The sequence below is a fragment of the Hylobates moloch genome, unplaced genomic scaffold (genome assembly GCF_009828535.3).
Source record: "Hylobates moloch isolate HMO894 unplaced genomic scaffold, HMol_V3 SCAFFOLD_18, whole genome shotgun sequence".
NCBI lineage: Eukaryota > Metazoa > Chordata > Mammalia > Primates > Hylobatidae > Hylobates > Hylobates moloch.
In genome coordinates, this window is record NW_026652293.1 from 10266255 (window position 1) to 10336028 (window position 69774).

The 69774-nt window shown below is 50.9% G+C and overlaps 2 protein-coding genes across 3 annotated transcripts; both read right to left on the reverse strand.

Moving 5' to 3' along the window:
* Positions 1-23094: 23094 nt before the first annotated feature.
* OPTC (opticin) lies at positions 23095-38335 on the reverse strand. Its single transcript, XM_032136687.2, has 8 exons — positions 38271-38335; positions 36256-36527; positions 35364-35502; positions 33627-33785; positions 32615-32817; positions 29011-29106; positions 28281-28476; positions 23095-23399 (listed from the first exon to the last, which is right to left on the reverse strand). The coding sequence occupies exons 2-7, from the start codon at positions 36484-36486 to the stop codon at positions 28306-28308; spliced, it is 999 nt and encodes a 332-aa protein (XP_031992578.1). The 5' UTR covers positions 36487-36527; positions 38271-38335; the 3' UTR covers positions 23095-23399; positions 28281-28305.
* Positions 38336-41116: 2781 nt separating this feature from the next.
* On the reverse strand, positions 41117-58018 carry PRELP (proline and arginine rich end leucine rich repeat protein). 2 transcript variants are annotated; one of them, XM_032136889.2, is made up of 3 exons: positions 57896-58018; positions 48324-49312; positions 41117-45786 (listed from the first exon to the last, which is right to left on the reverse strand). In XM_032136889.2, the coding sequence occupies exons 2-3, from the start codon at positions 49294-49296 to the stop codon at positions 45611-45613; spliced, it is 1149 nt and encodes a 382-aa protein (XP_031992780.1). In that variant the 5' UTR covers positions 49297-49312; positions 57896-58018; the 3' UTR covers positions 41117-45610. The 2 variants fall into 2 exon arrangements, with proteins under 2 accessions (XP_031992780.1, XP_031992779.1); XM_032136888.2 differs by having other exon boundaries at positions 57886-58018.
* Positions 58019-69774: the final 11756 nt, after the last annotated feature.

Here is a 69774-nt window from a genome sequence, read left to right on the forward strand (position 1 = left end):
TTGAGGGAGCAAGCAGGGCAGGGATGGTGGCTCATGCCTGTAATCTCAGCACTTTGGGAGCCCAAGACAGAAGGAGAGCTTGAGCCCAAGAGTTGGTGACCGGCCTGGCAACATAGAGAGACCACTTTGCTGCAAAAATAAAAAAATTAACTGAGAGTTGTGGTGCACGCCTGTAAGTCCTAGCTACTTGGGAGGCTGAGATGGGTGGATTGCTTGTGGCCAGGAGTTCAAGGCTGCAGTGAACTATGATTGTGCCACTGCACGCTAGGCTGGGTGACAGAGTGAGACCTTGTGTTTAAAAACAATAAAAATAGGCCAGGTGTGGTGGCTCACGCCTGTAATGCCAGCACTGTGGGAGGCCAAGGCGGTGGATCATGAGGTCAGGAGTTCGAGACCAGCCTGGCCAATATGGGGAAACCCCGTCTCTACTAAAAATACAAAAATTAGCCGGGTGTGGTGGCGCACGCCTGTAGTCCCAGCTACTCAGGAGGCTAAGGCAGAAGAATCGCTTGAACCTGGGAGGCGGAGGTTGCAGCAAGCTGAGATCACACCACTGCACTCCAGCCTGGACGACAGAGTAAGACTCTGTCTCAAACAAAACAAAACAAAACAAAAACAAACAAACAAAAAACAATAAAAATAAATAAGTACAATAGTTTGGGGTTTTTAATTTTTCTATCTCTGTCTTTGTAATTCTTTGGTCTAACTCTCCTTTTGTTTCTTTTCCCTCCTTGGGTAGAGAATACAGGAGTGTTATCTACTGAGCCTCCCAAACCCCAGTGGGCATCATCTTCCCTGCAGGGCTGCCTGTGAACAGTCGTGTGTCCCTGTCTCCCTGGGCTAGCTCTGGGCGGGTGGTGGCCCAGATTTTGTTGCCTCCTCCCTCTGCCAGTCTTGGAGGCAACATCAGTTCAACTTTCAGGCTATGAAAGCACACAAGGAAACAGACTTAGTCATTTTCTGCTATAAATTTGCAGAGATGCCAGTTTAGTAAACAAAATAAATATATCTTCTCAGCGTATTTGCCTATTATGAATATGTATGAGCTCTTAGAACTTTGGAAAGAGGCAGATTTCTGGGGACTGCTTCTGGATTTAGAGCCCCCTAGGTGGAGAATGGCAAAGGGCTTGCATGCTGTATTTCTCAGCCTCCCACTCCTCACCTCTAAACTGGGCTTCTGAAGAGAGTGAGGAGGAAATCAGATTGGATGAATAGCCATACTTATAAAATCAGTCACTAACACTTACTGAATGCCTATTATGTGACAGCCACAGAGATAGGAGCTGATGCTACAAAAATGACCAAGATGTATAGCCTTGGGCTGTCACAAGGGAGTGGTCTCCTAGGTGAGAACCCTATAAACAAGCAAATTACAACGTGATACACATGTGTATCACACACATGTGTAATAATACAATGTGTACATGTGTACATGATACAATGATGTATCACACACAATGTGATATCACAAATATAATGTGATAAATACAGCAATGGAAGCCTGTGTGTGGTATAGGGGTTTGTTTAAAACACAGATTGGGGTAGGGAAAAATACAAACTGCAAGCAGACACACCTAGGGTCAAATTTCAACTCTACCACTTAGTCGAATGCTTTAGATCACTTATTTATAAAATGGGGTCATTGCTTCCTTACTGTTCTTGAGAGTATTTGCAATAATGTACGTAGAGCACTAAATATAGTAACCAGCACCTAGTTGGCACTCAATAAATTATAGCTATTAATGAGAGGCATTGATCGTTTCTTTTTTATTTAGGTACAATAAATAGTTCATGATAGAATTGCCCTTTGTAATGTCCAAGGCACTTTCAGTCCATTATCTTAACACTGGAAGGAGGTATTTTTGGCCTCTTTTCACAGATTAGGAATCCTGGGCTTAGAGTGGTGAGGAGCCCTGGCCAAGGCCACAAGCTAGTGCAGAAATGCTGAGAAAGAATCATTTTTGGGTGGGACAGAGAGCTAGTGAACCCATATCAGCTAGAAGGTCAGGAACTGTTCTGCCTTACCTGAATTTTTAAGCCCAAGTGCTAAGAAGCGGGACGAGCAGGAGGAAAGGAATCAGTGTGGCCTTTGCTAACACAGGGATGGCCAAAAGATGGTGGAAGTCACGGAGCCCACTTGGGTGAACAAAATCAGATGATGAAAGCAAATGGGGACCCCTATCTTTTCTTAAAAAATAAATAAAAATAAGAAAAGAACTTTACACAAGAGAGACCAAGGCTAGGTACATGTCACAAATTTTGGAACCTTTGTCATTTCCCCTTGCTTGATAATTTTATCTCCAATCCATTCCCCTGAGTAATGAGCAGTGAACTCCTGATACGGGGAACCACCTATCTACATGTTTTTGGGGCCGTAAGAAAGGAGGAAATGGTAAGAGAGCATCCTACTGCATGGGAGCAGCAGGGAAACAGGAACTGGGGGACAGCATCCTACTGCATGGGGGCAGCAGGGAAAAGGGAACTGGGGGGACAGCTTCCTACTGCACAGAAAGAGGAGAACCCCAGGGGATGTGTGGGTGGTGGCAGCTTTTCAGAGAACAAGCAGGAAAACTGAGTTTCTGGCACATTCCTGAGGCTGGAAAGGAGACCTGAGAAGAACAGAGGAACCAGTGGGGCCAAAAAGAGGTCTTGGGGTTTCACGGTAGAACAGCCAACTGAACATTCCCCACATAGAGACAGACTGAAAAGCCAGGCCTTAGGATTCCAGACTCTTGTCTCTACTGTATACATTCCCATACAAATTCACCTACACAAACTCTGTGTGCTGGAGGGGATCAGAGGCAGATCACTGAGAGGGTTCAGAGATATTGAGAAGGATTGGGTAGCTGGAGGTTGGCTGCATCTGCTGCTGGGCTGAGAGAGAAAGAAAGCGCAGGAAGATTGCCTAGAGCTTGCCCAGCTCCGAGTCCTGGGCTCACGATGGTGGCAGTGGGGTGGCCCTGTCAAGTTGCAAGAAAGAATAGCCATGTGGGGGTGGCCTGGGCGTTGGTCCCAGCCCTGCCGTTGACCACTCTATGCTGCTCATTTACACAACTTCCTGGGCCTCAATGTCTTCATCTGTAAAATGGAGACCCAAAATTCCAACCATAACCATTTTATAGTATTCTCAACAGGCACCAACTAAGGTAACAGATGGAGAAGAGCACTGGAAATTGTATAAGCTCTGAAGTGCTAGGAGAGAATTTTATGTGTCGTTTATTTTAATTAATTTTTTTTAAAAATCACGGTCTGACCCGCTAGGCCATTTATTGCTGACTTGGAGCTCTCTGATCCTGGGTGCTCTGAGCTTATTTCCCCGTGTAGACTGCATGCTGACAGAGAAGGCTGAGGTGCTCAAATCATACTTCTCCATATTTCTCTCATTACCGTCCCACCCTACATGCCCCTCTCATCAGCAGGGCGGCTCTGCCACAGAATTTGATGAGTGGCTGATTGATAGCTTGGCCATGTGTTCGTGGGGATATCCAATTTTTCTTCCAGCAAGTAGTCACTGCCTTCCCATCTGTTTGGGTATTGGGGTGGGGGTGGGGTGGGGGGGTGAGCAGCCAGTTTCTCTGCCATCCAGTGTTGGAACAGAATGGCACGTGCTTCATTTGCAACAGCATGGATTTAGGCTAGATTTTTTTTTTTTTAATAGGGTCTCCCTTGTCACCCAGGCTAGAGTGCCACGGTATGATCTCAGCTCACGGCAGCCACGACCTCCCGGGTTCAAGAAATCCTCCTGCCTCAGCCCCCCACAAGTAGCTGGGATTACAGGCATGCGCCACCATGCCTGGCTAATTTTTGTATCTTTTGTAGGGCTTTCGCCACATTATCCAGGCTGGTCTCCAGTTCCTGGGCTAAAGTGATCCGCCCGCCTCAGCCTCCCAAAGTGCTGGGGTTACAGGTCTGGCCACTGTGCCCAGCCTAGATTAGACTTTAGATAGCTTAGATTAGCTAGAAGGCCTGAGGAATGAAAAAGAAAAGAACTGTGAACTTCTGAGGTTTCTTGGCTAAGTTTTTTTGGTCTTTTGTTTTCCAAAGTATTTTAGAGTAAGTTGCAGGTATGATTTTTCATCCCTAGATACTTCAGTTTGTATCTTTGAAAAATTAGGGTGTTTTTTTAGGCTAGCTAAGTAAAGTTAGGGCATTTCTGATGTGTGTGGTGTATGTGTGTGTAGTGTATGTGGTATGGAGTGTATGTGAATGTACGTAAGAGGGTATGTGTGTGTGGGAGTGTGTGTGCTGTGCATGTGCTGTGTAAGCTAATGTGAGTGTGTGGTGTGTGAGCTAATATGTGTGTGGTGCGTGAGCTAATGTGAGTGTGTGTGGTGTGTGAGCTTATGTGAGTGTGTGTGGTGTAAGCTAATGTATGTCTAGGTGTGGTATGTGAGTGTAGGAGTGGTGTGTCAGAGTGTGTGTTGGGGGGAGTGTGTGTGGTCTGTAAGCTAATGTGAGTGTGTCTAGGTGGGTATGTGAGTGTAGGAGTGGTGTGTGAGTGTGCGTGAGAGAGTGTGCGTGAGTTTATTTTTATTTTATTATTATTATTATTTTTTTGAGACAGAGTCTCACTCTGGAGTGCAGTGGCATTATCTCGGCTCACTGCAACCTCCGCCTCCCAGATTCTCGCCATTCTCCTGCCTCAGCCTCCCGAGTAGCTGAGACTACAGGCACGTGCCACCACACCCGGCTAATTTTTGTATTTTTAGTAGAGACGGGGTTTCACCGTGTTAGCCAGGATGGTCTCGATCTCCTGACCTCGTGATCCACCCGCCTCAGCCTCCCAGAGTGCTGGGATTACAGGCGTGAGCCACTGCGCATGGCCGGTGTGGTGTGTGAGTTTATGTGAGTGTGTGTAGGTGTGGTATGTGAGTGTAGGAGTGGTGTGTGAGAGTGTGTGTGTGAGTGTGTGCGAGAGAGTGTGTGTGTGGGGGGAGTGTGTGTGGTCTGTGAGCTAATGTGAGTGTGCTAGGTGGGTATGTGAGTGTATGAGTGGTGTGCGAGTGTGTTTGTGAGAGAGTGTATGTGGTGTGTGAGCTTATGTGAGTGTGTGTAGCTGTGGTATGTGAGTGGAGGAGTGGTATGTGAGTGTGAGTGTGTGTGTGTGAGAGAGAGAGAGAGAGTGCGTGTTTGTGTCAAGTGCAGACAGCTCTTTGGGGAGGATTTGGCTGCTGCTGTGCTCGGAGGCAGGAGAGTGGGCCAAGGAAGGCCTGGTTCATCCCTCCGGGCTCAGCCAAGCCCTCAGAGAGGGGAGGTGCCCCGCACTGGGGAAGGGAGCAGCTGGGGAAAGTTGACTCAAGACAAAGTTCCTGGCTTCTCTTCCCTGGTGCTGCCTTTCCCTCAGGCCCTTAGTATCCCTTGCCAGGGACTCCATAATCTCTCACTGGGAAACTGGGACACAATCGAGTGCTGAGTGTGGTACCCAAACTGCAAATCAATGAAGTCTGAATTAAATATTGATTTCCTCCCTTTTCTTTCAGGGAAGTTTCTTGAGAAGAATTGGCTTGCTGGTTTTGTTTCTTGCTTTTTAAATTTTTCATCCTGATCCTTAAACACTACTGCTGAAAGACTAATCATGCAAGGTATAGCCTAGTCCTCTCTTACCCGCCTCCCTCCCTGACTCTGGTAGCTTTCCTCTCCAAAGATGGAATGTCAGCCATTGGGAGAAGCAGCTCCTAAGAACATGACTGTCTGCCATCAGCCCACAAGGCCGTGGCTGGGCAAAGGGCAGTCACACCCCCAGGTGCCCCTCGGCTTAGACATTTAGCTCCAGGTGGGAGGTCAAAACTCCATCCCAGGCCAAGTAAGTGATGCCAACTAAAGGCTCCCATCTTCAGCGTGTCCTGCAAGCTTGCCAGGACCAGGGTAAGGTATTTAGGATGTCCTGGGCCATAAAAAGATACTGGTGCTTTCCTCACTGCCCCCACATCCCCATAGAACATGTTAAACAGGAGATAAATTAGAGTGAGGAACACCAAGAGTTCTGTTTCTTCCCATAATGATGACTAGGATATCAAGCGGTAAGTCACTGATAGGTTTTGGTTTGTTTGTTTGTTTTAGAGACAGGGTCTCACTTTGTCGCCCAGGCTGGAGTACAAGTGGTACGACCTTGGCTCACTGCAGCCTCCATCTCCTCAGTTCAAGTGATCCTTGCACCTCAGCCTGCCAAAGTGCTGGAATTACAGGTGTGAGCCAGTGCACCTGTTCTGTGTGGGCCCATTTCTGAGGCAAGTTAGAATCTCACACCCTGGGCCTGGTGGTCTGCGGTCTAGAGGGTTTCCCCAGCCTCCCTGGAGAACCTGCCAGTGGCAGGTTCTAGGCAGCATTTGAACCCCTCACCCCATCCCCAAGCCCCATTCTCTTTCCTCTTGTGTGCCAGCAGCTTCCTGGGCCTCCTGCACTTTCAGCCAGCAACTGGCTATGACAGCAGAAAAACAAAACAGCCAGGTCTCTATTCCCAGAGGACCAGTCTGGAGGGGAGGCTGTTCCAGGATGAGCTTGTTAGCAGAGAAATTTAATTTACTGCCCTCCCACCAGGCTGAAGTTTCTGTGCCTCCACAGAGTCTCCCTCCTGAGCACCCCAGGTTCTTTATGAGGCCTGTTGGTCTCAAGATGAAGGTGTGGAGAATGGAAAATCTCAGGCTGGCTCAAGAGATTGCAGAGCTATCCCCAGGAGAAGATCCCAGGGCTCCAGCCTCGGTGCATCCTCCCACTCTGCCTTATTCGGCTTTGCTGGAAATTCCTCAGTCTCGGTCTCTGGAATGGGTCAAATCTGGGCTTGAATGACAGACAGTATTCATTCACAAACACCCATGGAGGCCTATTGTGTGCCAGGGGTGCTAAGGTAAAGGAATACTGGGATAAAACACAGCCTATGATCTGAAAGTCATCTCCCTGGGGAGACAGACTCATATGCAATGATACTATAGTGGGACAAGTGCTGCTTGTCCCACCAAAGCATATAAAAGGGACACCTATGGCATGCGCGTGGTGAGGTAGGGGTGCAGGGGGCAGGGCTGATGCTGAGCTGATCCTTATAAATGGGTTAGCCAAGTCCAAAAAAGGGTGGGGGATAGGGAAGGGTGTCCCCAGAAGAGGAAACAGCCTGGAGCAAACAGAGGGAGGCTTTGAGGAAGCCCCCGTGTTGTCTGCAATGGGGTGTCTGGTGCTGCGAGAGACGATAGGGCATGCATGTAGGCCTTGGCATCAAATTGCAGAGGCAGGCTGCCCAAGTGTGCTTTGGGTTCTGTGATGCTGGGAAGTCTATACAATGGGAACAAATAGGACCAGCTTCATGGGGATTTGGGGAGGTAATGAGCAAATGAGATGATCTATATGAAGTACTTAGCACAGTGTCTAGCTTGGGGTTAGCAGTCTATATATTGCTGTTAGCAGTTCATATCATTACTGATGAGTTGTATGATCTTGCAAAAGTTATTTTATAGCTCCCATCCTCAGTTTTCTCATCTGTAAAATGGTGTATTTGTTTGTTTGTTTTTTACAGTCTATTCAGTTGTGAACAGATCAAGGGACTGCCTTACTGACTTTAAGTTCCCATCTCCTAAGGCAGTGCCCAGTATACAAAGATCAGTCTCTTTTCCTTCCCTTTCCTTTCATTCTTCCAGCCCACTTAGGGCGTAACTGCTCAAAAGAGTGGCTATTTGTTCTCCTTTCAGTTCCGGGGACATTTTGCTCTATACTCAACTTCCAAAAATAGATCTGACTCCAAGTTCCGCGCTCTTTCCACTAAACTCCAGTTGCCACAACAAATTTTTAGTCTAACAATGATGTATAGATTTTTGCCTAAAAAATTAGCAATGCATTTTTTACAGTCCAGTGGTGGTAAGTTTACAGAGAAACAGGCAAGTTTATACATTGCTAATATAATGCTTTAGATGCAATATATAAACCACTAAAATCCTTTAGGATAGCTAACTGATAATATGCATCAAAAACCTAAAAATGTTCAGGTTATTTTTTTCTCAGTAATTCTTGATTCTGACAATCCCAAGGGAATAATCCTAACTACACAAAGAAACTTGTTGCACAAATATATTTGTTGCCGCATTACTGATAATATGGAAAAATCAGAAACAATCTGTGTAATCAATCCTAAGAGAACAGTTAACTAAATCATGATAGAGCCACCTCCTCAAATTTATGAGGTACCTAGAGTAGTCAAATTCACAGAGGCAGGAGGTAGAATGGTGGTTGCTTGGGCCTAGGGGAGAAGAGCGCAGGAAGTTGTTTTTGTTTGTTTGTTTTTGTTTGTTTGAGACGGAGTCTCTCTCTGTCGCCCAGGCTGGAGTGCAGTGGTGTGATCTCAACTCACTGCAATTTCTGTCTCCCAGGTTCAAGCAATTCTCCTGCCTCAGCCTCTTGAGTAGCTGGGACTACAGGCACCCGCCATCACACCTGGCTAATTTTTTTTTTATTTTTAGTAGAGACGGGGTTTCACTGTGTTAGCCAGGATGGTCTCAATCTCCTGACCTCGTGATCTGCCCACCTCGGCCTCCCAAAGTGCTGGGATTACAGGCGTGAGCCACCGCGCCGGGCCTTGCCTGGCCATTTCTAATGAATCCCTCAATATCGTCCTCATGAAACTCCTCCTCTGGAGACAAACAAACTCCTCCTCTGAAAGGTGGTGGCTGAGCCGACCAGCTCACTTAGTTCTAGGCTTTTTAGAGCAGATCAGACATGTGGAAGGGCTAGGCAAGGATGTCACCAGACAAAGCACTCTGGAGGCCCTCTGGGTTGGTGTCATGTTCCCATAGCCATGAGGAGGGCCTGGTCCGTATTCAAGACTTAGACAAAGTGGAGAAGAAGGAACAAGAGGTGCTCTGCCACAGACCCAGGACCCTTCCACGCTTGCCAATGCTTGTTAGAAACGCATTTTGAAATATTCTCAGACTCTGGGATGGGGGGTTACATACAAAGGGGAACAGGATAGTGCTAAATGTCATAATTGGCAGGGACTGGGAGCGAGGGCATGAGGAGGACCTTGGGGCAGCTTAGTGCGCCAGCAGTCAATACTGTTTACTGAATGTCTACTACGTGCCAGCCGTGGAGGTATAGAAGCCACATAGAAAGGGATTAAGTGCACAGATGGTAAAGTGGGCCACCTGGTTCAAGTCCTGGATCTACCACTTAAGGTTTCATCACATTGGGTACATTATTTAACCAACTCTGCGACACATTTTCCTCATCTGCAAAGTGAGGATAACATCTACCTTGTTGGCTATTATGAGAATTCAATGAGTTTATAGCAGCAAAATGCTTTAAGCAATGCCTGGCACATGGTAAGCATGATGTACATTTCTATTAAATGAGATTCAATAAATTATCAGCCCCATGCTGCTCAGGAAGTGAGACACTCTCGAAACCTGAACACCAACCCCCAGACTCAGGCTCAGCAGTTGTCCTCTTGTCTCCATGCATGGAGTTCCTCACGCCTCTCTCTTTCCCTGTCCACCTTCCTAATATTCCCTTTGTCTCCTCCCATCCAGGCAGGGAGCTTTTATTCAGGTCGCTGAAAGGAGTGGGCGTGGGGGCCGCAGAGCTCCAGAGGCTGGGGGCAGGGTGAAGCCAGGCTGGCTGCTCTGGCTGGCGGCCGTGCCTCCTGCCAGGCTCCAGGAGGGCATGCCAAGAGCAGACGGATGCAGATTGGGCTGGAGGCAGATTAATATAATCACTATATTACCAGCCCCACTCACTCCCCCACTCTTTCCCCTAATGGTGATTATTATACTTATTAGAGGCTCAGCTGCCAATGGTTATTGATTCTCCCTGCTGCAGCATTTTAATCAGGGCTGGAAGCTGTTGTTGGAAACACCAGCCTCCAGGGCCGCAGGACAGGTGCAGAGTGGGGCATTGGGACCTCTTCAGCCAGGCAGGCAAGGTCCCCAGGGTTCCAGAGTCATAGAGAGAACTCAACCCACAAACCCCCTGCCTCTGTCTGGTGGCAGGGAAGCGGGGATGGAGAGGGGAGTGGCACCACCCTGGGCTTCCCTCCACGGAGGCCGGCTGGTGGTTTTTTCCAGCTGGGGCACAGCTGGGGCTGCCTCTGCTGGGTACACCACCAATTCTCCTCCTCACACCAGGGAGGATTCTCTTTCCTGCCCCCTCCACCACCACCCAGCGTCCTCCCCACTCCCTTGTGCCTGCTGGTGCTGAGGGGCGAACTGAATCTGTTTGGGTGTCTGTGGAAGAGGCAAGGAGTGGTGATGGTGAGTGGGAAGTGCCTAGCTGGGCTGTGGCCACAACATGCTGGTCATTTATCTGGGGCTGGGGTGAGGGTGAGAGAGAATTCATGCTTGTCGAACCCACACTAGGTTTCAGGCATGTGTCAGGAGCTTCGCCCATGTTATCTCCTTTATCACATCAGCCTTTCCACTGCCGCACTTTCCAGCACACTTCACAGAGGAAACAGAAACTCAGAGAATCAGAGTGGCGTACCCAAGGTCACTCAGCTAGGATGGCGCAGGGCTGGGATTGGAGCCAGGTCATACACTCTTATAGATGAGAAAAACCCCAATGCAGATCATTGGTGGCAGAATCTTCCAGATCTATGTAGGTATCAGTCCTGCATGGCCCAACTCTGTTCTCTGTAGGCTCTAACCACCCTGATTAAGCTAGAATCATCCCACATGTAATCACCAGAGAACTAAGCCTGCCCCATGTGAGAGCCACCTGCCTGGGCTCTGGAGTTAGTGATGGCTCTGGACTGGGGGGACATCCTGTGGCCCCAGCTGTGACTCCTGGTGTGCCCACTAGGCACCCTCCTGCCTTACGTGCTGAGGGTAAGACCACCCTGCCTGGCGGAAGCCTTTGTCTGTTACCGCCTCAGGGTTACTGGGGGCGGGGTAGGGGGGAGGTTTCTGAGGCTGACTGAGGCGTGGCACCCTCCCACTGCCCAGGATGCAATTATGTCTTGAGTTCATACAAGTTCATGGCACACAAAGCCCTGACAGCAAATGCAGAGGGGAAGAGGGCCAATAAAAGCCAAGTGAAAATGCAATAAATCAAAAATATTAACTATTTCATACACCCACAAATGGTCGTGTAATGTGAGCATTTTTCAGTTCTACTGAAAATATGATGTGGATTAGGTGTTAACAGTTAAAAATGATCGCAGGCCTTTGTGGTGGACACTGGTGAGTTCTGGGTCCAGATGAGGGCCCACCTGTCTGCTCCAAAGGGTCCAGGACAGGCGATGTCCCAGACACATTGTTGCTGAATGTCTGTACTGAAACATCTCTTAGAAGTGCTGTAGCTGGTGCTGTTTTGACATCTGGGCCCCTCTACTTTCCAAGAGAAGACAGGATGGAGGAGGCAGACATGAGTGCCTCCTGGGCACCCTGCACACCAGAACGCCCCAGGAAAAGGGCTTTCTTTCCTCCTCAGGGTGCACCAAGAACTCCCCTGCTCTCCTCCGTCTCCCTGGCTTCTCTCCTTTCCCTTGTTTCTGTCTGAGTCGCCTTAGAGACTAACGCAATGGTGGACAATGATGTCATCTCTGAGATCACTTTGGCAGACTGGCTCCTGGGCCTCTGATAGAATTGCCCACTTCCCCTGTCGCTCCTGTGGGGCACGGCTGGCCAGCCACAGTCTTGGTCCAGCCTTCCCTGCTGTGTCCCACCCCAAAGGCTGAGGCATTAGAGCCAGCCCTTTAAAACACAAAGCAAAACTGTTTTGTACCTTTTGCTCTGTCCCCACCCCACAATGCACCAGCTCCCCTGGGATCTTTCAGAGGACGGCAGATGCACCTGGGCGCAGCTCCTCACCCAAAGGGCCTCTGGTGTTGAATGGCCCCCAGCCCAGGCGTTTCTGACCCCACTCCCCACCCTGTGTGTTGCTCCCAGCCTCTGCAGTTCAGGCCCAGCCACCCCTGGCCTGACCAGCTCAGCCATTTCATCCTTTGTCTACTGACCGGCATCATTTCCATGGCTGCACCCCCAGATGTGGACACCCAACCCTGCTCACAGTGAGGATGTATTCCTTTCCAGGAGAAAGCGCCTTGGGGAGGTAGGGCTGGCAGCCCCCGATGAACGCTCTGTGCATCATATGGCAAAGAATACCACCGTCCTGAGCCTTAGAGATCTTTCTTAACTGTAAAAAGCAGATGGGATCTGATTGAACGTGTGGATCAAATGAGACCATTGTACAGTGCTTAATCCCATGTCTGGCACACAGTGGGTGTCCTATAGGCCCTACTCCCTGTCTCCCTTTCCTCTTTCTGGCTAAGTTGTGTCCTAGCTGTAGCATATGGTTGGGGCAGGGAACGTGATAGACCTAGGAGGTGTTCAGCACCTGGGAGGCCTGGCGTTGGCTGGGGCTGCAGTACTGCTGCTGGGTCACCTTGGCCTCACCTGTGTCACCTGCTTTCCACTCCCAAGGAGTGACGTATCTGGATCCACACAACTCCAATGACTCCTAATCAGCCCTGACACTTGGTGAATGAGTCACAGCAAGCGTTACACAGAGACGAAAGGAGCCAGCATTGTGATCTTGGTTATGATAATGAGCTCGATGAGCTTCTCCCAGGGAAACCTGGAGATGCATGAGAGAGGCAGGCTGCCTCTGTCCCTGCCCTGACAAATGGGATGCTAATACAAAGGGTGTTTGTTAACTCCCCTGCCCCACCAAACACACACACCTGCTGCTCCTGGGCTGTTCTGATGGCACAGTATCTGGGGAAGGTAAGCTTTCACAGGGGGTGCAGGGACAGAAGGGGCAGCTCCAGAGGGGAGGAGCTGAGATACATTCTCCAGGAACTGTCCGGCAGCAGTGGGAAGGGGCTGAGGTACATGCTCCAGGAACTGTCCGGCGGTTTCTCACAGACCCAGAGCAGCCCCATACCTCAGTCACCAGGACTGCTGGCTGGTCACAAAAGGGGATCAAAGTGGGAGACCTCAGGGCAGGTCATACTTCTCTTACAGGACAATAGCTTCTGTTTGTGGAGCTCTAAGTATCAAATAGTGGTAAGCACTATGTGTGTGCACATTATTTAATCCGATCCTCATGACAGCCCTGAGTGGGGTAGTATTTCCATTTTGCAGGTGAAGAAAGTAAAACAGGAGAAAAATAACTTACCTGGTGGCAGAACTAAGATTCAAACCCAGGTCCATCTGCATGCACTAACCAGACCAGGCCTTGTTTAGGGAGGAAGTGCAGTCTAAAGCATCTTTTCCCCCTATTTTCTCCTACGGTCAGGGGAGCAGGTGCGAGGTGTGTATTACTGGAAGTCCAGCAGAAGAGACGGCAAATGTAACCGGGCTGGGCTAAGGGGAGCTGGCGAGGGAGTGCAGAGCATCTTGAAGGCAGCAGAGCAGAGTCATTTGGGACCTGGAGAGCGCACAGCTGGAGGAGGGGCTGCCCCACAGAAGCGTGGCCTTCACGGGGAGCACCACGGTCACCCCAGGCCCAGTAGGGTGTGTGAGTGAGTGGACAGCAATCCACAGCCTTTCATCCTCACAGTCAGGTCTCCATAGCTGACCCTACCGAAGGCCTGGTTGGTGCAGCCTTAGAAGTCAATCCTCCAGGTATGGGGCGCAGAGCAGGGTGGGGCAGGGTGGAGAGTGGGAGATGGGGTACAGGGAGCCTCTGGAGCTTTCTTTCTGTTATTATTTTGTGTGTGCTTTGAGACAGGGTCTTGCCGTGTTGCCCAGGCAGGAGTGCAGCAGCACGTTCACAGCTCACTATGGCTTCGACCTCCTGGCCTCAAGTGATCCTCCTACTTCAGCCTCCCGAGTGGCTGGGACTGCAGGCTTGCATCACCAGGCCTGGCTGATTTTTTATTTTTATTTTTTGTAAAGATGAGGTCTCCCTATGTTGCCCAGGTTGGCCTCAAACTCCTGGGCTCAAGCCATCCTCCAGCCTTGGCCTCCCAAAGTGCTGGGATTGCAGGTGTGAGCCACCATGCCTGGCCTCTCTGGAGCTTTCTGAGGGACAGACAGGGTGGCAGTGATGCTCTGTGCCCCCGAGAGGGCTGGGAGGCAGAACATGCTATTCTGCCTGCGCCCAGGGCAGCTTCATCCTTCTGGCTTCTCTGACCACCACCAGCCATGATGGGTGCAAGAGCCCCAGGGGAGGGCCCCTGTTCTTTCCCTGGGGTACCCAGAGGATTTTCCACACTTGCCTAAGACCTGGCGGTCAGGAGGGGGAGGGATCAGGAAGAAGAAGCCGCCTCTGAGAGAAGGAGTGGGAGAGAGCCAGTAGCAGAACTGTCTGCCAGCTTCTCACTTTCAGAAACACACTCGCTGCCGCAGACTTTTATTCTTCCTACAAATTTGTACTGCACCCTTACTGTGGGCAAGGCCAGTTCCTGCCAAGCACAAGCTTGTGCTTAGGCAGCTGTCAGTGTGGGCACGCCCTCCACAGCTGCCTGGCCCGAGGGCAGGCTCTCTAAGTGAATGAGGAGGGGCAGTGTCAGTTCACCGGCTGCCTCCTCCGAGGAACCTTCCAGCCCACCCCAGCCCAAGGCTCCCTTCCTGTCCCAAGCACCATGTCTGTCACTGTTAGCATTATTGCCTACAGTTATTGCCCACCAAGTATAACCTTCCCAGGACCCATACCTAGGAAGGAGGGAACCACAGGCAGTGGAGGCCTCTGCTCAGAGATGCTCTGTAATTCTGACTGCCCCATGCTCACCTCCAGAAAGAGAGGCAGTTCAATTACCCAACCAATAATGCAGCCATTTTCTGTCTGTTAGGCAGGTGAGACCAATAATATCAGCTGCCTCCAGCCCCAGTCCCCCCTCCCCTGGCTCAGCATCTTAGCACATTAGTTGCTTAGCAAGGGAGGGTGGTTCCCATGACTTTCTGTTTCTTTGCTCCCCGCTCACCTAGCAGCTGATGGGGAGTGGGAGGACAGTGGTCGCCTGTCAGCTTCCCTGCTGTCTTATGTGCACATGGGAGGGGTGCCGTACAGCCTGGAGGCCTGGACAAATGGAATTCAAGGGCTGGGGAGAGAGTGGGCTGAGGCCTTACCCGTCACACCTACAGGCTGCCGAGCCTGCCAGGCAGCTTAAATTGCAGGGTTCAGCTCCCAGAGAGAACGGCTGCTGTTCTATTCTACCTTGGTCCCTGGGATGGAATCCTGATTGGATTGAATCCTAGGATATGTCATTTTCCCTCTGCTAGCTGCTGGTCCCAGCATCTCCCATACCTGATGGCGTGAGGTTGGACAGGAGCCGGTATCTATGCCAGGAGAGTCTGGGTCTTGGCCTGTTTCTGGGGGCACTGGGGCACTGGGGTGGGAAATAGGTCTTGGCTGCTAGGTGAGCTACTCCTCAATGCACCCAGGAGCTTTCCAAATCCATAGCCCTGAAGAGAGAAGAGAGAAGATCTCACGGACTCTTGATCTTTCACCTTTCCCTCTCTGCTGTCCCCAATCTGTCATCTGTGCCACAGAACTGAGGACCTAGTTGGAGAGACAGACAGGTGAGATAGATGGCTGAGAGAGGGACCCAGGTGCCCCACCCCCAGCCAGCCCCTAAGAACCTCCTTTTAAAATTGCTTTGCATCCTATTTCTCTCCCTGCTCAGCCCCACTGGCCCCAGCAGCTCTGGCCTCCTCATCCATCATGCTGGCTGCAGGGCACGAGAGTATGTCTTGCAGAGAAATCTTTCTGCCCTAGGCCTCCAAGGGGAAGGGCTCAGCTGTCAGAGAAAAGGGCCGTTTCCAAAGGGGTCAGAGCACTGGACCCTCCAGGATTGATGGGCTATGAATTATGGATGTCGCATCCGCCAGTCCCAATGCTCCAGAGCCAGAGAGGGTATCCCTGCCTTCCTTCCTTGTTGGCCTCTTCTCTCTGGCATCCCTTTAGCATGTGCTCATTTCATATTAGTTGCCTTCCTGTGTTGATGTTACTTGTTGGTTGCTTTGTTTAATGGACGGGGGTTATGTGCACAACCTCCCTAATCAACTGGGACCTCTGAGCATGAGGGCTGTTCCTCTTCCATGGCTAGTGCCTGGCTAGAGGGCTGCGCTGCCAGCCACACTTAGGTGCTCAGTGTCATGCAGTCACCTAGCCTTACAAAGAACGAAGAGTGGCTCCAGGAGTCTATGAAGGCAGCAGTGAGGCCAGATGGTGCACAAAGTGGCCACTGGGACCAATTTCCTCCCCCCAGCAAACAGCATTTCACTGTGCTCTGAGCAAGGGTTGCCCCAACTCTTTCATCCTTTACCCCCACCCCTTCCTTCCTTTGAGGTTGCTGGCCTCTCCTTCTGCTGCCCCACCCCACTCTGCTCGCATCCCCAGGCCTGTCCCAGGCAGGTGCTTTCCCAAGCAGTGTTCCCTCTGCCCGGCCCCACCTCCACCTTTCTCCCCTGCCACATGCCCACGTGCTCAGTTAGCCCCCTCATGCCCTCCCCTGGATTCAGCTGTTTCCTCTGCCAAAGAGTCCCACCTCTGTGGAATGATTTTAGGCTCTTACCGTGAATGGCTCCTTGGACACCTCTGAACCCTTCTCCCATCCAACTCTGCTACCTCTGTTCTCACACAGTACTCACACCTTTCTCTAATCTACATGCATCAGCCTCCTCACCAATTCCTCAGACTCCAGGCTTGTCCCCATCAGTCACAGCCACCTTTCACAGAACTTCCCAAATCTCCGCCTGAGCCTTCTGACCAATCACCCCTCCGTGAAACTCCAGCAGGAGCTCCTTTCATGCTCTGCCCCCTGAAGCCGCCTCTCCTGCCCTCTCGACCCCCACCTCTGCTCACGCCACACACGCCAGCTGCTGCCTGCACAGTGCTCCCTCTGTTGAGGGCCCCCATGTGCCTTCCTTCCCCCACCCTATGCCCAGGAGCTTCCACCAGTCCTAGGTGTCCTGGTCCAGCGTCCCTGCCTTCAGGATCCTTCTTTGTTCTTTGCCTCCTCATGAACTGGCTGTTCCACATTGGTGCTGCCATTGGCCATGTGCGTGCCTCTGTCCCCACTTACTGCTTTGTTTTTATTTTATTTTATTTTTTGAGACAGAGTCTCGCTCTGTTGCCCAGGCTGGAGTGCAGTGGTGTTTTCTCGGCTCACTGCAAACTCTGCCTCTCAGGTCCAAGTGATTCTTCCACTTCAGTCTTCTGAGTAGCTGGGATTACAGGTGCTTGCCACCAAGCCCAGCTAATTTTTGTATTTTTAGTAGAGACAGGGTTTCACCATGTTGGACAGGCTGGTCTCAAACTCCTGACCTCAGGCAAGCCATCTGCCTTGGCCTCCCAAAGTGCTGGGATTACAGGCGTGAGCCACCGCTCCAGGCCACTGCTTTGTGTTTTAATGTTCTATTCCTGTACCCGTGCAACTCCCTCCCCACCTCCTTGCCCTGCTGTATGTCTCCCATCTCCGGCACCTGCAGTCCCTGGCATGTGAGAAAGGTCTCTACATCCTGAACGAGGGAAATATATTGAATGAAGGAATGACGAGGAGTGAGCCGGTCCTGTGGGCAAAGGCTCACAGGTAGGGGTTGAAAGCGTGGGCGAATGGAGAGGCAGGTTGGAGGAGCAGCATTTGAGGTACATTAGAAAATAGTGCCAGATTTAGCCGCAGGGAGAGAAAGGCATTGAATATACAAAACACCCCTTCCCTCGCTGCTCCTGTCAGCACCTTCTCAAAGCGAGGAAAATAAATCTGTTTTCCTTATGACAAAGCCTGATTTGATGATAAACCCTCTCAGCTTCCCGGGAGGTGGCAGTGACTCTGATAAGGGGGGAGGAGGCAGGAGTAGGTAAAGGAAGTGGGGGCTGGGGGAGAGAAAAAAAGAGAAAGAGAGAGACAGAGGCGGGGGAGGAGAGGGAGAGAAAGCGCTTGTTCTGTGCGCTGATTACTAATGCGGTGGAAAAGCTGGGCTGGGCAGGTTCTGGAAGGAGGCATTTATCCTGCGTGAGAAAGCAGGCAGTGTCTTTCAGAAGCTATCCATAGGCCCCCGCCGCCAAGCTAGAGGGAAGGAGATGGGGAAGGAGAGGGCCGGGCAGGGCCTGGGGCTTGGCTCTGCCCCGAGCCACAGCATGAAGAGGGACAGAGCCGCTGAGCTCTTGGCTCTCGGGGCCACAGTCACCTGGGGCTCTTCTTTTTCCAGGGGGCTGCTTCATCCGCCGAGGTCACAGCCTCCTTCCTTGGGGACGTGTTTACAGGGTCACTTGGCTCCTTTCTCTACCTTTCTGGGGGTTGGGGGAAACCCAGCCGCATTCCTGGCACCTAAAGATGGAAACTGAGGGAGGCTCCTGGGAGTCCCCGTCCCCGAGGGAGGGGTGGTGTCTTTGGGGTGGCTGGGTCTGAGCAGTGTGTAGATGCCCGGGAGCCAGGAGGCACACCCCTGTAACTTTCCTCTCTTACCATGAAGAGAAGCAGAGCCGTCTGCCACAGGGTTAGGCAACTTGTCCCTCATCCCTTGGGGGGACCCCTCTCTGTGTAGCCTTCCTGTTAAGAAAACAAAAGAATACGTGAGATCACAGAGCTGCAGACTGCACCTTGGAGATCACTGAATCTTCTTTTCTTTTGGCCAGAGGAGGGAATAGAAGAAAGCAGACATGCCTGAGGCCACACAGCTGGTTAGTGTCCAAGCGGGAGCAGTAGCCCCTTCTACCCCAATTCCAGTCTCCGCAGTGCAGCCCCAAACAGGCGCCTCTGCTTCTCCTGTAACCCAAATCAAACAAGGCCTTCCTGCATCTACTGTGAGGCGCACTTCGAGCTGGAGACACACCCTAAAGAACCCAGTATCTGACTCTAAAAGCTTTAAGACACAGTGAAGCACCTGCCTGAGTCTTCTGGAGATGGTGGCCTGCATTACACCTGCGCTTCCTTCAAATGCTCTCTGTCCCCTTTCCTCAAAGCCCCATACCTCCTGGAAGCTGCTCACATTCTCCCTCCCTCTGCAGGCTCCAGCCCACGAGGGGTTCCTGCCCTTTCCCCACCGCCCCACTTCTAGGTATCTCTTCTTTCTCCACTTCTGTTCCCCATTTCCACTCATTACCTTGTTGCCTGGTAGCCAAGCAACAGATCCTTCCTCTTTAAAAGGTTAAACTTGCTCTGGTCACTGTCACCCTCCAGTCTATGAATCATGCTGACTTTCCCTCCTGCCTCGTGTTTTCAGCATGACTAACAGGCAGAGAAGGCGGTGAGGGGTGTGCGTTTCTCAGAGAAGGATCCCGTGCACTCACAATAGACTCCTCGGAGGCTTTCCTATCCAGGGCTCTGCTGCCTCTGACCGCACCCCAAGCCTTCTCTGCTGCTCACATGGGCCTCCTCTGTCCTTTGTGCTTTTTGCCTTCTGTTCCCACTGCCTGGAAAACGTTCCCCTCACATTTTGCATGGCTGCTGCCTTTTCATCACGGAGGTCTCAGGTCAACCATCACCACCCCCAGGAGGCCTTCCTTGACTGCCCTATCTCCTGTCACTGGCCTCCACTACCAGTCACTGCCACGTTCACTTCCTTTTGTTGTCATCTAGCACCTGTCCCTGTCTGAATTGTATCATTTATCTGTTATTATTTGTTTATTCTGTTCCTGCCTGTCTCCCTGAGGCCAGGGACCTTGTCTGTCTTTGTTACTATGCTGACCCTGGTGCTCAGCACTTAATAAAGAATCATTAAAACAAAATGAATGAAGGACACTAAAGGTGGGTAAGATTGAGGCAGGGCCTGGATCTGTGTAAATCTCTTTGTCGATGGGGCCTTGCACACTCAAGGGTTCCTTCTCTACCCTGCTCAGGAAGCTGAGACTCAGGATTCACGGGAGACCGGGGACCTCTTTGGTTAAGAGTTAGGACATCCCCATCAGGCCCTGAGATGTAGGAGCGGTGGCTGCCTGCTGTGTTCCGGGTGGGGTGTGTGCTCTTGCTTCTGGGGTGTTGATGTCCCCACCTTGTCTATTTCTTCTTCTTTGCAGGCTGTCATAGAAGTTACTTGGACAACACCACCCACCCCTGGGGAGTGGGGTGGTGGGAACTTGCTTGGTGATGGCAACAAACAAACAAACACTTTCCCCTTCTCTTCCAGTATTCCAGGCAGGAGGTAAGTGGGCAGTTCCTGGACTTCATGGAAGGAATGAGGCAGTAAGTTTGGTGCTGTACCCACTTGCTGTACCCACTCAAACTGTAATGCTCTAGAATGGAGAGAAGCAGCAGAGAGGCAGGGGCGTGCCAGGCCACCTCTCTAGGAGTTCATGTCCCCATTAGGAAAAAAAAAAAAAAAAAAACTGGAACAAAAGGCTGAGAGAGAGGCTCGATCGAAAGCTCAAACCTGGCCTAGAACACACTCGGGCTTGTTGTGACTCTGTTTACCAATAAGCAGGAAGGAGCCTATTGTACTCAGGGTTGCAGAAGCGGAAAGAAATCCCATGAATAGGAGCATAGGAGCCAAGAAGTTGGGCTCAGAGACAATAGATAGGAAGGGAGGGGGTGTGGGAAGGGAGATCCAAACTGGTGAGGCTTAGAGGAGAAAGCCAGGTGTGCAGGGGCCACCACTTAGGAACATCAGGAGAGGAGGGGTAGAAAAGGAGCCATTTACATGGTCAGATTTCTGTAGCAGGTCTGCCTCCCCACCGTGCCGTGGAGCGAGCTGGCTTGGCACAAGGTTTATTGGGTATGTTCTATGAGCAAGGAAGTGTGAGTGAGGCAAGATGGGATTCAGCAGGTGTGTCAGACATGCAGTTCCAAGGCCAGAGGGCCAGCAGGCTTTGCACTTAGGTCAAATTTGAATATCTAGTCTGCCTCTTACTCCTCACTGTGTGACCTTGGACCAAAAGTTAACCTCTCTGCCTTCTTTTTTTTTGAAATGGAGTCTCACTCTGTTGCCCAGGCTGGAGTGCAGTGGTGCGATCTGGGCTCATTGCAAGCTCCGCCTTCCGGGTTCAAGCAATTCTCCTGCCTCAGCCTTCCGAATAGCTGGGATTACAGGTGCCCACCACTACACCTGCCTAATTTTTGTATTTTTAGTAGAGACAGGGTTTCACCATGTTGGCCAGGCTGGTCTCGAACTCCTGACCTTAGGTGATCTGCCTGCCTCAGCCTCCCAAAGTCAACCTTCTATAAAATTGGTGCTGCGCCCACCTCATCAGGCTACGATGGAGATGAAACGTGACGATGTGTGTAACGTGCAGGGCTAGCATGACGTCCTACAGATGGTGGCAGGTGCTTTCTGCAGCCTGCACCTCTGGCCCTGGCATAAACCAGAGAAGATCACCATCTGCACTAGGTAAAGCCCTGCCTAGACACAGGTGCATGGACCAAAGGACCCTGAGGACTCTTTGGTCCTTTGAAATATTGACTTTCTGACAGCTTCCTGTCTTTATTTCCTATCATCTCTGCAGGAATAGTGTACTGATCTGCTGACATTGAGAAGGACCCTATTTTCAGACTGTCTTCTTCAAAGGAGCAGCATCTACATTGGCAAGGTGATTACAACCCAAGCACACGGCTGATTTGGAAGACTTTAGTCCCAAAAGACGACCTTTTTTTCCCCCCTCCTCTGCAGGATGCTTTAGCTTGAAACATCTGGGTAACTGCTTAACACCTTCCTATTTTGCAGAACATTCCCAGCATGGGGGCCGTTTGCATCTTTCTGGGCTAGTATTTTTCAGGATTATTTAGAGCCAAGGACCTCATGCACTGTGGGAGGTCCTGCTCTTCTCTGCCCACCCCATTTGTCATGCCCCCACTTCCACCTCCAACACTCCCTCAAGGGCAGAGGCTCATCTGCTGTATGTGCACAGGGTTAAACTTGCCATCTTGCCTGTCTCCCAGGACATGGCTCCTTCAGGGATTTCTTTTTTTGTTTGTTTTTTGTTTTTTTGAGACACAGTCTCGCTCTGTCACCAGGCTGGAGTGCAGTGGTGTGATCTCGGCTCACTGCAACCTCCGCCTCCTGGGTTCAAGCAATTCTCCTGCCTCAGCCTCCTGAGTAGCTGGGACTATAGGTGCACACCACCACACCCCGCTATTTTTTGTATTTTTAGTAGAGACGGGGTTTCACCATGTTGGTCAGGCTGATCTCGAACTCCTGACCTTGTGATCTGTCTGCTCGGCCTCCCAAAGTGCTGGGATTATAGACGTGAGCCACTGTGCCCAGCCTCCTTCAGGGATTTCTTAGATCTCCAAGAGAGGTGCTGCAGCTCTCACAGGTGTTGGGCTCCAGGAGCCTGTCCTGGGAGGCAGGGGGCCTCTCTGTGGGAGGAAGCACCTCTCCTAAGACTGCCCAGTGATCCTTGGGGGGCACTGATCATGGACAACATGTAATTCAAAGGTCGTTACCTTTGGTTTCAGGATGGGTCAGAAAGGGCGTGAAAAGCTTGGATTATTCTCTCTTCTGCATGGACTAGAGAAGGGTCAGGAAGGCCTGCAGCTAAGCAAGCTTTAAAGCCGTGGTATAGCTGATTTGGGCTCAGAAAGCTCAACTTGTGAGACTAGACTGATTGTGTGTCTGTATTTTCTGTACTTCCTTCCTTTTCTCCTTTACCATTTGATACCTCTTTGTCAATGGTAGTCTGTGCTACTGGGAACAGTAGGAGAGGGTTGGGTCTTTGTTCTTAGACTAGAAATGTAATAAGATAGGGATAGGCACCACACCCCTTGGGCTTGGATATGCTTTGAGCAACAGATTTGGAGTGAGGGAACTCCAAGGGGCCAGGACAGAGTGAGGTGCTGGTGTGATCAGGATATAGGGTAGTCAAACTCAGGTCTTCCGACTCTCATTCCAGCGCTCACTCCCTTGCATCACAGTTCCTTTACAGGTGCCATAACAAGAAACATTTCCACTCCCTTCTGTGTCTGAACTGTGTGTTAGACACAAAAGAAAAGAATTCTGGAGTCGGTACAATGGCGCACATCTGTAATCCCAGCAACTCAGGAGGCTCAGGCAGGTGAACGTTTGAGCCCGAGAGTTCAAAACTAGCCTAGGCAACCTAGTGAGACCCAGTCTTTTAAAAAGAGATTGAGAGAGAGAGAGAAAAGAATTCCTGAAGGCAGGGCTGGGACTGGTAGTGCCAGGAGGAAACAAAAAGCTATTTGCTCTGGTGCCTGAGCACAGAAGGAGAATAGAGAAAAAGGAGGCAGAAGGAGTGCAGAGGGGAGGAAGGGGAGAACAGGCGTTCTGTGTGGGCTCGTTTGAAAGGAAGTACACAAGCACATCCAGGCCATGGGTTTGACCATGCCTGGAAGGGCTGGACAGGCCAGGTTGAAGACAAGAAGGCCTCAGTGTGGGGAATTTTATTACAATGAGGCAGGAAGGAGGTGGTCCTTGGGGCTCCTTTGTCACCCGCAGGGAGAAGGGAGACGTGAGGGCTGTGGGGAAAGAAGCAGGCGTCCTCCCCCTGCATGGAGACCTTTGTCCACGCTGCCGGCGGCCACAGGAGGGAGGCGTGCGAGATGGCGGCTGCTGGAGAATGTGATGCCCGCTGGTCCAAGAGATGACCTTGAGAGAGAGGAGAGACAAAATTGAGCTGGTGTCTCGTGTGGGGGAGAGGGGAGGGGCAGGTGAGGTGGGAGGAGAAAGCTGAGAGGGAGCTAGATAGGGAGGGGGCGGGGCGAGCCGGGGCCACCTCCCCGTCTGGTCTGTCTGCCTCTGTCCTGGCCAGAAGGAAGGAGGACACAGACACAGGCGTGTGGGGGTGCGGCAGAGATGGGGGGCTGTGTGTCTTTGAGCCCCTAGGTTCTCCTGAGCTGAGACCTTCATTACCTCATGTGCTTCCTAAGGATACAGGCCTTGATCCTGCTGGGGGCAGACCCTGGACTCAAGCTCCATAGGCAGCCCCCCTTTTTCTAGCCTGGGTGATGCCCTCCTGAGTCCTTGCTTTTTAAAGCATTTCGGGGGGACGTGGTGGGGGCACCCATCCTCTGCTCCAGGAGCTGGAGATGGGATTTACCATTTCTCTGACAAGAATTGGGAAGAAGTGATGGCTGTCACTGCAGCTCCACACCATGCCCATCTTTCTTTTTCTGTTATAGATTGTTTATGTTAAATCATCTCTCTCTGGGACAAAGTACTTAGCCTCTCATTTTCTATCAGTAAAAGGAGGGATAATAATTCCTTCCTCACAGAGTTGTTAGGACTGTCAAATTAGGTCTCATATGTAAAAGAGCTTGCTGAAGTGCAAACTGACAGCACAAATGTAAGAGATTACTATTCCCAGGGAAGAGACAAAAGAGAAAAGGAAGCAGGAAGGGAGTCCAGGAAAGGTCAGTGTAGGGAAATGGCCTTGGCTCCTAAAACAGACTTAGCTCCAGCCCCTCCAGCAGCCCCTCCCACCCTCCCTTCTCCATGAGACTCCTCTGGCCCTGGGCCTTGCTGGGCAACCTTTGGAAAAACAGGACCCTGGAGCTGAGAATGGGGCAGGCTGAGGGGGAGGTCATTGCAAACTCATCCTTTCTCTCACAGAGAGGAGGGGCCCTGGCCTCTTCCCCTTGACCTCCTCCCGCTGATACTCATAGGACAGGTTAGGTCAGGACCCTCCTGAAGGCCATGGGGTGCCCCAGAGGAGGGAGGCATGCCCCTTCACACAGAGCTGGCAGAATAGTCACCAGGGTGCCTCCCAGAGCAAGTGCCCTTGCCAAGGTCAAATATGAGTGCTGCTGGGCCACGAAGGACCTGGATGAGTGAGGTTAGGAAAGTCTGGTGTTGGAGGAGGTGGATTTGATGCAAACCTAGACTGCTGGCGGGCATGAGGCCCTCAAGCTGGCTTCCATGCCTGGCTGGACCCTACAGCCCCTCCTCTCTCTCCCTTCCTTTGTACTCCCTCAGGGCTGGCTTGCAACTGCCCTGTGTCATTCTCTCCATCTTTACCATTCTGCAGGATAGGAGGGCCTCACTCTGGCTAAAGAGATGCTCTCTGCCTTCCCTGCCAGTTGCCCAACCCTAACCCCTTTAGGTCCCTGAGAAACAGGAGGCCTAGCTGTTCACATCAAGATTGAGAAGCACAGCTGTGGGGTTTCTCTCTCTCTGTCTCTCCCCATCTCTCTCTTCCTCCTTCCCTCCCTGGTGCAGAGGGACAGATGCTCTGTTTAGAATTTCTTCAGGGAGACAGCTAACAAGGGCATTCTTTCTATTCCTTGGGCTTCCCTAGCCAAAAATGGGGGATTAGCCGAGAGACAGCTGCAGAGGCAGCGGCCCTTGGGGAACCCCTCCTGGAGTAGCAGCAATGGCCTCGGGAAAGAAACTGTCTGGAGCCGGCCTCCTTTAATTGGAACTTGAAAGTGGTGTCTGCATTGGAGTGTGGCAGAGAGCAGGACTTCAGACTCTGGCTGGATGGACCCAGGATTGAATCCTAGCTCTGCCACTCTTTCGCTGTTTGGGCTTGGGCCTCTCCCCTTTCAGAAGCCTGTTTCTTCATCTGCAGTCTGAAGATGAGCATCCCTACTCACTAGGGTTGTTGCTGGAATTAAATGAGTTGATGCACAGAAAAGCTTCTATTATAGGTCTGGCAAACTCCAGGAGTCCAGGGATTGTTAGATTCCCCTGTCCCACAATAGAGCAGGAGCCAGGTGACTTTCTGTATTCAGCAAAGAGTAACTGAGAGGCATGTGGGAATGATGTGGCTTCCAGTATCCAAAAGCCCCAGTTCTGGAAAACCTTTTTTTTTTTAATTAGATTTTTTAAAAAATTGGATTCCTCGGCCAGGAGTGGTGGCTCACACCTGTAATTCCAGCACTTTGGGAGGCCGAGGCGGGCAGATGACCTGAGGTCAGGAGTTCAAAACCAGCCTGACCAACATGGAGAAACCCTGTCTCTACTTAAAATACAAAATTAGCCAGGCGTGGTGGCACATGCCTGTAATCCCAGCTACTCAGGAGGCTGAGGCAGGAGAACTGCTTGCACCCAGGAGGCAGAGGTTGTGGTGAGCCGAGATCGCGCCATTGCACTCCTGCCGGGGCAACAAGAGTGAAACTCCATCTCAAAAACAAAAAAAAAAAAAAAGAAAGAAAATTGGATTCCTCAATCCAGGATCTCTTGCATTTGGAGAACTTTAGGCTTTCAGCTGTTGCATGCCTAGGCCTTGTCGTAATCCAATAAAGCAGGATATGGAACGGGATATTGGATATGGAAGGGGATAGGATTGGTGGATGAAACAGAGAAAGGGAACGAGAGACAGAAAACACATACACACACACACACACACACACAGAGAGAGAGAGAGAGAGAGAGAGAGATTCCGCTGTAACAAACTCTTGGAAGACAGAAAGAGGAGGCAAAGGAGAGGAAGGGCCAGTGACAGCTCTGCTACTCTGAAAGGCAAGGGGCCCTCGGCTCACTGCCTTCCCCGTCCTTCCCTGGGGCCAGGTGTGCTGGAATCCTAGGTTCCCTGGGAGTGACAGTAGGTACCATGATGGCATGAAGGCACCTCCCACCACCTTCAAGACTTCCCACTGCCAGTCTGTAGCCTGTGTGTTGAGTCCTGGTCCAACCCTGAGTCACCCGTGTGAGCTGGGGTCAGTGATTGGTCTCTAGTTCTCCATCTCTCCATCTGAAGAATGTGAATAATAATTTCTGACTTGGCTGTTTACAGGACCGCCGTGAGGATCCAAGTGCACAGTGAGGTGGGGGGAGGCAGATACATGGATTCCTTTCCATGTGGCCCATAAGAAACACCTGTCCCTCCAGACTCGGGGACCACCAGGGACCTTGAATAGTTGCCTTGGCAACTCATTGCCTGGCTAACTCCCACTCCTTTGGGTTCTGCAAGATCTTCTGGACCCCTAAGCTGAGTCCTCCTCTTGTAAGCATTCATAGCATTCTCTACATACCCTTTCTAGCACTTTTATTAGTTGAATAGCATGGTTATTGGTGTGCTTATTTGTTTCACACCTGTCTTTTGCACTAAATTCTAAGCTCTGTGAGGAAAAGGAATATGTTTCTGTTGCGCACCATCTTATCACCACGTAGCAGTGGGTGCTCCATAAGATCGTCCTGCATGACTAAGTGAATTGCCTGCCTCATCCCTCTTTCATGCCTTAGCATGAGGCCTGAGGCCAAGAGCCCATCCATCACATCCCCCTTGCCCAAAGCCTCCTTATAAGGGCCAGGAGAAGGGTGGCATCTCCTCCTCTCCCTTCTAACTCAAGGAACAAATCACTGGCTACGTGATAGTTGCCCTTCTTCCCATCCTCCCAGCATAGCAGCCCCTGCCCAGGATCCAAAAGGCAGAAGGTGAATAATTGCTATTTTTATTTATCTTTGCACAAGGCTGCCCTCTGGTGGTTGAACATGCAGCAGCGAATGGGAAGGATGGAAACCCCAGTGGCCAGGAACCAGCTGGCTGAGCCAACCACGCTCAAGAGACTGGCCAGCGAGCCAGGGAGTAGGTAAGTGCTACAAGAAGCGCATCTGGGTGAAGATTCGTGTCAGTTCTCCGTCCTTATGAATGGCTCCCTCCAAATCTAACAGGAGGCCCTGGCCTCAGAAGAGCAGGAAATGAAGGAATGCCCTACAGAAATCCTACCCTCCTCAGCCCCAGTAGGATGTTGTGCAGTAGGAGGAGCTGGTTTAAGTAGCTCTTCTTTCTCCTCAGTGGTACGCAGCCAAACATTTTATAGTCAGCTCTCAAAAAAGGCAATCCCAATTTGTAGTGTTTACCAATTTCTGTAGTGTAAATACCCCTACCATGGCCCATTCGAAACCACCAATATGATGTCACTGAATGAGGAGCTGGAAGAGATGCCCAGTTGCACACCATTATCTAGAGTTTCCCCCACACAGACACCACGGACAGAAATAACTTCAAGGGCACGGTTAATAGTGAAATATGGTAAACTAATTGAAAAATGATGATTTTTGAATAATTATTACATTTGTTTTCAATATAATATATTTAATTGTGAGTTTTATATAATTTAATTTTTCATAATGGCTGTGTTTAACAACTGACTTGCAAAGTTCTGGAAAATTTAATAATCGGTTCCTGCAAGTAGTAAGAGCTGGCTCCAGCACATCACTGCTCTCCTCTTCCCCACTTCTTCCTTCTCTTCCTCCTCCCCCTCTTCCTCTCCCACAGCTTTCTTGGCATTCTGTGCGGGTACGAGAGATGGGGAATATGGAAAAGAGCTCCACTGCAGACATTGCTATTTTCTGAGCCAGGAGCCGTAAGTGTCAAGGAAAGAAGATGGAGAAATGCACATTTGGCCGCTGAAAGACATTTCAGTACATGAGTGTGTGTGTGCATGCATGCGTGTGCGTGTGTGTGATTTTTGCAAGGGATCGAGAGGACGATTAATGCCTGGGCTAAAGATCGCTGTTTAAAGATAAGGAATTGGGCTTTATGGCTGGAGGCCCATGCCTGCATGGTCCTTGGAGGGCTCTTACCTGGGAGGAATGGAAGGTCTCCGAGCTAGGTGAAGCGGCCGATGGGGAGCCGAGGCAGGCAGAAGTAGGCGCTGGGGAAGAGGCTGAGGTTGATGGGGTTGCCGTCCAGGCGGATGTCTTCCAGCTGCCTGCGGGTGTGTTTGTGCTCCTCGGGGTCACAGAAGACATCTCTCTGCATGGTCTCTATCAGGTTATTCTGGGAAGAACACATACCAGCTGAGCCTCACCAAGAGGCTCTGCCCCTTAAGTAGCACCAAAGGCTCACATCAGCTGTCCCTACCAGCTCTGCCTGCTCTGGTACAACTCGAGAAACTGAAGCATCTAGGGCCAAAGCCACACAACAAGGGTGAGAAAAGGAGCCCCAGGGGGGATGGATGGAGACAGAGGGCACAGATGAGGAGAAGGGGAGAGACGAAGGAGGGAAGGACTGAAGGGAAGGAAAGAGACAGAGGGTAGGAAAAAGAGAGAAGGAAAAGCAGTTGGGTGAGATAAAATAAAACGGTGGAGGGAGAGAAAGTGTTTTAAAAAGAAAAAATGGAGAAAATCAAACTGGGGCCATGGGCAACTGTTTAGACAAGACCTCCCAATCCTTGTCTCCAATAAACCCTCCAATCAAGGAGACCCCACAGCTGCCTAAGCCTCATGCCTCTCACTGCCATGACCTGCTCCTGGTATCTAACTTCCATCCTCCATGCTGCTTATCACCCTTGCTCTGGGTGAGGCTCCTTACCTGCAGGTGTACAGAGCGCAGGCTCAGGGGCAAAGGCCCTGGGATAGAATCCAGCAGGTTGTCTGACAGGTAAAGGAACTGCAGCTTCTCCATTGCCTGTGGAGAAAGCAAAGAGTGTAGGAGGCCGGTGGGTCCTGTTGGACACTGGCAGTGAGGAGGGCTGTAAGGCCAGAGACAGGTGCCCCCATTTGTTCACTCGGGGCTCACTTAGCCTCAGTCATGCGCCAGGCTCTGTGCTGGGTGCCACAGGGGTTGCCCAGGTTTTTAAGGATCTTACAGACACTAACTCCAACTGGATTCAGGAGGAAAGCTGCTACCATTGAGGTGCCAGCCACTGAAGTAGGAAAGAGCTAATCGGCTGGTAATGACACCGGGTGGTGCAGGGGAGGGGCAGGGACAGGGTAGAAGGGAGGACCAGGGGACATTTCTGCTCTGCCTCAACTTCCCTGCTATCAGAAGGGACTTTCCCCATTGACAAGTCTCCAAATGCTAAACCATGGGGCCATGGACAATTATCTAGACAAGACCTCCCAATCAATGTCTCTAATAAACCCTCCAATAAAGGAGACCCCACAGCTGCCTAAGCCTCATGCCTCTCACTGGCATGACCTGCTCCCTGGTATCTAACTTCCGTCCTCCATGCTCTGTTTATCGTCCATGCTCTGGGTGAGGAGAAGGTACAGAGCAGACACTCGGGAGACAGCCAGACCAGCAGAATGAGAACCGCAGGCACAGAAAGATACACAGTGTGTGCATGGGACCGCGCTCTCAGAATCAGAGTGTTAATCAGAGAAGGGTTTGGGAAGAGACAAGCCTTCAGCAGGGCTCAGGGAGCAGAGAAAAATGATAGCTACCATTTATGGAGCATCTACTATGCATATCTAACCCTCCTGTTTTCTTTGTAAAATGCTATCTTATTTAACCCTCCAGCAGCTGTGTCAAGCAGGTATTATTACCCTCATTTTGCAGATGAGAAAACAAGGTCAGAGAGGTCGGGTGACTCTCGCACAAACCCAGGTCTCTGTGGCTCCAAAGCCCAGGCCTTATCCTGGGCTGAGAAAACAGCTCTGAGTCAAGGTAAAGCAGCGCCTCCTAATATGGAGACAGCTGGGATGTTGCTGAGGCTGAGCAGTGGGGAACTTCAGGGATCATGCAATCCCGTTCTTGGAGACCGAAAAACTGAGGCCCAGGGTCACGTGGCAGGCTTCTGATTCCCAGTCTAGTGCTCTTCCACCACAACAGTGGTAGTGACGCCGTTCTGTAAAACTCCCTCAAAGACCACTGCAGACAGGAGAAGGCTGAGAGGGTGGAAGGCACTGGGAGGGCGGGGCAAGAGAGCAAGCAGGTGTGCCTCTGTCCTCTCATCCTATTTCAAAAATGCAAGTCCAATTTGGTTTATTTGATGCTTCTAAATAGGAATTAGATTACGTAAAAGATTCCACTACTTGAGAGACAGAGAGAGAAAGAGAGAGAGAGAGCACATGGGCCAACACACCTGGGGCTGTTCCTAGCCCTATTGAATGGGCCGCCCCAGTGGGCATATTTGTGTCATACAACTTAGCCCTTCCCATCAAAACTGGCCAGCCAATGACCAATCAAATAGTCTCTCTTGGACAGGCACAGTGGCTCAAGCCTGCCATCCCAGCTCTTCGGGAGGCCGAGGTGGGCAGATCACCTGAGGTCAGGAGTTCGAGACCAGCCTGGCCAACATGGCGAAACCCCATCTCTACTAAAAATACAAAAACTAGCCGGGCGTGGTGGTGCATGCCTGTAATCCTAGCTACTCAGGAGGTCGAGGCAGGAGAATTGCTTGAACACGGGAGGCAGAGGTTGCAGTGAGCTGAAATCATGCCACTGCACTCCAGCCTGGGCGACAGAGCAAGATCTGTCTCAAAACAACAACAACAAAACTCTCTCTTGAGCATTTGATCATAGAAAGACAATGATTCATCAGTCACTTACTGGCAGGTTTTGGAAATAAAAGGATACGTAGAGTTAGGGCCAGAATCAGCGCTATTCCAAGTCAAACTCATGTGTAAGTTTTCAGGGAGCAGAAACTGTGAGTGTGCAGAGAATGCTGGTGAGCAGACAGGTGAATTGAGCAGATGCACAGAAAGAAGCCAAGACAAGAGGCCGTGTGTCCCAAAGAGGGAGAGAGAGTTGTCCACCTTGACTTCTGAACTCCCATTCCCAGTACAGGTTGAGTATCCCAAATCTGAATATCCAAAATCTGAAATGCTCCAAAACCCAAAACTTTTTGAACATCAACAAAGTGCTCAAAGGAAATGCTTATTGGAGCCTTTTGGATTCTGGATTTCAGGTTAGGGATGCTCAGCCAGTAACAGGCCCATGAGGCCTGATAGTACTGTTTCCATTCATGGAGGTTCTTGGGATGGCCTTTTCTTGGGTCAGAATCAGTTTCTTGCAACTGAAAGAATCAATAAATAGCAAATTTAAAAGAATGAAAACAGTGGGTGGTGGTGGTGGAGGTGTGTGGTGGGAGTGCAGGTGGGTGGTGAAAGTGGGTAGTGGTTGTGGTGGTAGGGGTGAAGGTGGGTGGTAGAGGTGGAGGTGGGTGGTGGTGCGTGGAGGTGGGTGATGGAGGTGGAGGTGGGTGGTGGTGGAGGTGGGTGGTGGTGGAGGTGGGTGGTGGAGGTGGGTGGTGGTGGAGGTGGGTGATAGTGGTGGAGGTGGTGGTGGAGGTGAGTGGTGGTGGAGGTGGGTGGTGGTGGAGGTGGGTGGTGGTGTGGAGGTGGGTGATAGTGGTGGAGGTGGTGGTGGAGGTGAGTGGTGGTGGAGGTGAGTGGTGGTGGAGGTGGGTGGTGGAGGTGAGTGGTGGTGGAGGTGGGTGGTGGTGGAGGTGGGTGGTGGTGGAGGTGGGTGGTGGTGGAGGTGGGTGATAGTGGTGGAGGTGGTGGTGGAGGTGAGTGGTGGTGGAGGTGAGTGGTGGTGGAGGTGGGTGGTGGTGGAGGTGGGTGGTGGTGGAGGTGGGTGGTGGTGGAGGTGGGTGGTGGAGGTGGGTGGTGGTGGAGGTGGGTGGTGGTGGAGGTGGGTGGTAGAGGTGGGTGGTAGAGGTGGGTGGTGGAGGTGGGTGGTGGAGGTGGGTGGTGGTGGAGGTGGGTGATAGTGGTGGAGGTGGTGGGTGGAGGTGAGTGGTGGTGGAGGTGGGAGTGGTGGTGGAGGTGGGTGGTGGTGGAGGTGGGGTGGTGGTGGGAGGTGGGTGATAGTGGTGGGAGGTGGTGGTGGAGGTGAGTGGTGGTGGAGGTGGGTGGTGGTGGAGGTGGGTGGTGGTGGAGGTGGGGTGATAGTGGTGGAGGTGGTGGTGGGAGGTGAGTGGTGGTGGAGGTGGGTGGTGGTGGGAGGTGGGTGGTGGAGGTGGGTGATAGTGGTGGAGGTGGGTGATAGTGGTGGAGGTGGGTGATAGTGGTGGAGGTGGGTGGTGGTGGAGGTGGGTGGTGGTGGAGGTGGGTGGTGGTGGAGGTGGGTGATAGTGGTGGAGGTGGTGGTGGAGGTGAGTGGTGGTGGAGGTGGGTGGTGGTGGAGGTGGGTGGTGGTGGAGGTGGGTGGTGGAGGTGATAGATAATGGACCTAAGGCTCAACTCACCCTGAAGGCCGCAGGCTGTATCCCCGAGCTCTGGAGCCGATTTAGGCGGACGTCCAGGATCTCAATGCCACTGGGCAGCACGGGCAGAGCTTCCAACTGGTTCTCTGGGAGGATGAGGTCCTGGAGGGCATGTAGCAGGCGGAAGGCATCATTATCGATGGAGGAAATGAGGTTGCTGGAGAGGTCAATCCTCTTCAACTTTGCTGAGAGAGGTTAGGGGAGAACAAAGAGAGAAACCAGAACACACTGTCTTTCCTTGTGGAGGTTGGAGCTGTCTCCACACCTTGCTCCATCCCTCTCAAGATGAGGGGATTCTAACCAGCTCTCCACCTGCACTAGGCCCAAACCAGAGGAAATAACATAAACCAGGACTCCTTGGAAAAGCCGTCGGTTGCCTCAGTGCTCCTCCCTGGAGTTTTGTCCTGTGCAGTGGCCGCCCACCTTGGATCCTTTAGAAGAAGCCTCTTGAGAGCAAGAACCAACAGGCCCAGGAATCCCTGGATCCACCTCACCTCCACTTGTGAGTCTACACAAAAGGGCACTGAGGCCCAGAAAGGCTCTGGGTAATTAGTGGTAGAATCTGGATCAGAGCCCAGGTCTTCTGTCTCAAGCAGGGCATAAGGCATAAAGAAGCTAAAAGCACGCAAACAACCATGTAAACAGCATCAGTGCCATAGAGAGTAGATTTAAGACAGTCCCGCCCAGAGGCCAGCTGATCACACAGCTGTCACTGCTGGGACATCCTGAAGATGTTGGCAGATCATACCTTCCCCTCCCAGCCTCCCAGACCTTTTTGGAGAACAAATAAAAACAGGTCGCTTCCACCATCTAAATGCTTCAAGGAAGGGACATCTAGAGACTTTGGGCTATTTCCCTTTGACAGCTGGAGGGACTGAGAGCCAACAGGGAAGAGCTAACATGGGGGGCGCTAACACAGTGTTGGTGACTGTCCTAGTGGCAGGGTGGCTGCGTATGCCTGCCCCCACTCCTCTTTTCCCAGGGCATTACATACTCAGCCCTTTGAAGTCTTCGGCCCTGATACGGCTGATGCGGTTGAAGCGGGCATACAGGTAGGCAGTCCTCCGGGGAAGAGGAGGAATGTCCTCCAGGTCAATGTCATCGCAATACACAGAGGAGCCGAGGCACACGCAGACCAGGCAGGTGGGCAGACCTGGCCCAGGTGGAAGACAGAACAAAGGGAGATCCCTTTAGCCTCTGGGGCCAATGGCCTTCGCCCCAGGGAGTGCCTGAACCATGGCCATCTGCGCCTTTCTGATAGCCTATGGGTTGCTGCCCGGAACTGACGGGCACCATGTACACAGTGCTGTTGGCTGCTCCTCTGTCACTCTGTCCTCTACCCCGGAGAGGCAGGTCCATCCTCAGTTACTACCCAGCCTAAGCCCATTTATACTTTCAGCAGACCCTGGTTCTGTGTACATTTTCCTGGGCCTATGTGGGTGTTTCTAGGAAATCCACTGGTCTCTTTTCCACAGGATTTCTCTCTGGTCCCAAAAAGTAAAGCCAGAATTAAGTGGGATGGCCAGTGGTTGCTGGCTCTGCCATCTGCCTTGGGGAAGAGAAATTAGATATGTTCTGTGTGGCTCCAAGAAGCACAATAGAACCAAGGTGGACTACAGTGCCTACCCAGCAACCACTTCCCCTTCTGATGGCATCCGCATGCCAATTTTTCTTTGGGAAGCAGCCCTCTCCTGTTCTGTCCATGACCCTGTCTCTGTACCCACGGGTCATGAGGTTAGGCCAGGTCACCCACTCCAAGTAGTTGGGGAGACTTTATTGGATCATACAACTGAATAGCGCAGGTGGTTTCTGTCACTTGCTATCACAAGGCACAGAGATTACTGAGAGACCAGTTTAGCTCAACTCAGGGAAGAACTCTGGTAGCAGTGACACTGCCCCAAGATTAAGGAGCTCTTCCCTGCCAGCAGTGACCAGGAGGAGTGGGTGGAGCAGAGGGGCCCCAGCATCCTTCTTATCCTGAGGCTTTGAATGGTGGGTTCAGCTGAGGCCCTTTATGGCGTCTTTAAGCCTGAAACTGTAGCTCTGAGAGGTCATGGATTCCTGACTAAATGGTTTTCCTGCCGATGCCCCAATACCCCAGGTCCACCCAAGGCAAACATCCCAAGAAGAGAACAGGGCAGCTGCGGACAAGCCGGTCCAGAGTGAACTTCACCCCTCCTCTGCCCACTTCTGATTTCCAGCAGATTGCTGAGGCCTCACTGCCAGGGATGCCAGCCCCAGCCTCCAGGAGGGCATCAAGGAAGGAAAGAGAGCCGCTCAGGAGGGACTTTGAAGTTGAAAAGAGGTGTGACTGCTTCATTTGCTCCTATGCCAAGTGACAGCCACAAAGTTAGTTATTCTTCTCTACAGGCTTTTAATTGTCTCTAATCTAATTACCACTCAACCTGCTTCCCCCGTCATGCTATTAATTAAGGCAGAGTGGCTTTGCTAGGGCATAAGGGAGTTCTTGCATTTCTTTGCTTCTTACTCAACTTGTACATTCAGGCAAAAGTATTAGGGACAGCCAGTGCCTGTCTTTGATTTCTTTTTTCCTGTTCTTACTGTGGCTATTCCCTGCCCCCCCCCGCCGCCCCCGCCCCGCTAATAAGGGTAGCCCTGACCCTCCACGTCCCAACCCCAACCACGTTCCACTTTGGTACCCCCTGGTGCTGGGTCATAGCTGCTTGGCCTATGACCTAGGGATGTTGTGATCATGTGACTGTGCACTTACCATGGTTGGGCTGGGAACTCAGTAGCAGCCCTGCTGTAGTAGGTCTGGTCATCGTGGGGTTTGACGAGGGTGTCCCTGGAGCCGTAGTGCTCTTGGCAGGACTGATGCTGGTTGCAGGAGCAAGGCTAGTCACCTTAACCTGGAGATGTAGCACAGAGTACACAGTAGCCCAGCTTTTGCACAAAAGGGACTTAACTTTGGACTCTGGGAACCTTAGTGATGGATTTTAAACCAGCAAAGAGTCACTGTGGAGGAGGAGGAGGGAGGGATAGCAGAAAGACTGTGCAAAAAGGGGAACTGAGAGAGCATCAGGTCCAGCGTGTCCATCCTATGGATAAAGAAACTGGGGCCCTGAGAGGAGAGGGATGAGGATCAAAGAGCCAGCACGTGGTCAAGGCAGAGGTGGAACCTGCTCTCCCGATTTCCCAGGCCGGCACTCTTCCCCTGCTCCACACCGACCAGGCTCACGCACAATCGAGTAGGGTCTTCTGGGCTTGCACCCCACGCTGCTGCAGTGAAGGCCAAGAGGGCCTGGAAATGAACTTCAGACTGGAGGACAGTTTCAGAAAAGAGACGGGGGATGTGGCACTTTTATTTCCTAGAGAATATGATGAGGACATTGCGAACCCCTCCCCCAGTGAGACATAGCTTTGGGTCCTACTTGACAGCAAGGGGAAGGATGTATGACTTTTGGAGAAGGAGAAGTCCCAGGTTTGTGTCCTGTTTCTTAGTATCATCTAAGTGACAAGTCCCTATGGAGGGATAAGAATTTCCACCTCATAGAGAAAGAGGTGGAAGCTGGAGACACCCGCACTTCGGGCAGGTGGGAGGGCCCTGGCCTCTGACTCCCAGTGTCATGCAGGGAATGCAATCGGTCTGCTGTGTCCCTCACCTCGGGGAGTTGGTCCCCATAATCTGTGAGCTCCTCATAGTTGCTCAGATCAACGACTTCACCATAGTTGTCTGGTTTCAGGACGTCGTTCCCCGGAGGCAGAACTTCAAAGGAATCGCCTTCCCTAGGCATCTGCTCCTCTCTCCTCTTCCTCTCCTTCCTTGGGAGGGAAGCTGTCCCCGTCTCCTGCAGCACCAAGGCCAGCAGACTCAGGAAAGCCAGGAGCCTCATGGAGAGTCGGATGGGAATGAGAATCCTTTCAGCGGCCAGTCCTGGCAAGTGGGCAGGAGGAAGGGCAGCAATCTGAGGGACAGGCTCTCCAGAGGGTTGTGGGAAGGGCTCGCAGATTTACTCCACTTCCCGCCCCCACACTTGCAGACTCAGTGCTCTCATCACATGCACAAACTCCCTACCAGCTGGGACTATGTCTTGGGGGATATCTTCTAGCAGCCCCCTCCCTCCACCGCCCCACTTCAGTGTTTTTACACGCTCACCCAAACACCGATATTCACTCACAGAGGCATGTGCAGACACATCTCAACACAGACACATTCACAAGAGTCCCCTTGTCTACAAACGAAGCACACAATGGTGCATGCACACAGATGTCCTCTCGTAAACAACCCCATGCTCAGAACATGACTGCTAGTCACTAAGCTCGATTTAGAGAATGTCAACATCAAAGAATCTTATGGGGTCTTTTTGTTTGTTTTTTTGAGATGGAGTTTCATTCTTGTTGCCCGGGCTGGAGTGCAGTGGCGCGATCTTGGCTCACTGCAACCTCTGCCTTCCGAGTTCAAGCAAATCTCCTGCCTCAGCCTCCTGAGTAGCTGGGATTACAGGCACGCACCATGCCTGGCTAATTTTTGTATTTTTAGTAGAGAAGGGGTTTCACCATGTTGTCCAGGCTGGTCTCGAACTCCTGACCTCAGGTGATCCACCCACACTGGCTTTCCAAAGTGCTGGAGTTACAGGTGTGAGCCACCGCGCCCAGTTGACTCTTGTGGTTTTTTATAAAGATCATCCATTCATGCATTTCCTCAACAAACATTTATAGGTGTCTATTGAGTTTCAGTCACAGGACTTGTCTCTGTGGGTACAGAATGAATGAGGCATAGCCCCTCCTAGGAGCACCTAGTCTCTTTAGGAGACATAGACTTACAATGCAACATACAATGTGAAAAAGAATGTTAGTTTATGAAATATACTTGTAAATGCAGCTTTTTAGAAACAGATTATTACAGATACAAGAGTTCTTTGTGTGTGATTGCATGAATGTGTACGCATCTGGAAAGTTCTTTAGATACCTGTGTATATTTGTGTGCATGTGCGCACAGATGCCTGTGTATGTATGTGATATGCATGTGAGTACAAATGTTCATGTAGTTCGTATATGTATAGATGGGTCAGGAAATGCATGTGGTGTGGTGTTGTATCCAGGTATACGTGTATATAATATTCATACCCAGTGTAGGCTTAACACAGCCCTTCCCAAAGCTAGCTGCACAAGTTTCTAGTAGTCTCTCCCCCTTTCTTTCCTTTAAAATTTTTTTATCTTTTAATTTTTATTTTATTTTCTATTTTTAAGACAGGGTGTCACTCTGTCGCCCAGGCTGGAGTGTTATGGCATGATCTCAGCTCACTGAAGCCTTAACCTTTAGGGCTCAGGCAGTCCTTGTGCCTCAGCCTCCCACGGAGCTGGGACAACAGGCATGTGTTACCATGCCCAGTTAACCTCCCCCCTTTCTTAATTTCAGCAGGGCAAGGGGGCAAGCCCCTAGCAGTTGCAAGAGGTGTTTCTTCACCTTACCTCACATACCTCACCCCAAACAAATTACATAATCTCAAAAAAAGTTTTTTTAAGACAGTTTAGTGTCCACCCAGAAGTCTTGTCCAACTTCTTTGGCCAGAGGCCTAAACTCTCTTCATTCTCCCTGCCCAATCCCCTGCCCCAGCCAAACACTTTGCCCTCATTTGCACACCGATGGCTAGAGGCCTCAAAGCTTGAACCTTACCCTTTCAATGCTTCTGGATCCTGGATGGAGAGCCCTGCAGCTTCCAGAAAGGTAGGGACTATGGTGGTGGCTGTCTGAACTGGTGCTTGGGTTAAACAGTGGTGCCCGGGGGAGGGCAAGGAGTTGGCCAGGTCTGTGACCAATCAGACTTCTCATTCCTTCTGATGTCCAGCTGTTTCCCCTCCTCTTTCCTCAGGGGGTCCCCTGCCCCATTCCTGTGTTTGACAAAAGGGAATTCTCCCCCCACCTTCCACTTCACCCCCCACCTCCAGCTCCTGCTGTGTCTCTCCTCTTACTCTGTCAGCTCCTTCTTTCTTTTCCTCGTCCACCCTCCTGATAAGGCCACATCTTTGAGGAACAGGCAGTGCCATCCCTTGCAAGGAAGGGGCCCCATCCCTCAGATTCTGAGCCCTCAGAGAAGGCTGGAGTGGGGGGATATGGAGAGATAAAGCTTGTCTTTGCAGCTTCTTTCTCCAGCCAGAGAGTGACAAGGCTTCGGCTTCGTAGCCAGAATCCAAAGATAAAAAGAGGTGGAACTGAGGCACTTCACCCTCACCTGGAGGGCCAGCACAGAGACCATAATTGAACAAAATCACCAGAGGCAGGAGCTGCAGGCCTAGGTGGTTCAAAGAGAAGGTGTATGGGGGATGAGATAGGATTTGAAAGCCAACTTCAAGTTCACAGATGATGATCATGAGGATACAGGAAATCCTCTAAATCTGCTAGGAGTAAACCAAATGGAAATTGGGAGGTGGGCCCTAGAAAGGATCATAAACACCAGTAGACATTGTGTAGGGTCCTCGGGGTCCTGGGAAGTATCCTCTCCCCCACACTCAGAGATGTACAGTCGTCCCTCAGTAACCATGGGGGATTGGTTCTGCACGTCCCGTGGATACCAAATCCACATATGCTGAGGTCTTTTATATAAAATGGTGAATTTGCATATAACCTATGCACATCCTCCTGTGTGCTTCAAATCATCTCTAGATTACCTATAACACCAAACACAATGCTTACACCTCAGTCCATTCACATGGATTCCACATAGTACTGGCACACAGCAAATTCAAGTTTTCCTTTTTGGAACATTGTGAAATTTTTTTTTCTGAATATTTTCAATCTGTGCTTGGTTGAATCCATGGATGTGGAACCCACCAATACAGAGGGCCAACGGCATTTATCTGGAAACACTCCCCTTTCCTTGGTGCCTCCAGCAGGCTGCCGAGCAAGTCCTTGCTGAAGGCAGAGGTGGGGTGGCTAAGGAGTCTTCCCCCAGCTTCTGCCAGCCTGTGCCCCGGCGTCCACCCAGGTTTCTCAGTGACTCTCCTTGTTCCCTACTCCTTTCCACCAACCAGATACTGAATTCCAGCTGTGAGGGCCCCTAAAGATCTAGTCCAAATCCTTGTGGTATAGATGAGGAGAGTGAGGCCCAAAGAGGTGACGTGACTTGCCCTAGGTCACACAGAGCCAGGGCCAGTGCCTAGATTTTTTGACTCCCGGGTCAGAGAGTTTTCTTTAGTTCATATGACCCTCCCCATTTCCACCTTCTTCCCCAGGAGTCCTGAGTCCATGTGTTTCCAGGCCCTCAGAGCAGATGGCTTGGCAGAACTCATCTCTGCCCTGGCACACCAGGTGAAGAGGCAGATCTAATAGCCTGGCCTTCGAGGGCAGCATTTGGCTTGCTGTGGTCCTGGGCACCAGCTGGTGCGAGAGTGGGCTTCCCTCGGCCCAAGAGCCTGGTCACCAGAGAAGAGCATGTTCTTGTACCCCTGGCAGCCCCCCACCTGGGAAAAGACACCATTGGAGGCTCTGCTGGGTGGAGGGAAAGATAGCCCTGTATCCTGGAGGGCACCCAGGAGGCAGATGGCACATTTGGCGGGCTGTATGCCTCCATCTTCTCTTCACAGCCTGGGCTTTGCAGCCAGAGGCCCTCCGCCCCCACAGCCAGCCTAGGCGATCTCCCCCCTCCCACCCCACACATTTATTCCTGGGAGAAATGCAAATGCAAGTGTTCATTCACTCTCCCTGCTGCCTGCTCCCACCCTCCCTCCCTGCTTTCCCAGTGACATACGGTCCTGCCATCCCTGCTTGGTTGCCTCACCCCCACCATCGTTCCTCCCCAATGCTTACACACCTGCTCCCCCCACTCCCTGCAGGAGCCACATCCAGACTCAGGTTCGCATCCTAGACCCTCTCCCAACTTCTCCTCCTGCTTTCCCAAGCTCACAGGTCACACACTCTTGTTCTCATGAATATAAGGGGCTGTCCATGGATGTGTACGTGTGACCTGGTGGGAGAAACGGCTAACCCCGCAGACTGCTGTTCCAGGCAGCCCAGCTCCCCGAGAGCCTGGCAAAGGAAGCAGGAGGCGGGGGAGGCGTCCTAATCCTAATCTCTCATTAGGAGAGGCACAAGGCGTGTTGATGAATCAGAGGTGGCAGGTGGTATGGACAGAAGTTTGACCAGCCAACCCTGTTGTTGTCCTTTTCATGGATAGGGAGAGAGAGGCGGGGAAGTTCAGGAACCCTCCTGCGTTTTGGAGGACAGGGGTGTATCCCCTGCTGAGGGCTTGTAGCCACATAACTCCACCCCATGACCGGAACATGACCCTCTCCTCTTTTTCAGACACACAAGCCCCACAGGGTAGACTCCGCACCTTCCTACCTTTGTACTCATGCTGTTTGCTGTCCAGGTGGCATCTTTTTTTCTTTCATCCACCTGGCAAAATCTGATTTATCCCTTAAGAGCCAGCTCACATGGTAGGGGCCTTTCTGGTTTTCCCCTTTCCTCTATGCTGTTCATACGCAGTTTCACTCGTGTCCGTGTGAAGAGACCACCAAACAGGCTTTGTGTGAGCAACAAGGCTGTTTATTTCACCTGGTGCAGGCGGGCTGAGTCCGAAAAGAGAGTCAGCGAAGGGAGATAGGGGTGGGGCCGTTTTATAAGATTTGGGTAGGTAATGGAAAATTACTGTCAAAGGGGGTTGTTCGCTGGCAGGCAGGGGTGGGGGTTGCAAGGTGCTCAGTGGGGGACCTTTTGAGCCAGGATGAGCCAGGAGAAGGAATTTCACAAGGTAGTGTCATCAGTTAAGGCAGGGACCAGCCATTTTCACTTCTTTTGTGGTGGAATGTCATCAGTTAAGGTAGGAACCAGCCGTCTGGATGTGCATGTGCAGGTCACAGGGGATATGATGGCTTAGCTGGGGCCCAGAGGCCTGACACACAGCATTATTACAAACACTTAGGACACAGAGGTATCCATTCATGGATTTCTTTCCCTTTACCAAGGTATGAGTTCCTCAAGGGTGTGCTGCTGTGTATATTACCCATCCTTGAATGCTTAGCTGGGGACCTGGCATGTGACCGATATCCACTGAACATCCGTGAAGTGAACTGAAGTAGATGTTTAGTAGCCAGGTAGGAGCAGCGAGGGCCTCACCTGGCAGTTCTCATTCTAAAGAAGATGGTGTAGCCTGGGAGGGTCATGAACCCTACTTTTGCAACCAACCTTCCCTCAGAAGAGAGATTCTGGGACACCCTGTTCTAACCCTTCTGTGGACTTCCGCATGGCATGTAGACCATTCCAGATGACTTGGCTGTATGCTTTCTGCCCTTGAGATGGCTCTTTTGCTGTTTTGTATGCACACTACATCTCCCCAGTTAGTCTGTAAGCTTTACTTGGGCAGGAAAGATGACCATTTTGTGTCTTTTTGTGTCTGCCTCAGTACAGAGCTCCTGAGAGATCTTCGACAATTTAGTACATGTAGCTTGAAAGAACCCGAGGCTTTGGGTTTCAAATGCAGCTGTCAGATTTCTGGTCTGACTTTAGGAATATATATATTTTTTTGTCTGTGGGTGGGCAGTCTTGTGGAATTGAGGATTAATTTTTCATGAGGGTTATGAGTTTGGGAGAAATTCTTCAAGAAAAGGCTTTGGGGCTGGGCATGGTGACTCACACCTGTAATCCCAGCACTTTGGGGAGGCCAAGATGGGAGGATCACTTGAGGCCAGGAGTTCCAGACCAGCCTGGGCAACATAATGAGACCCTGCCTCTATTAAAAAATAATGAGAAGAAGAAAAGAGGACAGAGAAGGCTTTTGGATAGCTTTCATAGGAATTTCTTAAGAATATAATCTTTTCTCCACTCATCTTGTTAGAGCAAGTAAGAGGCTTTGGGGCTGGGCATGGTGGCTCAACGGTAGGGGGTGGCTGGCAAGATGACTTTATTTTATTTTTATTTATTTATTTTTTTGAAATGAAGTCTCGTTTTGTCTCCTAGGCTGGAGCGCAGTGGTGCAATCTCGGCTCACTGCAACTTCTGCCTCCCGGGTTCAAGCAATTCTCCTGCCTCAGCCTCCCAAGTAGCTGGGACTACAGGCATGCATCACCACACCCAGCCAATTTTTGTATTTTGAGTAGAGAAGGGGTTTCACTATGTTGGCCAGGCTGGTCTTGAACTCCTGACCTCAGGTGATCTGCCAGCCTTGGCCTCCCAAAGTGCTGGGATTACAGGCGTGATCCACCATGCCCAGCCGGCAAGATGACTTTAAAGTGTTATTCTTGACCTGTTCACACCGTTGAGTTCACGCAGGGTGTTTTTCATATTACTTTATTTCCTGTACTGTGAAGTATGTTGAAATGTGGAAGTTATTTCACAAAGTTAACACGGTCTTCAAGAGAGAAGAGATATATGTGCAGAGTACACACATACACCTATGTACACACCTGTATATGTTGATGATGACAGCATGGAGGGAATGAACTAGTGCATGGAGAAGGGGGCTCTTTTTAAACTTGAAAGAAACCAGCCCATTGTGTGTGTGTTTGGGGGACGGGAGCCTGTAAAGCCTATTTACCTTGAATCCCCTCTGGCTTACAGCTGCAGAGAGCGATGGAGAGCAGACATATTCTAGATTGGGCAGTGGGATGATGGTGATTGCGTTGCTGCTAAACGAGTCTGGGTTTGCAGGATCAAGGTAATGACCTCTCCCCTGAGGGCCTCATCAAAGGGGCTGAGGTTGCAAGCTGTGAATAAGATGCAGAAGGGGCTCTTATCCAGGCCGAAGCACCAGGTTGCTTTCGGCCATAATAACGTATGGACTTTAAGCAGGAGCCTTGAAGAAACCAGCTGCAGCTAGAAAGAATGCGGCGATTGTAGTGGAGCACGAGGGAAGGAGGCTATGATGAAACAGGCCCTATTTTCCATAATTAGCAAAAGAGAAAGGTGAGAAGGAGCATAATGGGAATTTCTTGAAGTTAGGGACCCAGCTTAATCCAATTTCTTAAAAACCTCTGGAACTTTTTTCATCCTAACTTGGGAGTGGGCACTGTGTCTTACTCATTTCTAGAACATCCATCTCCTACGCCTCCCACCAATATACACACGCAGGGGGCTGAGAAGGGGCAGCATCCCTTGGAGGAAGTTAGGGGGAAAGGTGAAGTCGAGGCAGCCCTGTCTGGACCGGGTTCCACTTGGAGACCTGCCAAGCTGCTCACCTGGACCAGGCATGGAGGGTGGGGAAGCCTCTGGCAGAGGGACAGTCCATACAGAAAATAAATTACTGCAAGGGAAGGGGCAAATATTTAGGACTTGTCCTGCATTCGAGTATGATTTAAAGTGTACTCGGAACATGAGCGCCGGAGGACTTGGAACATGAGCGCTGGAGGGACCTCAGAGGAGCATCATTTTTTTTTTCTTTTTTGAGACGGAGTCTCACTCTGTCGCCCAAGCTGGAGTGCAGTGGCACAATCTTGCCTCACTGCAACCTACGCTTCCCCGGCTCAAGCGATTCTCTCGCCTCAGCTTTCCAGTAGCTGGGATTATAGGCGCGCGCCACTACGCCCGGCTAATTTTTTTGTATTTTAGTAGAGACGGGCGTTTCACCACGTTGCCCAGGGTCGTTTCGAACTGCTGAGCTCAGGGAATAATCCGCCCGCCTCGGCCTCCCAAAGTGCTGGGATTACAGGCGTGAGCCACCGCGCCCGGCCAGGAGCATCTTATCCACCTCCCCGGTTTACAGATGAGGGAGCTGAGAAGGCACCCGGAAAGGGCATACAACAAATGGGAGCCGACTATATCCTCACCTGGGCTCACTCATGATGGCAATGAGCCCAGCCTGGGGACGTTTGTGCCCGCTAGACCCTAGAGGAGAACGACACCATGCACACTGCTCATGGCTCTTCCATGTTGGGACCCCACGGGCCTCCTCCACCGAGGAAAATCACCCCAGGAAGAGGGCCAGGCGCAAGACTGGGACCAGCCGTTACTCCCACCAGCCACTAGGTGGCACCGATGCGTCTGTCTCCGAGGAGGAGGTGCATTTTCAAACGTGGAGGGGCTTCTGGGAGATGTCCAGGTGCTCCGCCCCTTCCTCCCTGTTTCTCAGGAGCCGCCTCCCGAGCGTGGAAATGGCTGGGCCGCGCACACTGATGGAGAACAGATGGCGGGGGCGGGGCTGCTGCCTCTTCCTTCCTCCGCCCCCACACAAACACTGTGAACCCTCCTCCCTAAACCCGAGGTTGGGCAAGGGGGCCGCAGGACCCATCGACGCCACGCAGGCCCATCCCGGGCTTGAACTCCTCCCCTCTCCCATGGCTGCTTCCTAGTTCCTTGGGCCATTCTCCTTGGCTGTTCCTCCTGAGGCCCAGCCAGGAGGGAGTGTGCTATGTTCACCCTGGAACAGGAGGGAGCCCCCTGCGCATCCCTGTGACCTGCTGGCCAGATGCAGGCCCCTGCGGGAGCCCTGACCCTGCACCCCACCTCCGTCATTCCCTCGCTCCTCCTTCCCGGAGACTCGGGCCAGCAGGGCCAGGGCGATGTCTGGTGCCGGGGAACCGTGCGGCGTAGCAGCAGCTTTGCCAGAAGGGATTCTTGGCCCAGGAGAACTGGGTTTCTCCGCTTCTTTGAGCCAGAGCTGCCCAAGATGGAGGAGTCCCCAGGGGAACTTTCTGAACCTTACCTCCAGGCTGTTTGCTCGGCCAGGACCAAGATCAGATAGTCCACGGCCCAGATGTACCCAGGAGTGGGGGTGGGGGAGGAGAGAGAAGGAGACACCAAGTCTTTAGACACATCTGTGTTTCTGGAGCAAAGGGAAACCACAGAAGGCCAGGAGTTTGGGTGTGCACTGGGTGTCTTTCAACTGGGTGGGACCAAACTGAACCCTTGGAAGTCTTGCTCCTGAGGCTGCAGAAGAATAGATGGCTTTTCCCTGCCTCAAGGGTGGGATAAGGGAGGCAAAGCTGGGAGAAAGAAAGGGAGAAAGAGAAAACGAATGGCGGGCACAGGCGCCTGGGCCCCAGCCTTCAAGTGCGGTCAGAGCAGATCCCATGGCGGAGTAGGGCCTAGATGACCACGGACTGCAGGAGGCGGAAGCACATCATGAGGTCCAGCGGGATGGGCGGCTTCAGGTAGTTTCCATCCAGCCGCAGGTAGCGCAGGTGTGGCACGTTCTCCAGGTCCGAGGAGAAGTCATGGAACGCCACTAGGTCGTTGGGGCAAATCTGGGTTCCGTTGATTTCTACGGAAAAAGAAGACGAGAAATCAGCAGGGAGTGGAGGCTGGCGGCCAAGATGAGGAAGGGGAAAGGGGAAGACACCCGAGAGCAAGGACTGTAGACTTCTCTCTGAAACTGGCTAGCTTTGGGGATGTATAATCATAGATGAGCTGCCTTGACCTCCAGGCTCAGTTTACTCATTTGTAAAATGAATTAAGTTGGAATTGATCAACAACTGTTATAGCAAGTTCACTCTAGAAAATTGGAAGTAAATTTTGAACTGGGCCTTCAAGAATAGGTAGAATTACAACAGGTGGAGACCTGAGGGATGGTGTTCTGATAGAGGAATCTGTTTGAATGAAGTTGTGGAGGCCAAAATTCTGCTTGTGGGCGAATCTGGGAATAGTAATACTGCAATGTGATGTACTAAGGAGAGTAAGCTGGGAAGGTAGTTAGGCTCTCAAACAGTCTTTCACTAAGAGGCTTTTCATCTCTGGTCTGAGGAACGGCAGTGAACAGGACTGTCTTTATGAGAGCGATGTTATTAATAGGATACTTGAACCATGGCATCCTGGAGTGTTAAATCTGGAAGGGTCCTTAGGGATCCCTATGTTCAGGTTTATGTTGTACAAAGATGATCTGGCTACAGTGTGGAGAAGCAATGCGGTAAGGTGATCTGAAGCCAGCAGGTGGATGTGAAAATGACTCTGCAGGTTTTCCTTTGAATTGGATGTGAGACATGAGGATGGGCAAAAGATGGTAACTGAAATAGGGATGACAGGAAGAGGAAAGAGGGTCTGGGGAGAGCTCTGGAGCCCCAGGGACACGATGAGCCTACTGATTCTGAAGGGTCCATGGCCTGAGATTCCATTTCCTCCATCACATCTTGTTAGATGCCTGTGGCACCAGGCATGCCAGCATTTAAATGAACTGTTTTATTCTCCCCTAAGCCTTGCCTCACTTATCATTTATGGAGGAGGAGGAGGAGGAAGAGTAGGCATCATCTTCATTGTAATTGTCTTCCTCTTCCTTTTCCTCCTTTCTCCTTCGCCATTGGAGTAGCAGAAGGGCTCTGACACAGGGGTTTTCTCTTATGAGCTTCGGGCTGTGGCCTAGCCACCCTGATGCTGACTTCTTCAATCTGTGAAATGGTAAGAGTGGTTCCTGCCCTGTAATCAGGGGAGGGAATGTTGGCAAAGGCATTTTGCAAGCTGTTTAAGGACAGTACCAGTGGCGGCATTACGGTCATTGTGAAGAACATAATCATCGCACTGACCTAGGCCCCACTCAGCCCATTCTGTCTGTGAAAGGCACAGGAGACAGGCTGGATGGGGTGGGCTCATGTGTGAGTTCTCTGACTTCAACCTTAGAAGGCTGGGATATCCTCCAGCAACCTGTTTTTCCATAATCTGGTAGAGACCTATCAGCCATTTATTAATCAAGGTATCCTTTCTGTCTGTATTTTGGCCTTATAGCTTCCTGGGGGTAATGTGTTTTATTTTAGCGTGCTGTCTCCAGGGTAAAATTAGACAGTCTTCCCCTTTTCCTATTTTTTTTTTTTGTAAGATTAAAAAAAAAATCCTCCTCTACTTCTTGAAATTATCCCAAATGAGTGAACAGATCTATTCACCCATTGTTGGTGTCGGTAGAGACACCAACAATCTCCCTCTCATTCTTTGGTTTGGAACCTAAGGATCCCCAAATATCGTTCTAGGGGTCCTTCTCTTTTCCCTCAATCCCTCTCTTCCCTTCTGCTGCTGCATCCCTTGTGTGAAAGTAGGCTGATTTTGTTCAAGGACCAGAAAATATTATTTCACTTCTAAACCTTTCTGCTAATGCTCTGCTCAGAGCTGAAATTTTTTATTGAAGCAAAACTGCAACTTCCAACCTCCTCTCCTGGGCTGCAATTGATACTCCAAGTCCAGAACCCTGTAAATGTCACTTAGGCAAACTCTCCCTTAAGTGCACCTAAACATCACACCCTTCCAGATAGATTCAGAAAGCACCAGCATACAGACCTTCTTTTCCTGGCTGCCACATTTTTACCAGTTGCATACCGTGAATCAAAACCCAGGCTCAGGCTTGGGAAGAAGCATCCTCCCACAGGGGCAGGTTTCTGCAGAGGGCAGGCCCAGGACATTTCAGGATAGGTATTTAAATGTCTCTGTTCTGGTTTTAGCAGAATGTCCAGGAGTATATTCCATGTCTACCCTACCTATAGATCCAGTTGCCAAGGAACTGGGGCTGAGGAAGAAAACCTATGACCCTCCAAGTATGGTATTCTGGGCACTTTCTCCATATTAAACTATTACATCCTCATATCACTTTTGTTATAGAAGGTATTATTACCATTCTCACTTTACAGATGAGGAAACTTCCCAGACTGGTCAAATATCTTTTCAAGGTCACCCAGATAGCAAGTGGCAAGGCCATAAATTGAAGTCCAGTGCCAAAGTGGATGCTTTTTATACCACCCCACCCTGAGTCTCCCTAGAGAGGGTAGAGGCGCTACACAAGGCAACCTCCTTGCCTTTGGCCCCGCCCCGGCCCACCCCACTCACTCTCGATGCTATTGTTGTTGAGGTACAGGTGTTCCAGCCTGTTGTTGATGGCGGGCACACTGCTGATCCTGTTGTGCGACAGGTGGAGCACGAGCAGGTTGGAGATATTAAAGGAGTTCTTGGGGAGTCCCCTGTCTGTCAGCTTGTTGTAGTTAAGCCGAATGAAGGCAAGATTGGGAAAGCTCTTGAAGTATCCGTTAGGGATGGTCTCAATCTTGTTACTGTCCAGGTAGAGCTGGTGAATGGCGGTGGGGACCCTGGGCGGCATCTTTCTCAGGATGTTGTGGGCCAGGTTGAGCTGCATGAGGTTCTTGAGGCCCTGGAAGGTGTCAGGCTTGAAGACGCCGTCGCTCAGCCTGTTGTGCTGGAGATCCAGGAGCAGCAGGTTCTCCAGCTTGCTGAAGACACCGGGCGGGATTCTGGAGATGTGGTTCTGGCTCAGCCTCAGCTGCTCCAGGTTCCGGGGCAGGGCCGAGGGGACCTCTTCCAACTGGTTCTTCTCCATGTAGAGGAACACCAGGCCGGGCAGTTTCTCCAGCACCCTCTGGTCTATCTTGCGGATTCGGTTGTTGTCCAGGTTAATCCATCGCAGGCCTGTGGCATTCTGGAAGGACTCCACCGGGAGCTCAGTGATGAAGTTGTTCTGGAGATAGAGATAATGGATGCGGGGCGGGATGACAGGGACCTTTCGCAGGTTGCGGCTATCACAGTAGAGGGCAGATGGGAAATCAGGGGGGCAGTAGCATTCGCGGGGACAGTCAGGGAAGACAGATGGAGGGCCTGGAGGGAGGGGAGGAGGCAGGTCTGTTGGCTCTGCTGGTTCATGAGGCTGAGGAAAGCTGGGTGTGGGCCTGGGCCTGGGCCTGGGTCTGCGCCCGGGCCCAGTGCCGGGTCTTGGTCGTCTTGTTGGCTGGCCTTGGGCCACTGAGGCCAAGATGAGAAGTGGGAGGAGCCAGCAGAGGGGTGACCTCATGATCCAGGTGATGCACCTGCAGGGAGAAGACACAGGAGTTCATTATCCTTGGGCCCTCAGTAACTAGTTGTCATGTTTTTGAAGCCAGAACTGGGCAGAACTAGAGCTCCAGGGAAGATGGGCAGAGCTCAGGGAGCTGTAGAAGCATCTCCTTGTTTGCTCGTACCCAGCAGGTAAAGGAATAACAAGGGCTTGAGGCTCTGGATTCCCTGGCCATTGGCTTAGCCACTCGATGTGTTGAGCCTGCTCTGAAGAGGGCAGGGGGCATGCTAGTAGAAAGCACATTGGGGGCCGGGCGCAGTGGCTCACGCCTGTAATCCAGCACTTTGGGAGGCCGAGGTGGGCAGATCACGAGGTCAGGAGATCGAGACCATCCTGGCTAACATGGTGAAATCTTGTCTCTACTAAAAATACAAAAAATTAGCCAGGCATGGTGGCAGGCGTCTGTAGTCCCAGCTACTCAGGAGGCTGAGGCAGGAGAATGGCGTGAACCTGGGAGGCGGAGTTTGCAGTGAGCCGAGATCGCACCACTGCACTCCAGCCTGGGCGACAGAGTGAGACTCCATCTCAAAAAAAAAAAAAAAAAAAAGAAAGAAAGAAAGCACACTGGGGCCAGGGTGGTGGCATACAAGCCTGTAATCCCAGCACTTTGGGAGGCCAAAGCGGGTGGCTCACTTCAGGTCAGGAGTTCGAGATCAGCCTGACCAACATGGAGAAACCCCGTCTCTACTAAATACAAAAAATTAGCAGAGTGTGGTGGTGGACTCCTGTAATCTCAGCTACTTGGGAGGCTGAGGCAGGAGAATCGCTTGAACCTAGGAGGAGGAGGTTGCAGTGAGCTGAGATTACACCAATGCACTCCAGCCTGGGCAACAAGAGCAAAACTCTTTCTCAAAAAAAGAAAGAAAGAAAGAAAGAAAGCACACTGGACTCTGAGTCAGGAGTCCTGGGACTTGTCAGAGAAGACCCTTAACCACTCTGGCCCTCAGTCCTCCCATTCACAGCATGAGAAAATCATCAGTGTCTTCATGAGAGGGATGTTAGGATGTATGAACCATAGAGTCCTGGTTAAATCCAGAAAGGTCCTTAAAGATCCCATAACATAGTGGTTTTCCAACTCTGCCTTCATTTCTGTGGCGCGCCCCTGTGGGGAGGAGACTGAGGAGATGGCCCTGGGGTACCCTCAACCCATCCCTGTGCCAACCTCAGCAGCTCTCTTTAAAAAAACCTGTTATATATATTGAGGTTTAGCCAAAGCATTCATTTGTTGGGGGGCGGGGGACACGTTTCTTTGCTAAAAATGGCTTGAAATCCACCAATCAACTCCAGACCCCACCGTTTACAAAAACTGAGGACTGGAGGGAAGAAGTGGCTTGCCAAGGCCAAGATGCTGTTTAACAGCAGACTCAGGACAAGAACCAAGGCCTCCTCCCTTCCAGAGGAGAGCTAGTGGGATCTTGGGAAGGGAGGGAAGTGCTGCTGACACCTTTGCATCCACCCTGGCTCACAGATGCTCTGGGCCTTCCCACCCATCTCCCTACTCCCGGCACTTGGCTCAGAGAACACTGGTCTTTGCCTTTGGGAGATACGCCAAGAATGTCTCCCCAGATGTGGAGGCTCCCGGGAAAATAAACAGGGAAGGGATTGAAAGATGTGGAGAAAACACTTTCCTTTCTTTTGATCACATATTGCTGCTCCCATATCCTTTGGAGTTAGTGGTATTGAGGTGGGATATCAAGAAGAACCTCCTGTTAGCCTCAATGACATTGAAATACGGAGCTGAAGGATGTTTTGGTGTTGCCCTCCTTCCCATTGGCCCCGATGACCCTCCAGATAGGGCCATGTGGTTTGAGTTGAATTGAAACTGGGGAAATAACAACAGATTCATGGCTGCAGACAGAAAGAGGCAGCTCCCACAGGCATCCCCCCGGCCTAGGCTAGGAAGGGTCCCTGGAGGGGATGCCCTGTACTTTCCCCTCTCCAAGGATATCATTCCTATGACACCCCCAGCCAGGATCCCTGTTCCCACATTGCTTCAACTGGCCTTCTTTGCCTCTTCCTCAAAATTGGGGTGCCCCTTCCACTACCTCGAGGTCTGGACACACTGGGGATGCAGGCTTCTCTGAGATAGGGTGGGCTGGAGTATGTCCCCAGCTTGTGTCTGGACCGTGTGATCACTGTGCTGATTCAGACACCCTGCCTCTCCCACCTTCCCTTTGAACCCATGTCAGCTTAGACTTTTCTTGCTTGACCCAGTGCCTGGCTCCTTGCTGGCTTTGATTAAAGAAAGACAACAGAAGCCACTCACCAGCTGCTAAATTGTAGGACAAATGCTCAGGAGAAGCTGAATGTGACAAGAAACTAGAAAGAGAAGCACTTAGCCATGGATGGGTGGAGGGTGTCTCACCGCAGCTTATGTGCATGGACACACACACACATGCCCTTGACCCCCCAGTCTGCACACTCTCACACATACACCTCTTCAGGTCCCATGCACATAAGCAAATTCACTCACTTATCCTCTGTGTGCGTATATGAGCCCATATGCAGTACACTGAGTATTGGAAGGAAAGAAGGAAGGCGGAAGGGAAGGAGGGCAGAGACTGTCCTTCTCCACCTCCCTCTAAGGTGGTCTCTTCCAAGGCAGGCCTCTCCAAGGAGGTCTAGAAGGCCATTTTTCCTGGCCTCCTATCACAAAGGACCTTGCAGTTAGGTTTTTGACTTGATCTCCTGTTAAGGATATAACATTCTCAGAGATACATTGCAAGGATTAAAAAGAGAAGACATTAATTGCAAAACTTTAAGCTTGAGTCTTGTTGGCTGAACCCCACTTCACTTGTAATTGGTGAACTATGAATTAACGTTGTGGGAAGTTCTGTAATTTTCTGGAAAACAGAACAGTCATCTTGCATATAAATTAAGGGGGTGGTTAAAGCATTAGTATTCTAAAAAAAACATTTCTAAAAGCCTCAATTTTTGTGATCCTGATTTTTTTTTTTTTTTTTTTTTTGAGATGGAGTCTCACTCTGTCGCCCAGGCTGGAGTGCCGTGGCGTGATCTTGGCTCACTGCAAGCTCCGCCTCCCGGGTCCATGCCATTCTCCTGCCTCAGCCTCCCGAGTAGCTGGGACTACAGGCACCCGCCACCATGCCTGGCTAATTTTTTTGTATTTTTATTAGAGACAAGTTTCACCGTGTTGGCCAGGATGGTCTCGATCTCCTGACCTCGTGATCCACCCGCCTCGGCCTCCCAAAGTGCTGGAATTACAGGCGTGAGCCACCGCACCTGGCCGAAGTGACCCTGATTTTAAAAAAAAAATTATTTTCTAATCACCCAGAAGCCTAGAAATCTTTCATACTGTGAGAAGCCCTGTCCCAAGGGGGCTCCAAGCACTGGCGGCAGTTTTTCTATATCCCTTCCTTGCCTTTGTCACTGAAAGCATATGCCAGGGACTGGGCACCAATTTGCCCAGGGCTTCCAGCAAAAGCAGTGAGGCACCATGGCTGTGACCTGTGCTGGGGGTGGGTTTCCTTGGCTCAGTGTCAGGGCAGTCCTGGTCTTCATCGTCAGGGGTGAGAGGAAGAGGCAGGTCACTCACAGCTCCACCCAGCAGGCTGGCCACGCACGCCTTCTCATCCACAGTAAACACAGGCCTTCCTCATCCCCACATGCAGCACCAGACCCTTTGGGAACTTATCTTTTCACTAGTCCTCTGACCCATTTACATTCCAAACCTCTGGGCCTAGCCAAGCCTCTCCCAGAGCCAACAGGAGGTTCCCCAGGAAATGCTCCCAGGAGCAAGTTATGTGGGGAAGCTGAGCCTGCTCTCCTCCCCTTCCCTCAGCCCCAGGGCTGAATCAGAACCATTCCAAGTGCAGGGATGCTTCTCTCTTAAGGAAATAGCATTCATTTCTAAGGCTTTTCTCATGGGGTGATGCCCCTTCCTGCTGGAGCTTTGCCATGAGGCAGGATGAGAAGTTCTGACAGCTGACAGCACAGTCGTTCTCTCTGGCAGTGCTCCGTGATGTCCTAGGTCTCTGAAACCAGAATCCGTGTGACAGACTGAGGGTACCTGGACTCCATGGGTAGTCATAGTCCCTCCTACAAAGCCTCAGACCCACACTCTATGCTCCTGCCTTCTAGAAACTTCTGTCCAATCATAAGATTCCTTAGGATGGGTCCATGTGTGTGTTTTTAAATTTTTCTTATGCTTTCACAAGTGCACCTCTCCACCCACAGCTTTCTACTGGGCTCTGCTCATTGCTCAATCAGTGAAGGTTTGTTGACCACCTACAACAGCATGCAGTTCTGCTGTCCACCATCGGTTCTGGAAAAGCTGCTGCTTCACGGAAGAGAAAGGCAATTGCTTTGCCCAACCCAACATTCACTCTCCACATTAAAGAATGTTTCCTAAGAGAATCTTAATTTTTTTTTCTTTTTTCACTTTAAACAAAAATGAGGTGGGGGGTCTCACTATATTGCTCAGGCTGGTCTTGAACTCCTAAGCTCAAGCGATCCTCCCACCTCGGCCGTTCAAATTCCTGAGGTTACAGGTGTGAGCCACTGCGCCCAGCCTCTAAGAGAGTTTTAAATTCTAATTTCAATTCCAACTATTGTGGATCTGGGCTTGACTCCTGGCTCTGACTCTCCAACCCAGGCTCCTCATCTGTGTGAGGATCAAACGAGATCATGCATTTGAAGGCATGTTATAAAGTGCCAAATCTCTGCAAGTGGCAGAGGCTTACTTACTCATTTATTTGTTTATAAAGAACAGATTCTCTAGAGAGACTTCTTGATTTTTTTTTTTTTTTTGGTGATACAGGGTCTCCCTTTGTTGACCAGGCTAGAATGCAGTAGTGCAATCACAGCTCACTGCAGCCTTAACCTCCCTGGGCTCAGGTGATCCTCCCATCTCAGCATCCTGAGTAGCTGGTACTACAGGCATGCGCTACCACACCTGGCTAATTTTTGTCTTTTTTGTAGAGTTGGGGTTTTACCATGTTGCCCAGGCTGGTCTCAAACCCCTGAGCTCAAGTGATCTGCCCACCTCAGTCTCCCAAAGTGCTGGGATGAGCCACAGCGCCCCACTGACTCCTTGATTTTTAAAGTGAGATAGCCCCCTTCCCTATCTCTCTCATTAATTTAATGTTAAAACCCAGGAGTGGTGGAATGTTTCTGCTCAGCGCAGGGATGGGTGGAAGTCCTGATGGGTTGGTCAAGTCATTAAGAGCACTTATTTAAGGCTAATTGGCTTTGTATGGAGAGGTTGCGGTTGGGCTGGGAATGAGGTTGGGTTTGTCTCCCAGGGCTAGGCAGGGTTAGCAGCAGGGTTACGCTGCACTCTGAGCTGGCATTCTTCTTACTTGTCAGATCTCCTGTCTAATTGGTCACCCCTAAGCCTCCATGCCTTGACCCAGAGCTACCCTGCAGTGGAGAATGGGGCTGCTTCTGACCCAGCGCTGTGCCTGTGAACATCAGAACACCTCTCTCTCTTTTTTCCCTTCTTTCTGTTCTTAACCTGGGTGTCCGAAAGCCATCCTGCTCTCTTTATCTCTTCCTGTAGTCCAGAAGGGTGTTGGAAGCAGGGAGAATCAAGCAGTCTTTGCCAATTTATGAGCAGAGTTAGCAGAGGAGTGAGCCTGAGGCCCTTTCAAGGCCCCCATTAGGGCTGATGTGGTCCTGAGATAACAAAGGAGCCTTTTGGGGGCATGATGACTTCGAGATGCCCCTTTCTAGGAAGGTGAAAAGATACAAGGATGAGCTTGCCTGGGGCAGTGGGAGGAGAGCCTGTGGTGCATACTAGTTAGGAGAGAAGATTCTCACCCCTCCACCACTACCTAGTGATGTGAACGCTGTTCTGGGCCTCAGTTTTCTTATCTGTAAAATGGGAATAAAAAAATCTTCCCTCTACCTATATTCTTTACCCAGTTGTCAAAAGCAAGTGTGGTTAGCAGCTTTAAAATGCACTACAGATCAAAAAGTGCCAAAAATAAAAATAACTCTATTATGGAGAGACCATCTGTCTCCCCAGTGTCTACCACAAGGCAAAGTGTAAACAGAATGAAGATTTTCTGGCCTCAGGCCACTAGTCTAGAAGAGAAAGTTTTCCATTCCGAGCAGTGGGGAAGAAACCAGGGTGAGACGACTCTTCTCTTACAGCCCGCCGCCTATCATATCCTTCTCTGCCCTGTTCCCCCAGCATCTCCAACCCTTGAAGAAAGCCTAGAAGATGCCTTGAGTGGTTATAGATCTGAGACCCAACCCTGCAGTTCTTCATTCAGCTGCTTAGCTGGGTAGGCTTAGGCAAAGCAATTGCTTTTCTGCTCTATAAAATGGGGATACTAACACTTTCTTTTCTGTTTTGAGGGTTAAATGAGTTAATACATGCAAAGTGAGTGTTTCGTGAATGTTAAGGTCTTGTTGATATTATTTCAAAGTAATGGGGTCTCTTTCCCTCCAGCCTGGCTAGTGGGTAGCCCCCATGCGCTGCTCGAAGGCAGGGGTCCTTGTGGGTGGGGTACCAGCTTTTCCACACAGAGCAACTTCCTCCCCTTTGTGGCTTGTGAGATCACACTTGGGTCTCAGAAACAACTAACTGAGGAGACTCTGGAAGTCCCCAGCCACCTAGGGAAAGCTTGTTCTGTCTTTCTAATTCACCAACTTCTCACTGATGCTTTCTGCAACAGTTGAGGGGACACTGACCAGAGAAGGTGCAAGTCTGCCTTTCTCAGCGGGCCGAGGAGTTCCACTGTGATTCGTGACTTCTCTCAACCTTTTGCACCCAGGTTTTTGCCCCTTCCAGCCTTGAAATGCTTCACTCACATGCCCAATAAATGGGATTGCCCACTAGGGAGGTGGAGGGGGCATGAAGAAAGTGTTCAGCCCACCCTCTGTGAGAGACCAGACAGGTGGCTGCTGGACAGGAGGAGCAGGGACCTAGAAGGGTCAGGGGAAGGGCCCAGCCCATGCTCCTGGGGTCCTGGGGCAGGCAGATTAGCAGGAGAGGGGAAACAGAAGCTCTGTGGAGCCATCTTGGGGGAACTTTCTTACTGGAATGTTCCTCTGTGGTATATATGGCTGCTTGTGCTTGCAAGGAGGAGAGAGGGAGACAGCTCTTCCCTGTTTACTCCCACTCCCCAAAAGAGAGACGGCCTATTTGGGACACTCTGGAGCTCCTTTTCCAGGACACAGTCCTTCTGCCCAGCTAACACTGCCAGGATCTTGGGCTTAAAAATTACAGCAAAGCTCTCTCTCAGGCCCCTGATTCTCAAGCCCTGGTGGACCATCAGAATCTCCTGAAGTATTAAAACAAGATTCCTGGGTCTTGATTTAGTAGATCTGTAGTGAGGGCTGACATCTGTATTTTTAGTAAGCCCTCCACACTCCTCCCTCTCCTGCCCTTAGGTGACTGTGAAGATCAGCTGTGTGTGGGACCCCTGATCTCCCTACACCCAGCCTGCCTTGGGACAGACCCTCTATTAATGGAGAGGAATGAGCAGGGGAGCAGGAGAGGGGCCACCCTTCAGTCTTCCCCTCCCCAACTGCTTAAGGAACTGCCGCCTTTTTTTTTCTCCTCTGCCACAGGACCTTTTGCCAACCTGAATGGTTGGAATAATTTCAGAACGGCTTTAAAGAAAAATATTTTTCTGGCTGCCTGCAGGAAAAAAAATAAAAAATGAACTGTCTCCAGAGCTGGGAATTAGGACCTTCAAGGATTGCGAACTGGGTCGCTTTCTTTCTTTCTTTCCAAAAGCCAAGTGGTTTGGACCAGTGAGACAGAAATACAAAGCTGCTGAGAAGACACTGTGCAGGTTGGAAAAAGCCATTTTTCTCTCCCTCCTACCCAGTCAAGCCCTAAATAATGAAGAAACCCTTCCAGCTCCTGCTCTTGCTTATCTCCTCCCTATTCGGCCTGGACTTGGGATGCAAGATTTTCTTCTGCCATCTCAGTGGGAAAACGTACTTTCTCTTTGCTCTTACAACTAGGGAGGTGTGTGAGAGGGCAAGAGACAAGATGCGGGGAACATGTGTGCGTGTGCGTGTGTGTGTGTGTGTGTGTGTGTGTGTGTGTGTGTGTCTGCTGGTATCTGGTGACGATGTGATCTAGCTCTGCATGTCAGATGCAGAGGGCAGAGGTGAATGGACAGGATGTCTTCATTTTGTATGATCGTGTGGGGTGGTGGTAGTGAAAGTGCAGCCTCCGTGTGATGTGTGTGACTTCCACAATGTGTGACAATACACAAAAGGTGCAAAGAGATGGGTTCTGGAGTCCAGTTTCTATGGAAACACCTGATCTGTAGAAACACTTTGTGCAGCGTGGCTCTCTGTGCTGCAGCAAGCATCTGTAGCAGGAAAGCTTAACTTTTGCAGCAAGCAAATATAGGGGTATTGAGTGATGAAAATAAGAGGAAGAGGCTGTAGGAAATAAATTAGGAAGACTAAAGTTGAACTCATTTGAAAGGAGAAAGAGGTGGGAGGAAAGAAGGAGTGAGAGGATAGAGACTAGATCAATAAATGGACAGATCAGGAGGAAACTTGCTGGATGAAAGATTCTTCCCAGTCTCCTGCCCATCTCCCGACTGGGCTTACCTGCACACACCTGCCTCTCCTCTCAGCTCTGAGTTTAGTCCTCCTCTTCCACCCCCTCCCTTCGGCGGAGCTGTGGCAGCAGAGAGCCAGCTAGAAGATCTGATCTCCCAGTGGTGTGTGCGTGCTTGTGTTTGCCTGACTTTTCTTCCACCAGAGCCTATTGGGGTGGGGAGGTTAGCTTAGGGGGAGGGAGGGGCAGATCATAGGGAGGGAGGGGAGGAGAGGAGGGAGGAGGGAGGGAGCGGAGGGGAGGAGAGAAGGAGGGAGCTTGGGAAAGGAGGAATGACAATAAAGTCTTTATTTGGCAGCCAAAACTCCCAAAGACTTCATCCACACACCATTCCCACTAACAGACTCATTTTTAATAACATTTCCTTCTGCTGCTGCCGCTTCTGGAGAGGGGTTGTTTGACCCATGTTTGGAAAACAAGCCAAATTAACAGAGGGAAAAGGCATGAAAAGCAACCTCTGTGTAAGCCAGGACTGGATGGCTGGGTCCAGCACTAGCCTGTTTAATTCCTCCTAACAATCGCCTTGCCTTCTGGGGCCGTTGCTCCGTGGTGTTAAATTCCTAAACCAGTGAGGGGTTTGGGATGCCTCCTCTGAGCAGTGACAGTCTTTCCCTAAGTTATCTTCTCCAGGAGGTTGCAAAGGGAGTGGAGTCTCAGGCTGGCATAGGAGATAACTTCGGTTTGGCTGCCAGAGCTGTTCTGAGAACCAGAGAGGGAGAAGTCTGGCCTGAGTTGCACAGCAAAGTTAAGGCAGAATTAAGATTTAAAGTAAGACCTAAAGTCACTGTTCCTAGCTCATGTGGACAATGTAGTGGCTTCTTTCAGCTTCTCCATATCGCACTTAGGTGAGATTTAGGGGCTGTGTGGTCATCACACAAAGTGATGGGAAATCCAAATTTCCCCTGCGCACATCAACACCCCCAGAAGGCCCATTCAAGTAACACCATTACCTCTAACAATCCTCTACCAGTGCCCCTCAGTTAAGAAAGCACAACACACTTGCAGGTAAGTGGATGCCCATCAAAATTTCCTGCCATGGCCAGGCATGGTGGCTCATGCCTGTAATCCCAGCACTTCGGGAGGCTGAAGCAGGCGGATCACCTGAGGTCAGGAGTTTGAGACCAACCTGGCCAACATGGTGAAACCCCGTCTCTACTAAAAATACAAAAAAATTAGCTGGGCGTGGTGGTGGGCACCTGTAGTCCCAGCTACTAGGGAGGCTGAGGCAGGAGAATTGCTTGAACCTGGGAGGCAAAGCTTGCCGTGAGCCAAGATCGTGCCACTGCACTCCAGCCTGGGCAACAAGAGAGTGACTCTGTCTCAAAAACAACAACAACAACAAAAAAGGATCCTGCCATCCCAGCCGACTACTTAGAAAATGCAATGCAATTTTCTTCTCTATCATTGGTTCCATGGAGAGCTGCAGAGCCCCATGACAGCGGACTGCCTGCCTGCCCTCCCCAATATGGGGTAGAGGACAGAACATTAAAATTAGGGTCTGCAGCCTTGGGCTCAGCCACTCACAAGCTATGTGGTCTTAGGTGAATCACTTGATCATGAGGACCCTCAGTTTCCTCATTTATAAAATGTGGATAATATTGACCTCACAGAGTTGGGAAGATTAAATATTGTAAATGTGAGAGCACTTTATAAACTGGGAAGATATTAGGGTTTAGGAAAGGGATTGTGGTGAATAGTAATCAGCCTAAGAAAAGGAGAAGGAAAAATAAAACCCAGACCTTTCTCTAACCCCCTCCCACCCCAGATCTCATGGCTTCACACCCTGCTGGTGAGGTCTTGCTGGAAGACAGCACGGCTCCTCTCCAGGTTCATATTAACCGTGGCTCTGCCAGGCTGCTCATGTGCTTCATTTCTCATCCAGATGGGATATGGCATCTTCTGCAGGCCAGGAACATCGGATCCCAGATTTGCTTGTTTCCCTTGGTATGGTGGGTGGTAGATGATAGAGGGCAAAAAAGACTGGCTGGGCACGGAAACTCATGTCTGTAATCCCAGCACTACGGGAGATCAAGGCAGAAGGTCAGTTGAGCCCAGGAGTTCGAGACCAGCCTGGGCCATATAGGGGGACCCCGTTTGTACAAATAATTTAAAAATTAGCTGGGTGTCGTGGTGTGCAACTGAGGTCCCAGTACTTAGGACACTGAGGTGAGAGGATTACTTGAGGCCAGGAGACCAAGGCTGCAATGAGCTATGATTATGCCAATGCCCTCCAGCCTGGGTCACAGAGCAAGACCCTGTCTCAAAAAGTAATAAGGTGAGCAAAGTACAGTGAGGTGCAGGGAGGATGGGTAGAGTGACTGTGGGGATAGACAGACTGGAAGGAGTGTGGAGTATGGGCAGGGGCAGAGGTGTCACCTGTATCCATTTGTATGAGAGCCATCCAAATCCCAAGAGTCTATGCTCTTGGGAATGGATGGCCAACTTCCAAGCCCTGCCTAAGCCTGTTATCTCCCTTCCTCCCTCTCCTATCTCCCACATCCCACACTATGCAGAGAGAATTGGAAAGAAGTATAGACATGGCCAGCAGGATATTCAGGAGTGTCCAGAATAGAGTTTGCTAATCAGTGGCTTATGGACCTAATATGGCTTGAGTACCTAATTTTTTTTGACAGCACATTAATTTTTTAAAAGTTTTGTGGAAATTTTTAAAACGTATACATATTTACACAGGATAGTATTAATATCCCCATTACCTAATACCTAGCTTCAACAATTACCGACTCATGGTCAATCGTGTTTCTTCTGTGTCCCCCACTCCCACAAACCCTACTGGTATATTTTGAAGCATTGGTTAAAAAAAAAAAAAAAAAAAAGGATTTGAACACCTCTAGGCAGGACAAGCGCTTCCCAGTTCAACACAGTCGCAGCCCTTCCTGAGTCCAGGTTCTTGGGACTTGGCTTTGCCCCTTTGCATGCTGTGTGGCCTTGAAGATGTCCCTCTCCCTCTCTGACCTCAGTTTACCATTTATAAAACACGAGGTTGTACCAAATGACCTCTCAGTGCTCTTCCAACAATACTGTGAAGAGAAAGTATAAGGTTTGGGGTTAGGAAACCTGGATTAAGATGTCAACTCTGCTGTTCTCTAGCTACCTGGTGAGCAGGTCTCAGCACACGAGCTTTGGTTTTCTCATCTGCCCCATCTCCCTCCCAGGGTATACCCAAGATAACACGAGGATCATTGGCAGCAATGGCAGGGGAGTATTTTGTGATTCACTGGCTTCATGCACCCTGGGACTACGCGGATCCTCCAGGAAGAGCCTCCTCTACTCTCCTAGAGTCTCGGGGACACCAGTGGTGTGTCTTCAACCCAGGGGAGGTATTTATCTCTTGCTGGTGTAGCCAGAGGACAGTCACAGGCACATGATGTGAATGCTGGGGCATACGGTGAGAAGTCCAGATATGCACATTGCTGCTGCTACTGCTGCCTGCTCCTAGGAGAGGGCTAGGGGCAGCATGGTTAGGAGACAGAATGCAGGGAGGGCCAGGCAGCAGAGGGAGGGGGCTCTCCAAGTTGGTGGATTTCTGCTGCATTTGCAGAGTCGGGACCTGCCCACACTTCCCATCCAGACTGAAATCCATCTGGGGGTCTTACCATTTCTTTGACCCTCACAGTAATTGCTGCCTTGGTTACAAGCAGTGAGTGCTTAAAGCAAGAGAAGAAAGGACACAATTGTGTAATACTCTTTCCATAGAAGTACAGGAGGGAGGTACTCAAGCTTCCCACCTCCCCCGTGGTGGTCCTGAGACTTTGCCGGGAAGGAACAGTGTGGGCCTGAAGAGTTTGGCTCAAACTGTTCAGTGGTCATCAGGACCCACAGAGGCTGGCCCTGGACGGACCCTCACCCTGTACTAGTTGAGGCTCCCAGTCCAGGGTGGGTGGGGTCTGGACAAATGCATAACAGGGGAGAAGCTGTGTGAGTCCTGTGGCAGCCTGTCCCACCCTCCAGCCTGGGGGGCCTGGGTTGCCTGGGGTGAGCGGGCCCCTGCTGGGCAGAGACAGCATCCTGTTCATCATGGTATAACCCACAGCACCCACCAACGGCTTGGCACACCCTGGGTGCTCAGTAGGGGTCTGTTTCATTGAATTTAAGAGGGTTGAACAAGGAGATTCTCTGTCACCCTCTTTTTTTAAAAAAAGGTTATTATTTTTTGAATAGGTAATACATTCTCTTGATTGAAAATCTAAGAGGTATAAGAGCTTGCACAGGGAAAAAGTCTTTTCCCTTTCCTGTCCCCTTATCGCTCACTTTCCCCCAGAAGACCGTGCACCAGTTTCTTGTGTCCTCACAGATACATTTAACCCACATACTAGTAACAAATAAGCAGCTATGCACTTTTATTTTCACTTAATGGAATAGGTATATTTTGAAGATGATCATATTGGTACTTTTGGTGATTCTTTCTCTGCCCCCCACCCCCCAATATTTATTTATTTGAGCAGTCTCCCTTGGTGAACATTTGGGCTCCTTTTTTTTTTTTTTTTTTTTGTGACAGAGTCTCCTTCTTGTCACCAGGCTGGTGTGCAATGGTGCAATCTTGGCTCACTACAATCTCCGCCTCCCAGGTTCAAGTGATTCTCCTGTCTCAGCCTCCCGAGTAGCTGGGATTACAGGCACCCGCCACCAAACCCGGCTAATTTTTGTATTTTTAGTAGAGAAGGGGTTTCACCATGTTGGCCAGGCTGGTCTTGGTCTTGAACTCCTGACCTCAGGTAATCTTCCCACCTTGGCCTCCCAAAGTGCTGGGATTACAGGAGTGAGCCACCTCACCCGACCTGGGCTCCTCATTTCTTTTTTTTTTTTTGAGATGGAGTCTCGCTCTGTCACCCAGGCTGGAGTGCAGTGGCGCAATCTCGGCTCACTGTAAGCTCTGCCTCCCGGGTTCACACCATTCTCTTGCCTCAGCCTCCCAAGTAGCTGGGACTACAGGCGCCCGCCACCACACCTGGCTAATTTTTTGTATTTTTTAGTAGAGACAGGGTTTCACCACATTAGCCAGGATGGAGACCTCCTCATTTTTAAGGTAGGCAGTGCTGGAGTTGGAGTCTCACAAACTTGGTTGCAGGCCTGGCTCTGCCTCCTCTCCATGCTAACGGGGTGGCCTTGGGCTACGCAGCCCTTCCTGAGCCTCAGTTTTCTCCTTTTATGTGTCAGGTATTCAAGGCAGTCCATCAGCTCAGTAGTGACAGAAATACACCTTTATCCTGTCATTTCACTTCTCTAATTTCTGGATCCAAGTGCTCATTTCACCGGGAATGTGAAATACTCCATCTCAGTCCTTGGTACCCGTGGGGGGCCACCCAGCAGCTTGAGGCAGTTTTATGCAGTGGCAGCCCCAATGGGGATGGAGGATGTCTGTGGGGAGGGGACGTACATGGCTCCTGGCTGATGCTGCTGCGGGACACACCCCCCATCCCACCAGGCCCCTTCTGGCCGAGCAGCCCTCTGACACTTCCTAGCCTACATGTAGGGGACAAGAACTTTCTGCAGGAACTTTCTTCCTCTCTGGAAACATGCTGGCTGCCTGGCACTCTGCCAGGGGCAGGCTCTCTGATTCCCTCTCTCAGGGCTCTCATTCTCCTCCAGCTCAACTCCTTTTACATGCACATTAAAGCCAGGGGCCGTTTTCTTTTCTGGGGAAAGAAGTTTCCATGTTCCCCTTTCTTCTGACCAAGGCACTGTGTCTATGCCCAGAAGCCCCCAAGAACCTAGGCTTATGGAAAATGAAGCCAAAGGCACATGCAGGCGGCTTCTGCTTCCTGCCTCCCCACAGATCTGATCTGCTTGTTTCAATGAGAGGAAGGGACAGGGCAAAGGCAGTGGAGGAAGAAATAAAACTTATTCATCGGCCACACAGTGAGCACAGGCGGACTGCAGAACCCCCAAATCCCTCTGTGTGAATTGTCCGTGATCCTGTTGAGGGGTTGTCAGCTTGTGGACCATCTGAGCAGTCCTGCAGAGAGAGGGCTGTTGACACCTGGTGGGAATGAGGATGCTGATACACGAATGCTGTAGACATGGTGTTTAGGCCTAAGTGCAAAGGCTACACAGTCAGCTGGTGTTAGCAGACAGCACTAGCCTGGGGCTGCTCAGTAAGCACTGCTCTGGGCTTCCCTAGGTCTCCCAGAAGCCAGGCTCTCGTGAGTGGTGATGGCATTTTGCCTTCCAAAGTGAGGTCCTTCTAGGTTCTGGGATCTCCCAATCACATCACCCTGAAACCCTAGCCTAATTTAATTTTATGTTGTAAAAGTCACAAGTCACAGCAAGTCACAAGCACCTGGATCGAATATCCAGGTTCCAGGTATCATCCTGAGCAAGCTTCCAAATGCCATCCTGCTCCATGTAATAGATTATTGGGTAATGACACTGCCTCATACAGACACAGTCCCACTGCATCCTGTGACGACCGCCAGTCTGTGGACATGTGTGGTCAGTTATGCCCCATGTCACAAGGTCTAGGAGGGCAGGAGCAAGGCAGCCCTGCCAGGGACCCCCACACATGACCTTGGGGGTACCCACATCCATATGTGCACCAAGCAATGTCTCTAAATTGAATAACAGTAACAATAATAATGCCTCTTGAGAATTATGATAGGCAAAGCACCCTTCTTAGCCCACTGTGTGTACCAGCTCCTTGGTCCTCACATAGCTCAATGAGGCAGGGACTGCTATAATACTCATTTAACAAGTGAGAGACTGAGGCACAGACGGTTTACATTCCAAAGGTCACAAATCTAGTAATGGCAGAGAGAAGATTTGAACCCAGGTCGTCTTCCTATGATGTTCTTGTTTGTGCGTATGAATACTGTTGTGATGAATAAAATGCAAATTATTTAAAATCATCTTTAAATTCATGTAGCTTTGTGTCGTTACGTATTCATACGAGTCCAACTATCATCACATACTTCTTTTTAAAGTTGAAAAGAAATCTTTGCACTTAAAACTGTTAAGAACCACTGATCTAGGTTTCAGTTACTCCTTCTTAAAAGACGGAGTTGCTTTCAACTGTTCCCTTCACGCTGCTCCCTACACCCTGGACTCTCCAAGTCCAGTCACTTCTATTTCCTCAATGGCCTGACAGCTGGCCCCCTCTCTCCTGTCATGGCACTGTTTTCCTCTAGGCCCTGGCCCACTGCTACGGTGTCCTGATGGGTCTCCCTGCCCTCCACCCTCCACCTGGCTCTTCCTCAGGCATAAATCTGACTAGGTCACCTTGCATGGTTCCCTGTCCCCGTGACCATTGTTCTTGGCCCACAGCACATGTTAGATTCACCTAAGTGTTCCTGAAAAAAGTGCCTGAGGCCCTAGCCCTAGAGATGTTGGTTCAAATACATGTGCGTTTTCCAGGCTGTCGTCATGAGTGATTCTGATCTGTGCCCTTGGCTGATAATTAGACCTGTAGAATGCAGTCCAAGCTCCATGGTCTGACTCCTGCTTACCTTTCCAGCCCTGTTTCTCAAAGTCTAGATTCCAAGCATGTGACTGTCTCACAGCAGCCAGAGTACTCCAAGCTATTTCACCTCTGCATGCCTTTGCCCACTGCTCCTTCTGTGTAGAAAGCCCTTCTTCGCTTATACCTGTAATCCCAGCACTTTGGGAGGCCAAGGCGGGTGGATCACAAGGTCAGGAGTTCGAGACCAGCGTGATCAACACAGTGAAACCCTGTCTTTACTAAAAATACAAAAATTAGCCGGGTGTGGTGGCATGGGCCTGTAGTCCCGGCTACTCGGGAGGCTGAGACGGGAGAATGGCTTGAACCTGGGAGGTGGAAGTTGCAGTGAGCTGAGACCACACCATTGCACTCCAGCCTGGGTGACACAGTAAGACTCCATCTCAAAAAAAAAAAAAAAAAAAAAAAGAAAGAAAGAAATAAAGAAAAAAGAAAAAAAGAAAGCCCTTTACCCCTAGGTGTTACATCTTCTAGGATGCTCTCCCGACAGCACTCTTCTCTTTGACCTCTGGTCTCTCCGATTGCTGCAGCAGTCCCCCAGTGGATGGCCCTCCCAGGAACCGTGCCACTTCCTCGCCCTTCTCTGCTCTCCTGTCTGCTTTATCCACAAGCTCCCGTGGGCCTGTGCCAAATCGGATTCCTACTTGGAGTCCCAAGACCTACATGGTTCTAACACACAGTAGGCGCTCAGGATCCTGCACTCTGGCCCCAGCGGGAATCGGGCAGTGAGCCGAGAAGCGCTAGAATACTTTCTGCTCTTAGTGTGTTTGTCTGAGTAATTGCAAAATCCTCCTGTTTTTATTTTTTTCCTGAAGCCTTCTCATCTTCTAATCTGTTTTCCGTGACCGAACAAGTGTGTTATTTCCCCAAACACAAACCTGATCATGTAATTCCCTTGCGTAAAATTTTGCAATGTCTCTCAGGTATTTATAGAATAAAATTCAAATGCCTTGGCGTGACATTTTGAGACCCTGCAGCCTGACCTGAATTTCTTGCCGTTCTCATTTCCTTTCATAGTTTCTGTGGAACCAGAGAACCAGACTCATGGGATCCTGGTTCCGTGGGTTTTTTGTTTTGTTTTGTTTGTGAGACAGTCTCGTTCTGTCGCCAAGGCTGGATTGCAGTGGCATGATCTTGGCTCACTGCAACATCCACCTCCCAGGTACAAGCGATTCTCGTGCCTCAGCCTCCCAAGTAGCTGGGATTATAGGTGCACACCACCATGCCTGGCTATTTTTTGTATTTTTAGAACAGACGGGGTTATGCCATGTTGGCCAGGCTGGTCTCAAACTCCTGAACTCAGATGATCCACCCGCCTCGGCCTTCCTAAATGCTGGGATTACAGGCATGAGCCACCGCACCCGGCTGGTTCCCTGGGCTTTTAGGCCTCTATGCCTTTGCCCAATCTGAGTTCAGATGTCCCTCTTTCTCCTAGTCTCCATTTGGGGGAACTCCTATTCATCCTGCAAGGCCCAACTCAAATGTTAACTCCTGTGTGTGGCTCTCCTCGGTTCCCACAGGCAGAGTGAGCTCACTCTTGACTGTGCCTCCCTGGGCCACAGCTCTGCATAGCACTGTTAATTCTTGTTTCCACGTCTGCCTCCTATGTGATTGAAGGGTCTCCAAGGCAGAAACCCAGCTCCTGGCAAATAATTAAATAATAATGGTCAGGATAGCTCGCCCTTACAGAGCACTTACTATGTGCCATGCATGTGCTTTACAGGGCATTAGCTCATTTAGTCCTCATAACAACCTCAGGAGTAGGAGCTATTATTATCACCCCCACTTTAGAGATGAGGAAGCTAAAGCAGAGTGTTATCATACAGTCAGTAAGTGTTAAGGTATTACAGTAAGTGTTGAAGCTGGGATTTGAACCCGGGCAGCCTGACTCCAGGATTCACGCTGTCTATGCTGTCCTGATAAATGCCCTTAGAATGAATGGTAATCTGCAGACTCCGAGCTAGTGAGTGTGTGTGTATGTGCGTGTTAACAAGACATGATATGACTCTGTCCCTGCCCACATTAGTTCTGGTGTCAAACTGGGTTGGAAAGGTGTTCTCCTGAGGCCTGGTACAGACTGTGGCTTTCAGTGAAGTAACAGAATTATTATCTCTTCCAGCAGGTGTTACCCACCCTCGCCCACTCCCCTCATTTCTCCCACAAGCCTCGGCCTCCTTTTTTTGTTATTTCTCCTTTATTTTGTTCTGCTTGGCCAGTCTGGAAAAATGACTGGTTGGCCTGCAGCTCGGGGAGTGGTGCCTGGTCTTCCTCTTGGCCTCTCCAGGCCCCTCCTTCTAACCCCCCGTGCACAGCCCTGGCCTTGTTCAGAGCCAAATCACAGGGTTCAGGGGCTGAGCCACGTGTCTGCCCACCCCGCTGCCTTCTGAGCCTGTGAGCCTCCCGACTCATGCCCCACCACAGGCAAATGACCCAGCCAGAGGCAAAGACCAACACCAAGAACATGCTCAGTCCATGTACTCCCTCCCCAGCCTCCTGGGCTTGGAACTGCTACTGCAGGATGTCACCAGCCATGTTCCCTGCCTGTCTACTGCCCGAGCCCTCCTAGGCTGGCATTCCTCCCTGGCAGGCAGCCCACCTGAGCAGACCCCCCTGTTCCTATGCTTACTGTGCCTTCCACTCGCTCACATTCACTTATGGATTTTCCCTGAACCCCCACGCCCATGCTTCACAAAGCCTGGCTCTGCCTTTAGACCCGTGGAATACACCCCAGGCAGAGGGACTGTGTATCCCTGGTCAGCCTGGAATTTCCCAAGAGCGCCAAGAGAAGGGAGTCTCCCAGCTGATGGTGTGGGAAAGTGGGGTGGGAAAGTGGGGCCACGCTTGGCTTTATCCTTGTTCTCCCTCCCAGGTCAGTGCCCAGATTGGGTAGCAGGGGCCTGGGGGCTAGTCAAAGTGCTCCATGGAGCAAGGCGTGCTTGCTTCTGCTCTAAAAGCTTACTCACAGCTTCAAATGAGCAATACAGAAGCAGACAGGATGATCTGAGGGCACCAGGACCCATAACGACTGTCTGACCCCAAAGCTACATAGTAAAGGATAAAGACTTTTTATGGCTGTGGCTCATGAAATAGCACGATGGAGGATCCAGAGCATTGTCATGAGGTGTCCATGCCAAGAGACACTGTGTTTCCTTCTAGTGTTTATGCTGGCCTTGGCGTCATCAACAGTGGATTTAGCCAAGAGAGCTCCGGGCTGAGGCTACGAGCTCGGGAAGTAATTTATTGGGTGCAAATGCTGCCCCTTCCATCCAGTCACCTCTCTGCAGTGCATTGCAGCCACCCCAGCCATGCCTGGGGAGATCATCCTAGGTGCCCTTTCTTGGGAGGCACTCCGGGGTGGGACTAGGGTCCATGCAGCAGCAAGACCAGACCCTCTATGCCATGGCCTCTTCCCCACATGGTCCCTGGGAGCTGCCCCTTGCTGATCTCAGGGCCTCAGGGCCAGCTGTCCCATTCCAGGAGGCCATTCCTAAGACAGAGCAGGGCTCCGGGGCTGGAAACAGTTATGCGAGCAATGGAGCATCCCATCTTGGCCCACCCCAGGTGTGGGGAATTTTCAGGCCCAGTTGAGCCAAGCCACAGAATGAAGGCAAAAAGGCAAAACATGTTTTGGAAGGTGGCTGGCAGCCCCAACTGTCTGCTCCATGGGCCAGGGCTCTATGAAAGGCTGTGGAGTTACTGAAGTGGTGCGGGGCCTGGGGATAGGCAGCCCAGGACAGTGATGGCTCTGCTTTCTTAGAGACCCTCAGAAATGAAGGCTGTCTACCCCACCGTGCCTCATTCCCCCAGTCATGGTCAGCCTAGCACTTCAAGCTAAAATGACCTTGTTGGGAAGTTCCTCCTTCCATCTACCTTGCCTCTCTCATGCTGGAATTCAGGCTCCTTTCTATTTAGATCCTTATTGGAAGACAGAGAAGCCCTCTTCCATCTTGAGTGGAACTTGGATTTGAGGAGAGCTTTGGGCTCCTTGGAGACAGGTGCTGGGTGAAGGGCAGGTGTTGTCCTTAGCACTATTATGCCATTAGCATTACTCATCTGCTGGGCTCCTGCTGAATGCAGTAGCTCTCTGGGCGGGCAGCCACCCTCCCTCCTGTTTTTTCTGGAGAGAGGGAAAAAAAGGGGAGGTGGGGAGGTGTGGGGAAGCGTGGGCAGAAGGAGGAAGGGAAAGACGCTGAGAGATAAGGGGAGCCAGCAACCTCTAAATCCAGGTTTCTGATGGGCTCCCATTGCTGTCTCTACTCAGGGGTAGGGTGGGCAAAGGGGAATTTGGTTCCTGAGGCTGTTACACTCTGATTGCTGTGGACCGGAGACCTTGTCCCTCTCTCCTCCTTCCTCCCTCCTCCTCCTCCTTCCTCCCTCTCTGGCTCTTTCTCTTTTTTTCCTCTCCCTG

Excerpts from the sequence above, each read along its gene's own strand:
- OPTC (XM_032136687.2), bottom strand. The coding sequence starts at position 36,486 with ATGAGGCTCCTGGCTTTCCTGAGTCTGCTGGCCTTGGTGCTGCAGGAG. Across the intron at positions 32,818-33,626 it reads CGAAGACTTCAAAGGGCTGA|CAAAGTTGAAGAGGATTGAC; the intron begins GTATGTAATGCC and ends AACCTCTCTCAG. Across the intron at positions 29,107-32,614 it reads TACAGCCTGCGGCCTTCAGG|GCAATGGAGAAGCTGCAGTT; the intron begins GTGAGTTGAGCC and ends CTTTCTCCACAG.
- PRELP (XM_032136889.2), bottom strand. The coding sequence starts at position 49,296 with ATGAGGTCACCCCTCTGCTGGCTCCTCCCACTTCTCATCTTGGCCTCA. Across the intron at positions 45,787-48,323 it reads CAACAACAATAGCATCGAGA|AAATCAACGGAACCCAGATT; the intron begins GTGAGTGGGGTG and ends CTTTTTCCGTAG.